We start from the raw sequence: 64,420 nt of genomic DNA on the forward strand, positions 1-64,420 counted from the left end.
ATAATATATATTATTAGTTTAAAACCATCTGATCGATCCGAAAACCTTAAACCAATAAATATTTGTGCATTTGTGGTTAAAATTGTGCCCGGGCTTAACACCATTTCTGGCTCCGCCACTGTTCATGACCACCAAGGTATTTGGTAAGAAGTTTTCTGCAGAAATTCGTAATGACATACCTCCAGTAATTGAGTCATATATGTCAAACCGTAACTTGGTTTTGATTGGTATTTACATGTCTGGAAAGCTGACGAAATTACCTTCGTTATGGTGTCAAATTCGTGGAATTTGACTGAGAATTGAGATCTGGAGACCAGTTTGAAGTTGAGGGTCTGATATGGAAATTATGCGGAAAATCCTGTTTACCGGTTTAAACTGCTTTTGCTGCAAATTCTGCATTTTGGCTAGTTCCAGAAATATCGGTTGTATTGTTCGAGCGTCAACTCAGGTGGGTTCCCTTAGAGCCTTAAACTCTAGTTAGTTTAGCTCCATTAGTTTCCCCAAAATTTAATGTTTCCCGATTCAGTTATGTACACTCTTGTCGATATTCTAGATAAATCGATATGGGGCGTTATAGGTCGGGTTTAGGGTCGATATTTGGGTTAATTTTAGTGTTTGTAGTCGTTCAGAGTCTGTAGTTTCAAAAGTACTTTGTAACCAAAATACAATCTATCGATCGTATCAAAATGCATTTTTTTTCTGGATAATATATGTCGATACTTTTTCTTTTAGAAATAAAAGTAAAAGAAAGAAGCAATCACTTGATTTACTTCTTCTGAGTGGCGCTATAATAGATGTTGAAGTTAAAATAAAAATGGAATCTACATTTGATTGCACATCAATTCACGGGCTCCACTATTATCAGCTACATTTAAATAAGTTTGAGGTTCAATTCCTACGGGATGCACGGCAATAAAAACCCCCTAAAGTTCATTTGTGTTCAAGAATTCGTATTTTAAACTGTCAAAAGTTCATCCTTCGCAACTCTATGAAACAAGCCTTTTATTTAGTAGGTAATATCGATGAAGCTACTTCGAAGGCTGTGAACTTACAAAATTAGAAATGGAAAACAAATTCAAGAAATGACTTTAAATCTTTGTGTACTAACCCCTAATCGAATTGTTTGGGATTCAGAAGTGAAGGAATCTACATATGGTCTTTTTTTCTTAGGTGCCCATTTTGTATGGGCTTTTAGTTTAATGTTTCTATTCAGCGGGCGTGGTTATTGATAAACCAACATAGTCGTTAAGAAATAAAATCTAACCGGAGCCATTCTATTAATGTTATTACTCAACAAGAGGAAGAAATTAGAAATCAGTGTTGTCAACAAAGATGCAAGGATAATCCAGACAAACGCAACATTAACAGTAACAGAGGCATTTCACCAATGTTTTACAAACAGTATGACTTAGAGATAATCCCAAACCAAATGCAGCCAATTAGAAATTTGGAATTTCATTACGAAAGGGGGAAATTTTGATCTTTGACCAGATCCACTAGTCTATCTGAAAAATAAAAACAATGAAGAGATAGGCAATAAAGTATTCGAACAATCATGAACCAGAAATGTAATGCAATACATGCAAGCAACTTGCAAAATCGAAGTGCAGGCAAGGAGAAATCACCAGGGTTTGTCATTCTCAAAGGGGATTGCGGCTCAAGAAGCCGAATTTCATTTTTCGACTGATACAGACAGGTTCAGAATTTAAACAAATAGGTATAAAACATTGAGCTTTTAGTTTTTGGTTCGATTTTGAGTAAAGTTTTTTTTTTCAACAACCCTACTTATAGAAAGTCTATCATCATTGATTACAGTTCTCTATAACAGGTTTTGAAAGCTGGCAAAACTACACCACAAACATAGAATGTTGCAAGAATTGCTTTCATTCAAAATCTCTATGTACATCTTTCTATCCAAAAAAAATTCTATTACAGTTGTTTCTGTAACTGAGGGGGCAGCAAAAGGGACAAAAGCAGGCATGTCCTTCTTGCAAGATCTTAAAACAATAACCCCAACAAATCTCGAAGTGTCTTTAAATTTGAAGTTATTACTACCCGCTTTGTGTGTTTGTGAAATAATTTACTCCAGTGTTTTGCAAAACACCTTGAAAAGTCAAGCATCACTACCTTTAGGATGACAAAAATTGGTGTTAATGATGTCAAAGTTAATTTCAACTGAACCACCAACGAAGAATAGGACATAAGTCGACTAAGTTTCATTAACGAGACATTTCTCTATTGCTTCATCCCAAAGCTCAAGAGTAATTTCCCAGTTTCCTTCTTCATAGTTCACATCAACGAAAATGTCATATATATCTTTCTCAGCAACCAAACCATGTGTTCTCATCTCCTCAAACAGCTTCCTAGCTTCCACATATTTCTTCCTCTTATAGAAACCTCTTATAAGAGCGTTATATGTAGCAGTGGTGACATTAAAATATTGTACGTGTTGCTGTCAGGCATCACTCCTCGAGCGTGCATAGCCTTCTAAATCTCGGTAGATGCACGCATGTTATTTCTAATGCAGTACTGCTTCATAAGAGAATTGAATGTTGTAGCGTTTGGCATTACACCTTTCTCAAACATCCACTTGGTTAACCTTTCACCATCTTCCAATATCCCTGACATGAAAAACCCATTCATTAGCACATTGAATGTAACAATTGTAGGTTGAAGTCCTTTATCAAGCATAATGCGCAGCAACCAGTGAGCCTTGGCCATTTCCCCCATCTTACAATATGCATCCATGAGTGTAGTGTATGTAATAGTGTCAGGATAACCCTGCCAGGTCCATTTCATCCATAATTTTAACTGCTTGTGCTATATTTCCTATCTTACAAAGACCATTTACGATCGTGTTATACGTGCAGACATTCGGTCGAAGTCCCTTTCTAGACATTTCATGAAGAAGCTCATTCGCTACATCAATCTCTCCGTTCTTACAAAGGCCGTCAACCAACGCAGTATAAGTGACAACATTTGGAATCAGACCCTTCTGAACCATCTGGGGTGAACGGCGAAAGCCTCTTTCATTTCACCAGCCTTGCAATACCCGACATCAATAAGTGCAGTATAAGTAACTTCATCCGGTTTGAACCCTTTAACAAACATTTCATTAAACATTTCATGCGCTTCAGCAATCTTTCCACTCTTACAAATCCCGTGAATCACAGAAGTATACGTCACAAAATCAGGAACTATTTTCTTATGTTTCATTTCATTGAACAGTTTGCACGCAGCCAAAAAATCTCCAGACTTGCAAAAACCGCTATTGAGAGTCGTATACACTACAATAATGTTATTGTAAATGTATTCATTAGGTTTCGACCCTTTTCTCTTCAATTCATCCACAAGCTTCAAAACCTTATCTAGCTCCCCAAATTTACAATAGCCACTAACAACAACACCATAACTTACAACATCAGGAAAATCTCCTCTATGCTCCATTTGTACAAGCAAGTTGTGTGCTTCTTTCACCTTACCCAATTGAAAAAGACAATGAAGAACAATATTATACGAGACGGTATTCCAACAAACACCCAATTCAGGAAATTCCTCAAACACCTTAACTGCAATCTTTTTTTTTTTTGGTACATCCTTAGCTGCAATCTTAATCCCCTCAAAATTGCAAGACAGCTTAGACAGAAACAAATTACAAGAATCTACAGAAACAACAAGACCATACCCTAACAACTTATGAAAAAGTTTCTCAGCTTCTAAAACAAAGCCAGTTTCAACAAGCACTTGGAAGTAGACATCAAAAACAACAGGATGTGAACCCCAATCTTTATAAGTATAAATTAACCTCTCAGTAAAAAGCTCAAAATATTTCAAAACATCCAAACGCGGCCTAGCCCAGAACTCATAAACAAGTCTTTTAGCAGTTCCAACGTCGTTTGAAGCAACAGCTATATGAACAACAATGCAAAGCGATTCCAAAGTAGGGTGAAGAAGTTGTTGTTCATGTGAACGTGATTTTGCCCAGTTGAAGAAATTTAATGCAAGTTTGTAATCGTTTTTAATGTTGATGAGAACCCAGGTGAGATGACTTGGTTTGAAGCGAGATTCGTAAGGTTTGAGAACACGACGAAGAGGTTCAAGACGGCGTCGTTTGATGGTTGTGGTGACGTGGCGGATGAGGTGAGTGTCTGTGACGACGGAAGGGTTTCGTGGAGAGTAGTCGGGAAAAGGGCGGGGAGTTGTTGAGAAATTGGCGTCGATGGTGTGTGGAGATCGGAGAAGATGATTGATATTGTTCTTCTCTTCATGTGTTGTTGTGTAGAAGATGAAGGACCCACAATTAGGATCCTCGGCTGCCAATTTGCCTGCAGCTGCATCATTTTGGGCCTCTTGATTCATCCAATGGTCGACATATATGATAGAAATTAAGATTAAAAATATGGGTAAAGTATTTTAGCCATCGTCTTTCCTTTCGGTATTACCACCGCCATAATTAATTTCCTTTATTTTATTCTTCACAAACACCATTTTTGCAGCATAATAGAAAATCATGTTTTTTTCATTTTAATTTTGTTAAACACTCACAATTATTTTTCAATTCATTTTCTATACAACGATTGTTAAGAATTCATGGCCTCTTCAACCTCAACTTTATATCTTCTAATGTTATTGTTATCAGTAATAGTAATGTCCTCGGCGACCAAAAATACTTATATACTGTAGTTCATATGAAACACAACAACCACAATGCATTATGTGCTCTTCCATTCTCCAATCTTCTTCTGATTCTATTTTTTATTTTGATTCTGATTCACTATTTTATTGTTAAATATGCTTGGATCTCAACCCCAAAAGTTAGCTCAAAGGGTGAGGTTGCCCTCACATATTTATACACTTCACATCCCGGGAACCTAAGCAATGTGGGACTTCAAACAATCTCCAACAACACAACAACATATTCAACAACATATTCAACACCCACCCTCACGCCTAGCGTGGTCCTGGGTCAAATGCCCACATTGCAGTCCTTAACCCGGCTCTGATACCATGTTAAAACTATTCAAAAAGGAGGCTAGGGTTTTCCATTACAATAAACCAAAAAGTCATATAGAATAATAGATACAATAGAGTATATAAACTAGTAATTATGAAAGACTAAACTACCCTTACAATAATAATATAATTATTATCTAACAAGAATGTTTTTCTCAAGAATGTTTGCAATGTACTTGGTATGAGAAGTTTTCTACTGTGATTAGATCTCTTGGATTCTGCTCTAGTGATCACGATTCAGCTTTATTTGTTAGGACAACTTATCATGGTCGTATTATACTCTCTTTATATGTTGATGATATGATTATTACAGGTGATGATGTTGATGGAATTAATGAGTTGAAATTACAGTTAGCTAAAAGATTTGAGATGAAGGATTTAGGCCCTCTTCGCTGCTTCTTAGGGATTGAAGTTGCTTATTCTCCTAAGGGCTATCTCTTATCTCAATCCAAGTACATTGCAAACATTCTTGAGCAAGCTCGTCTCTCTGATACTCGAGCAGTAGATAGTCCTTTAGAGTTGAATGTGAAATATGTTCCCTCTGATGGGATTCCTCTACCGGATCCTACTTTGTACCGTACTTTGGTTGGAAGCTTGGTATACCTTACTATTACTAGTCCTGATATTGCTCATGCAGTGCATGTCGTTAGTCAGTTTGTTGTTTCTCCCACTACAATACATTGGGCAGCCGTGCTTCGTATTCTCCGTTATCTTCGGGGAACTCAATTTCAGAGTCTTTTGTTTCCGTCATCCTCTTCCTTAGAGTTACGTGCTTACTCTGATGCTGATTGGGCTGGTAATCCTACTGACCGTAAGTCTACCACAGGCTTTTGTATTTTTCTTGGAGATTCTCTCATCTCTTGGAAGAGTAAGAAACAAGACATCGTTTCCCGCTCTTCTACAGAAGCTGAGTATCGTGCTATGGCATCTACCACTACTGAAATAGTTTGGTTGCGTTGGTTACTTTGTGATATGGGTGTGCCTCTTTATGAACCAACCCCTATGTACTGTGATAACAAGAGTGCCATTCAAATTGCGCACAACTCTGTCTTTCATGAACGTACCAAACACATTGAGATTGATTGTCACTTCACACGTCACCATCTTCAACATGGTACCATTACTTTGCCGTTTATTTCTTCCTCCTTGCAGATTGCTGATTTGTTCACGAAGACGCATTCTACTAAGCGTTTTCGTTTCTTAATTGACAAACTCTTGATGCTTCATGTTAACACATCGTGAGTTTGAGGGGAGATGTTAGATAATAATTATATTATTATTGTAAGGGTAGTTTAGTCTTTCATAATTACTAGTTTATCTACTCTATTGTATCTATTATTCTATATGACTTTTTGGTTTATTGTAATGGAAAACCCTAGCCTCCTTTTTGAATAGTTTTACATTTATAACTATACTAACTCCTATAATGGCTTCGCCGTTAATGAACAAGATCAAAAACTGGGTAGTTCTGATTCAGCACAATCAATCAATTGGGATTTTTTTTTGAAGCACAATCAAAAAAGATATTAAACGCATTATTAATATCATATACAACAACAATACATCACTTCTCTATGATATTAAACTTCAACAACAACAAATTTGTTATTGAGTCGAGGGCAATTTGCGTTTTTGATATATGATGACAGTACCATCCGGATATGATCGTTAAGCTAAGCGCTGGGTATAACATAGATTTAGCATAACAATAAATAATAGCGCGTATTCTGTTTGGCTTGGCAAGCGTAACAGTTTAATTACATGCATCAGGATTAATATGTATTAATAGGGACCTAGATGCTAGATTAAATCAAGGGTCAGGATCCAGCAGCAGGCGCCGCAGCAGAGGTCGCCGCTGCTGAGGATTCGGATCATATCGAAAAACCCATCACCATGATGTTAGTGATAGATAGTGTTTGGCCTTCATTAAGCACTTATCCTTCATTAAAGAGACTCTCCCTTTGCCCTCACATAATGCTTTAGCCGGTAAGTCATTCAAAAGGGCCTAAAAAGGGCACATTTCTACTTGTTCAGACAGTTAGACGTACAAAAGACAAAATTAAGGAAATGAAGTAAATTAGTTCTATTAACTTGGCTAATAAGCAAAATTTATTAAGTAAAACTATTACTAAAATGACGTATATTTTAGAAGTGTCAGTTGCTCATACTTTTGCTATGGTTGCAAATTTTTGAGTTAGTTTCCATAGATTTAATTTAATTTTTTTATTATAATGAAATGCATTAATTTTGTTTTGGTAAAAAAAAATGAAAAAAAGGGATGAAGTATTATATAAATGGAAAATCGTTAGAGATGATATTACAATTTATTTTAATATTCCACGTGGAAGTATACTATTGGCGAGTAAGATTTTGTCCAAACTATTACCATTATCCATTGGGTGCTTCCGGCGTGAGACCATAAAATTAGTCTCACTAATGAGGTCAATTTAATTGCCCAATAGAATTCTAAGTGATGTCACATCAGCTCTACGATGTAATGAAAGTTTATGGTAAGTCTTTTTAATAAAAGTTTTACTTATTGCACGCTCCTTCTTTTAGTTGAAATTATTTTAATAATTAAAACTTATTTTATTTAGATTTAAATCATATAACTAATATCCAACTTTTAATTTGTCTTTTTAAAATCCAAATTTTCTCATTATTTGTGTTCTCCATTCTTCATGTGTTCATCATTCACCATCCAGATCATCCATTTTCATTGAACAACAACAACCTTAACATTAAATTTTCTGGAAATTACTACCACTATTCTAGATATGCGATTTTTCTCCAAACGCATTCTAGATCTTCATTCCTTTGATGTATGGATAATTGCAAAAGCAAATCCCAGATCTGTAGCCCCAAACGCGAGTGAACTCAACTATTTGGTTTCTTCTCCAATTGTGAAAAGTAAAAAATATCTATGTTTAAATTTGTCATCCAAGTGTAACCAAAAAAAATTTGTCATACAAAATCGATTCTAGATTCAAAATATAATTGAAGTTTTAATTTGGAGTTCTGCGTTTACTGGAATCGAGACTGGTACTGCGGGTCTGAAACCGGGTCGGTGTGACCCGGCTGAAGGTTGGAGATGATGCTTAATTTAATATATTAACGCTATCTTTATAAATATTACATGATGCGAGGATAAAAACAAAAAGTTCCGATGTCGTAGCGGTTGGTGTGTCTTGCCCTTGCAAAGCAGTGGTGGGTTCACTTCAAATTGGAATCATTTTGCGAATTATAATTTTTTAAACAGCGTTGATAAAAGTACAGCGAAAAATTAAAATGGAAACTATGGCACAAGCATGATTCGAACAGAGAACGCATAGTTACAAATCACCAACACTTGCCAACTTGCATGTAAATGTTTCTTGTTTAATTAAGCACTCGATACATACATATTTCTGTTTAATTGTGTTGCAATCATCCCTACAGAGATTAAAATTAATTGAATATATTATTAGGGTTTTGTTTGAGAAAAAAATAAATAATGCTCCTAGAAATTTAAAAAATGCTTATAAAAAAGATAAAGAAAGATCTTAAGAAGGTTATATATTTAGGGTGTAGAATTTAAAAATTTAACATCATGTTTGTGATATTATTAATAATTTAATATATTGAACCCAATGATTATACTCTGATTCAACTGAAATACTATTACCCCTAATCTTTTTTTGAGGGTTATATTCTAATTCAACTGAAGCACTGTTAACCCTAGTCTTTGACTGAGGGTTATATTCTGGTTGAAGCTAATGAATTAAAAATCATATAAAGAAAGTAAAGTTTAAAAATAAAGTAAGATTATACTCTGATTCAACTGAAGCATTATTTATTAACCTTATACTTTGACGGAATATTATACTCCGATCCAGTTGAAACACTATTAACCTTAGTCTTTGACTGAGGGTTAAACTTCGATTGAAGTTAATGAATTAAAAAAATTATATAAATAAAGTAAAATTTAAAAATAATGTAAGATTATATTCCGGTTTAATAGAAACAATATTAACCCTAGACTTTGACGGAATATTATACTCAGGTTCAAATTGTAGCATTGTTAACCCTAATCTTTGACTGAGGGTTAAACTTCGACTGAAGTTAATGAATTAAAAAATATATATACAAATAAAGTAAATTTTAAAAATAAAGTAAGATTATACCCCCGGGTCAATTGAAGCTTTATTAACCCTATACTTTGACGAAATATTATACTCCGGTTCAAATTGAAGCACTATTAACCTTAGTCTTTGACTGAGGGTTAAATTTTGACTAAAGTTAATGAATTAAAAAAATTATATAAATAAAGTAAATTTAAAAATAAACTAAGATTATACTCCAGTTCAACTGAAGGACTATTAACCCTATACTTTGACGAAATATTATACTCCAGTTTAATTGAATCACTATTAACCCTAGTTTTTGACTGAAGGTTAAACTTCGACTGAAGTTAATGAATTAAAAATAATTATATAAATAAATAAAAAAATTTAAAAAAATGTAAGATTATATTCCGGTTTGACTGATGGTTATAATTCGGCTGAAACTGGACGTATTTAAAATCCACAATAAACATGTTAAAATCTCTAATTTGATGGTATTTAGTGTCATTTTCGATTTTAATTCTCTATATTTCATTTTTTAAATAAATAAATAAATTCAAATATTGATTAGTAAATGAATGCTCATATTCCAAATACTAATGTCCACTACCTGTGTGGGTTGACGGGGTTCCCAACGTACTATATGTGATAGAGAGAAAGTAAAATAAGTTGTTGTGCATTAATAGTTCCCAAAAAATATTGTACGAAAGAAAAACATAAAATTTATATTTAAAAATAAATAAATAAACAATTTTTGGTAAGAAAGTTAAAAATATATCGATTATATTTATAATAAAAATAAAATATACTATTAGAAACTACTTCTAAAATATGTACAAAATTAAAAATATTATTTTTATTCATTTTAATTTATTTTAATTTATCTATATTTCATATTCAATATTTAGGTTGTATGTAATTAAATTTAAATAAAATATTTAAAAAATTATTAAGAACAAATTGGTACAAATAGAAAATCAAACTAAAATTAGTAGTTATATTTTGTATTCTCATTTTATATTATGGTAAAGACCAATAACTTTTGCAATTTGTTTGAAAAGAAAAAACAGTTAGAACATTATAAAAAATAAGGGAGAAAAAAACTGTGAAAAGAAAAGCTAAAATAACCATCAACAGGCTTTGGCAGGGATAGAACACACCATCCTGCCAATATGAAACGAAACACGCCACCAAATGGACTATATAGCGCTTTACAATTTGTGACGGAGGCCTACATATGTATATATATATATTTGTCAAACATAAATTGTTTTTGGAGCCTAAAGCTAGGGCTTGGGCCGCTTTATCCTTGGGCCGGCCCTGCAGATCGTAATAACATTCTCATCGAAACCTAGTTTTAATAACGAAAAAGTCATGAAGTTTGTCTAAACCTAGTCTCATTTTACCCGTTCAATATCACCTAATTGGATTAACAAACAAATGAGAAAAAGAATTTGGAACATTGAACTCGAAATGTATATACAGTCTCAAACCTAATTTTAACGAAAGGGCATGAAGTTTGTCTAAACCTACCGATTTTATGAAAGATTTCGAATTTCATCAATCTGACCGTTGAATATCACCTAATTGGACTAACAAACAAATGAGAAAAAAAATTTTGATCTTCGGGTTCCAAATGTATAGACTGGTTGTAATAACAGTCTCACCAGATACCTAGTTATAATGAAAGGGTCATAAAGCTGGACTAAAACTACCTATTCCGACTGAAGATTTCGAATTTTATCAATTCGATCGTTCAATATCACCTAATTAGACTAACAAACAAATGAGAAAAAGAATTTTGATCACCGGACTCCAAATATGTAGACATATCGTAATTATAGTCTTATCGGAAACATAATTTTAATGAAAGGGTCACGATGTTTGTCTAAAAGTTGGGTCAATAGTGTTCAAGTTGATTTGGAGTTAGAACTTAAGTCAAATAATAATTTATTTTTAAATTTTACGTTATTTATATAATTTTTAAGTCATAAACTTCAACCGGAGTATAACTCGTAGTAAAAAACTAGGGTTAATAATAATTTTGAACCGAAGTATAATCCATAATCAAATACTATGATTAATAGTGATTCAGTTGAACCGGAGTATAATCTTAAATCAAATTATGTCTTATTTTTAAATTTTACTTTATTTGTATAGTTTTTAAAACATTAACTTCAAATTATAACAATTAGTCAACTACCACACTTAATAGTGTTTTAGAATAATTTTATGTAATTAAAGATGATACATGTACTCCCTAATCAAATATAAATTATATTAACATTTGATTCAAAATAATTAAGTTGTCTAAACATTACACAATTCATTTTAATCCATATAATTACATGTTTAAAATGACAAATATTACTTTTTTTTAAAAAAAAAGACAATATAGTGTATTAATCCTAAAAGTTCAGAAACAAACATATATTCATAAGGTGGGAAAAAACTCACATAAATGAATACAGCCAAGTTAGTAGGTCATGGGTTCGAGACTCTCTTCATCTGTACTTTTTCCTTTTCTGCCTTGAATTTCAAGGCAATTTAAAAAAAAAATCACAAAATGTTGTGAACAGGTATCGAACTCGCACACGTGCTATATAGAGATAAAAACTTCTACCACTCGGACATGTGAATAAATCATTAACATTTCTTGCGTCATATGATATATATTAAATCAGCCTTGATAAGAATATATATATATATATATATATATATATATATATATATATTAACATCATCTTCAATCTTCAGTCGGGGTCAATTCAAACCAGTTTCAGAACCGCGATCCAAGCTTAAAACCCGACAGTATCATGTCCATTTAAACGGCGAAAATAACAATTAATTATCCAGAAACATCACAAAAACCATTTACAATACACTTATGATTTTAATTTTGATTCAAATGGTCTAAAACAAAAAACCTAAAATTAAAATTTTCAAAAACTTAACAGTTTAGCAAGGCAGTTACGCGAACATCAACAAATTCGTTGATGAAGTGGTATGTTTGTTCTTATTTTTCAACGTTAAATCCAGATCTATTCATTTTATCGATTGATAATTAACTCAGATCTATTATTTTCGTATTTTTTTTTTTACGTTTTTTTCATGAAAAGATAACTCAAGTCAAGAAAAACTCCAGCCACTACCTTCAACCATCTACACCATGAACTTCTTTTAATAAATCAGATCCGATCAATCAGGATGAGGAAGAAGTTTTTTTTTTTTTTTTGATTTATTTGTGAACATTATATTGGAAGAAGAAGAGATTATTTTTTATTTTTTAATAGGAATGAAATAAGCAATTTGTTTGAACAGAAAATGATGATGTTGTTGTGATATTGTTTCAATTGATTTTAACAATAACAACTAAAATTAATAAAACAATATAAAGATCGAGATAATTATGTAACTTTTAATATCATAGGGACTTATTTACAATATTAATGGACATGAAGATGCATAATAAATAATATGTACCATATAATCCTATGTGGCATTTGAACAAGTATACGGTATACATACTTTTCTATTGGCCACGGTGGCCATCTTATCAATGAGAGGCCAATTTTGTGGCCTCACGCTAGAATTTGCCTTTATCCATTACCTAGACATAGGATGTGTTTGTGGTTGCCACTGTCTGTACCAGTCTCACACACACACACACAATGGCTCTTTCCTCCCCACTTCAGAACCTCTCTTCATTAATCAATCCGCACGGCATCGCCACCGCAACGGCACAGACACCAACACGGCGTCACTTGGCAATTCAAGCAGCGGCCTCCTCCTCCGACACAACAACACCTCCCTTCAAGTTAGCAGTTATGGACAAGGAAACTTAGTTCAACCCAAATGGACTGGAGAGACTCCTCTCTCTCTCGCATGGTTCGAGCTCTCATCTCTTTCAAACCCTTATACTCTATCCTCAAGCTCGGTGCTAGACAAGTTTTAGCAGTGGCGGAGCCAGAAATGGTGTTAAGCCCGGGCACAATTTTAACCACAAATGCACAAATATTTATTGGTTTAAGGTTTTCGGATCGATCAGATGGTTTTAAACTAATAATATATATTATTTATATACTTAAAGGGTGGGTCTTGTTAACATGTGCCCTAGGGGGCACATGTTAAGATATACCAAAATAGAAATTCATCATTTAATGATACAAGAAATTTAATGCTTCAAAAGTCAAAATGCACAAATTAGCATTTAATAATTTCTATTTTTGCTTCCTTAATATGTGCCTTAAGGGCACAAGTTAACATTCTCCATACTTAAATTATAATAAAAGTAATTAATTTTAAGAATTTCATCTAAATATTTGATTCATAATAATTATATAAGTAAAAGTCATAAATTCCCCACAATCCTACATATAAAAGAAAGTATAATTACAACATATTTTACATATTTGAGATTAACACAAAAGAATAATATTTTTTGGTGAACACTTCGGTACACGTATTATGTGGACGTGTACCGGTACACCGCTGACGTGGTTAACGAGTGGCAAATATTTAATGCAGATTTTGTTTCTTTATTAAATTTTCTATATTAAACACTAGTTTTAAATATTTGCAAATATATCTTTCACATAAATGTAATCACTAGTCATGTTCCACAATAAATCATGCATCAAATCTTCCAACTTAAATTTTCACTTTTTTAAAGATTCAAATATTATAATATCCTATAAAATAATATGATTTTAGTATTTTTTTTTTTTTTTGAAAAACATATGGTATTTTCTGGAAAAAAAAAACAAACGTATGAATTTAACAACTTATTATTATTATTATTATTGCATCCAATGGTGATTTTAATATTTCAATATTATTACCTTTCCATTTTTTAATATTATTAGTTTATAAAGTTTAATATATTTACGGTTGAATCATTAATAGATATAATTATTAAAATACATTTATTTTATTTTTTAAAAAAACTTATAATTCTTAATATGTTTATATATATTATTGTAATAAGGTTAATTTTTAGTGTTTTCTAATATTTTATTGGTTAAATAGGTTTTTTTCTCTGCAAAATTACTAAATTTAATTTTTTGTCTTCATAAAAAAATGTCATGCTTTCATCCCTACAAATTGTTTATGTATGCAATTATCGTCATGTTGTTAAGTTGATGTATTTATCATAATTTTGCAAATACGTATTGAGCATTATAAAATGTTTATCCAAAAATAAGAAGCTCAATGTGATTTTTAAGTCAAAATATTTGTTACTTTTATCTTCATATTTTGATTTCAAAAACTCATATTTAATTCATTTTATTTTGAAAAATGCTATAGTTTTGTAAATAAACTTTTTATATTGTTCTAGAAATGCTTGATTGTCAAAATTTAAATTCATAAGTTATTGTTATTTCAATTAGGTGATATTGAACGACTTGATTGAGAAAATTAGAAATCCTTAATGAAAGTAAGTATAATTATAATGGTAGTATTTTTGAAATAAATCAAAGTTGAAAGATGTTGTTAACTTTTGTTTAGAAAGGTAGTATCGTTGAATAAAATCGAAGTTGAAAGATAATGTTGATTTTTGCTTAGAAATGTAGTATTTTTGAAGAAGATCGAAGTTGAAAGATGTTAATTTTTGTTAACTTTTGTTAATTTTTGAAAGATGTTGAATGACATTAAAGAATAAAGTTGGGATGTTGTTTTACATCTTTATTTTTATTTTTATTACTTTAACAAGATGAGTGAGTGGAGTGTCCGTGGTTCGAACCCCGACTCTTGCATTTAAAATGTGATGTCCCTACCAACTGAGCTAAGCTCAAGGAGACTGTTTGTTGGGGGGTTCTAATTCTAATCTAGATAAATTCTAATATGGACCACTTCATTAAGCGGTCCATTGTGGACCTGTCATGAATAACATTATAGCGAATACGAATTTTACAAAATCCACTGTTGGATTGAAAGTTTATAACATATCAAATGATTTTCAATTTTTCTAAATTTTTTTTATGGATGATTTATATGATATAAACTTTCAGTCTAACTGTAAATTTTGAAAAATTCGTATTCGGTAAACCACTTCTTCAAAATCACTAAATTGGGATGTTGGACAATAGATACTTAGAAATTGTAATTTAATGGTTAGTCAAACAGATTGCGGTACCATTCGCAGGATTTCTGTAAATACCCGAAATGGAATGATGGCAGAAAGAATTTTGATACAAACATAACAACTGTGACTAGGGAAATCAAATTTCTCTGAAACAATTCAATACCACCTAATTGGAATGACACACATATGATTCAAATTTTTGACAATATAAACGCCTCAATATCAACTAGTTTGATTAATTGTTACTCAAAAAACCTATTTATCAAGAACTGATAATTAGGTCTCTACCAATTCTATCATAAGAACTAAGGAATTAAATTGACCAAATTGAAATGAAAAATATTTATGAATTTAAATATCGACAATCTAACAGTTTAATATCAAGTAGTTAGATTTACTATTACAATAAAATATTTAAGTATATTAAAAAATTTAAGTTTTTTTGTACAAAAAAATAATTATATGTGTTAATGGTTAAATCATACGTTTTTTTTTTTTAGAAAATATCATTTGTTGTTCAAATACTTAAAATTATATTATTTTAAAGGATATTAAATAATATTAAATTATTTGAATCTTGTTAAAAAAATGTGACAATCTAGATTAAAATATTTGATGCATGTTTGATTTATTCTGGAACATGATTGATGACTATATTTATGTGAAGGATACATTTATAAATATTAAAAAGTAATATTTAATGATGAAAACTTAATAAAGAAACAAAATCCGCAATAAATGATTGCCACCTATTAACCACCTCAGCGGTGTACCGGTACACCTCCACATAATACGTGTACCGAAGAATTCACCATATTTTTTTGGTATTTTGGGTTATACTTAAGCATGAGGTAAAAAATTAAAATCAAATAAAAACAATAATAATACATTTGTTTACTATTTTTACCATATATAAAAAGGGAAACAAAATTGATATTTTTAGTATTTTTTATAAAGATTTTTTGTGATTTTTAGATATGTTAAATAAAGAAAATAACATAAAATTAACTTAAATGAAATAAAGGGTAATTTTGATAATATATATGTAAAAAAATAAAGAAAACAAAACCAAAATAAACATAAAGTTTTGAAAAATGATAGGAAGTTGGGAATTGAACACAGGCCTCCAGTGTGACCAATTCATCTCTCAGGCACTGAGCTAGTATGCACGCTTGTGTCTAAATAAGGCTTCATTAATATATATAAATATATATTAAAACAACCCTTTAATCTACTGTTCATCATCTTCAACCTCCAAAACAACCAAAATCATAAATCGAATTTTTCAATTCTAGCACCAAATTGGACAATTAAATATACCATTTTGCTCAGAATTTCATGAGGATTATGAATATACACTTAAATTTTATTAATTCTTACTAAAACATTCGAATTTTCAGATTAAAGTAACAACCCTAAAAAAAAAAAATTGGGTGCCGAGCCCGGGCACGTGCCAGGGCATGCCGGGTGGTGGATCCGCCCCTGAGTTTTAGTAAGGTTAATCATTTATTCCCTTCACTTTGCTTCACATTTTTCACAACCAGTAGTAATTTGGTAACATTCTTTCAATAAAGTTTTTTTGGATGTGATTGTAAATGCACAGTACAGCTGAGAAGAACAACATACCTTGGAGGGAAATGACTAAAGAGATTTTGGAGTCAGAAGTTTATAAGGAGTTGGATGGCATTCAAAACCAATCTTTAGTATATCCAGATTGTAATTTTATCTTAATTTTTTCCTTTCTACTTTTATATTTTTAATTTTCATGTTTCAAATGGATTGATGGATGGTCTGTTTGTTTGATTTAATGTACAGATTATTTGTATCCATTTCATGCATATGATGAAGGGAATCTTACATGGCTAGTAAGTGAGATAATTCTAAACTTTAGTTTATGTCAATGAATGTTTTGATTTGGGCACTCGACTCACTCCTTTCTTGATAATCAGATGCCCTACAAAGTGTTCCTCTTTGGTAGCTGGATTGGTTGTGGTTGTGTATGAAACATTGACACAAACATCAGACACGACACTAATACTATTTAAGAGTTGTGTTTGTCAAATGTTACACATTATAGTTGTAAAAATGTTCCCTGTGACTTGTCATCCATCCAAGATATGCATGGTAATTGGTAACAGACAAAGCCAAAAAATGTTCCTACTGGACCTTTTGCACTTTGTAATAAGATTTAGTTTAATCCTGTGTACATTACTATATGTTCATGCACATTTATAATGTTATATGCATTTTTTTCCGCTCTTTTGGTCTTTGGCAACCATTTGAATCTTAGGGGCGTTCTTGACTGTGTCTTTAGTTAAATAGACTATAATGTGGATGGATATCCTAATTACTGTTGGCTTCCTTGCTGAAATTCCATAGAAAATATCATTAAGAACTGTATTATTTGATGATAGGCAGCTGCAGAAGCAGAGGCTGCTACTAAGTCAATGGTAAGACGAGCAATTCCTGACGCTTCTTCAGTAGATGAAGCGACTCAGATCCTGCGTGGCAATTGGCTTAGTGCAATTGAACAACACCATCTACAGCATTCACAAACATCCGTGATTGGTGACATTCTAGACATCGGATGTTCTGTTGGAGTAAGCTCAAGATTTCTTGCAGACAAGTTCCCTACAGCTAATGTCACTGTGAGTTGTTAATGGATCAAATTGCTTTGTCAATGCTATGTAAAATTAGCCTAATGCATGGTATGTACATGGTTTATGATGGAAATGTTTGTTCCAGGGGCTAGATATGTCACCCTATTTTCTAGCTGTGGCTCAGCATAAGGAAAATAGAGGAACGCCTAGAAAAAATCCTATAAAATGGATGCATGCAAATGGGGAAGACACGGGCTTGCCTTCTAAATCATTTGATCTTGTATCTATTTCTTATGTGGTATGTCGTTTTGTTCTTTTATTTAGTCCTTTAAATTCAGAGAATGCCACAATGCACTTTTATCTATATACATTTTATTAGTTAACAAAAGATGAAAGTAAGCAGTACTGTTATGCAAATAATTTCTTGATATGTGATATGGTGACTGCAACAGAAGTCCATAAGCTTATAGATTTTGAAAATTCTTACACTCGAACTCGCTGTTTAGAGACTAATGTTTTTTAGTGTTCTTGCATTAAATCAATTGTGGATTATCAATTTTTTTAACACAATATACATGAAAAACCTTTTTATAGAGAACATATCAATTTGCAAACATATAGGTGCTGTTTTTCCTGCAAGACATAAGTCCTAAACGTCATACAGCTGAATGATGACATCTTTGGAATGTTTTTCACGTGTGAATTAGTTGATACATATATTTGACTACTTTAACAACATTTTGTTTTTTTTTAACAAAATATTCAGTGGATTTTATATTCTGGACTCCTCAAATTTATGCAGTTTCATGAATGTCCTGCAAGAGCTATAGTGAATGTAGTTAGGGAAGCATTCCGTCTCCTTCGGCCTGGAGGCACATTTGCTATGACAGATAATTCGGTATATAAAACCATCATAAATTTTTTTTCTTCATTTTATGCTCCTATCACAAACACTAATATCATTAATATTGCTTTCTGCAGCCAAAGTCAAAGGTCTTACAGGTATTTTTCCATCTTTTCTTCTTGACCATATTTTATAATTAATAGAGCTTTTTACATAGCTTTTCCTTTTATTGGGATGGGATTAACTGTAAATATTAACACGTAGTATGTTATTAACTAAGTCAAATTGATTAAGAAAAGAATATGATTTTGGTACTTTGGAGCATACTAGAACATTATGCATTGTAGATTACCTTTAAACTAAATTATTCAGTTTGACGGATAAAAACTTTGACTTTTTTTTTTATTTTTTTATCTTATTAACTACATTAGAATGTTAATATGGAACAATACATTAACTCTTTATACTGCATAATATGCTTTTAATTTTTATGCAATTAGAAAGTGAGAGTTTATGTATACAAATCTGATTAAAGAGCTTTCATGTAGCTTATGGTACATTGTTGTCCAATAGGAACATCGTCAAACTTGTTCACTTTTTTCTTTCTTCAATATGTCTTGTAGGAGTTATCTCCAGTCCTGTTTACATTGATGAAGAGCACGGAACTAGGGGTGTACGTGGGCCGGATTGGGTTGGGTTTGGCCAAAACCCAAACCACATATGGTACTCCGGGTTGGGTTTAGTAAAATAACCACCCGTTATAAGATTAGGCCGGATTGGGTAAATTCACTAATTTCCGGGTTGGATTGGGTTGGGTTGTGGGTTACCCAAATTATTTTTCTATTTTTTTTATATTAAATATCTAAATGTTGAATCATCATATTTTTTTCATAAAAAACAACTCAATCAATGTATTTTCTTGAAAAATGGGGTAACTTTTTTTCACTATAAAAAGTAATCACCCATTTTTTTGTATAAATCTATTAATTTACGGGTTGGATAGCGTGTTATCCAAATAATTTTTTTGCTTTTTTTAATATCAAATGACTAAACCATGAATCACTATATTTGTTTATGAAAATTATTCAATTTTTTAAAATTTTAAAAAAATAATGCGAAAAATTATGATTTTTGTTCATAAAAATTATTCAATCTTTTTGATTTTCGTAAAAAATAGTATAACTCATTTTCAATATAAAAATATTTAATAATCAAATGAAAAAATCTTTAGTATTTTCATTAAAAAAATTCAAGAAACATAGCATGAGTGGGTTAGTGGGTTTTTTGGGTTGGGTCAGGTTTTACCCGAAACCCGATTTTTTTAATGGGCTATTCATTTTTGAAATCCATATCCACCCACTTGCCCGACCCAACCCACTTTTTTGGGTTGGATTGGGTGGGTTTTACCGGGTCGACCGGATTTGCCCAACCCATGTACACCCCTACACGGAACCGTTTCTTGATGAGTACTACTTGACTGATATGGATGAAACACTGAAGGAAGCTGGTTTTGTGAACATAACATCAATTCTTACCGACCCTAGGCACGTCACGTTAACGGCTACTGTGCCTCAATCTTGGGATTTTTTGAAACATAAACAACTTTTTAGTTTAATAAAAAGCCCTTGGTTTATGCATTTATTGTGTTGTTTACTTTCGATTAGAAAACATCTCTTGGCTAAGGAGAATTATATGAAAGTGGTAGATAAAATCATGTATGTATCAATGGTTCTCAAAGCAAGGCTTTCTTGCGTCTTACATTTTTGTTTATTTAGTTGTTTTATGCTCTCTTTTTTTTTTTTTATAAGCGTTTTATGCTTTGTTTGTTATGTTATATACTTATATGGTACTCCCTTCGACCTTAATTAAAAGCAAAAGCCAACTATTCAGATTCATTAAATAACCAATGTATCTGGTTTATAATATTCAATGAATCTGAAAATAAACTTTTACTTATAATTAAGGCTGAAATAATATTTGATGAAGAATAGGAAATTAGGAATGATGTTTGAGAAGGAAAAGGCGAAAAGCAAACGTACATAACAAGAAAATAGTGCACTCTCGAATGAGACAATGGATAGGCAGGGTAAGGGGGACAGCCGGACAGCAGTATTCTTTGTAGTTATCTTACGTTAAAGCCTATTTGGGGACATTATTTGTAGTTGTCTTGCGTTGAAGCCTATTTGGGGACATTATCCAAACTTGGTTGTCAATACAAAGGCATTGTTGTTTGAAATTAAGGCCTCCCTAGCTACACCCTACAATCTCTTTGATAGATATAGTATTAGCGGGTGTAAGGTAGTTTGGCCTAGCTTTTTATCCTTTTATTTTTTCTAAGAAGTAAGAAGCTAGGCCAAATAATAATTTTTAAAAGCTCTACTAAGAAGAAAAAAATAGCTTCTATATTTTAAGAAAAATTATAATATATTATTAAACACATCTTTTAACCTTATTATAATAAAATAAAAAACAACTTTTAACCTTTTTTTTAATAAAAAAAGTAAGATTTATCAAACAACTTTAATTTTAGTTTTAAAGCTATTATTTCTAGCTTTATGATTAGAAGAGCTTCTACACCTAGAAAAAGCTGGGTCAAACGGTAGTACGGTACATATTGAGTTTATATTGTAGTTAGTCCACTAGCGGACCTAGGGGTGGGTTGAGGTGGGTCACGGCCCACCCCCACCCAATTTTTTTTTATACGTATAGTATTAATTTAAATGTATTATTAATGATTTTAAGTCACTCAATATACATATTTGTACAAAGATAAAATTAGCTATTGAACTGCCATATATAAATATGACATAAAAAAATATGTTTAATTAATATTTAATTTTTTAAATCTTGTATTTTCACATTTGTTGCAATTTTAGTCCTATCTCAATGTTTTTTTCTTCCTTTTTTGCCGTAAAAATAGCGAATTTTAATGCCAAAAAAAATGTAAATTTTGGTCCCAAATTTGATATTTCATCTCAAAATTCAATATTATCACCTTTATGAAAAAAATCACAATTTTTAGAGTAAAAATATAGATTGTTGGTACCAAAATTATAACATGAAAATAGAGGGACCAAAAAATTCAATTTGAAAATAGATTGACTATTTTTCGGCCCACCCACAATATTTTTTCTGTTTTCGCCACTGGTTTAGTCATTTTAAGTTTGTTATATATTTTTTATGTAATCTTTATTTTCTGATGCAATGTTATGCAATTCTTATTGGAGCCTTAGCCTCCTTTACTTTCCCCTATTTTTGTATATCTATTGTTAATACTCTTTACCCGCAAGGTGTAGAGATTAGGTTCTACAATGCATTTACTTTTTAGGATTAAATGTGTTTTTAGTTTAAGTAAATCACGAATTTTCAAATTTAGTACATATATTTTTCTCCTAAGTTTAAATATGATTTTGATCCCTGTAATATAGGTCATTTTGATTTTGGTCCCCGTAAAAAATAAATTTTTGATTCATACCCTGTAAAATTACAAAAGTTTTAAAAAAGCCCATGAGTTGAATTTTGAGCTTAGTTGGCCAATTTATGCTTAGGTGGCAGATGCTGACTGTACCAAAAATGATGACTAAGCATTTTTAATTATTATTTAAATATTAATTAATAAAATATATTTATCATTTAATTTAATATATATATATATATATATATATATATATATATATATATATATATATATAGAGAGAGAGAGAGAGAGAGAGAGAATGTATACTATGAGAATGAATTGTAACCATTAGATTTGAATGATGGAGTAGGATTAGAACATCATTAAGTGAGTCATGTGATTGTCATGTGACATTATCATTTCAATTCAAATTTCTCTCTCCTTCACAATCAGAATTATTCACCGTGTTTCTTCTTCTTCTTCCCATTGTCTTTCCAGCTCCTTCTCCTTTCTGGCCGCCGTCTACTTTTCGACCGCCGCCTTCTCTCTCCCCGACGGTCGTCTCGCTCTCTCTCTCTCCACGAGCTGTTCATATTCTCCCAATTTGTTCCTCTTTCAATCTCTCTGTCAAAGATCTCTTTTTTACGTGTTTATGTTTCAATCATCTCTTCTTTTTCAATCCATGAGATTCATTACTATTTCAATCTCTACTTCTTTCTCACCATTAATGATGGCATATAGTTTTTTCTACAAAATAAAAAAACGATGGCAACTAGTTTCAATAAGAAGAGGTTAACATCCATGATTTTAATCTAGTTCTGGATCTGTCAAAAAAATCTGGACAAATCTACATAAACTGATGATTTTGGCAATGGAATGAAGAGAACAAAACAATGAATAAATCTGATCTCTAATATATTTGACCTTTATTTTGTTATTTTTTTCATATGTAATTAAATAAAAGAAATAAAAGAAAAGTGAAACGAGATTGGCAGCAATACAGATTAATGGCGTTGGGTGAGCTTGGAGAAGATGAGGAGATTGGTGGTGGGCGGATTCCCCGCCGTGTTAGAGACACAGTAGAAAGATGAAACACGCAGAAGAAGCAAGAGAGAGAAAGCGGGTGAAAGAAGGAAGAGAGAGAATTGAGGGTTTGTGATAGACTAGGGTGTCACATGATACACCTTTAGTGTTTTAATCTCAACCCTTCATTTTAAATCTAATGGTTACAATTCATTCTCATATTCTCATATAACTATATCATTCTCATAGTATACATCCTCTCTCTCTCTCTCTATATATATATATATATATATATATATATATATATATATATATATATATATATATATATATATGGCTATTGCTGGGATACACCCGTTATCTTTTCTAAAGGTGTATTTTAGCAAAGGACACCCAATTCATTTCTTTTCAAAAGCAATTAATTAAATTTATTTATAGGTTGATGTATTTTTCGATTCTTTATATATTTATTTTCTTTGTTCTCGCTTTTCTTGTCGGTTCCCTTCACATGTCCTCTGCAGTTTATTTCTCCATCATACTTTCTTCACGATCTCCCTTTGAATCAAATGGAAACAATTTTATATTTTTCGAATAAAAATGTTAACTTCCAATACAATATAAGAATGGTGCATAACCTGGTTAAATCAAAAATGCCCTTGCTTAAAAAACTGTCATGTGTCCCAAATGAAGGCATTTGTTGTCCAAAAAAAATGTAACTGAACTAAAAGAACACTAACTAAGCCATTTAATTGAGCCAATCAAGCTATTTTCATTTGTTGTGAGAGGGTAAGTAACTTTTTGTCAAGCCAAATGCCCAAACATAACCAAACCAGTTTGAAAGGAAAGATTCTTTTGTGTAAAAGTACACATGTGACAATCAACTTTTTCGGTTTTCAATGTGTGACCACATTTGAAATTCAAATTTTTTTTCCCTCTCTTCACTTACTCAAAATTCTATATCATCTTTGCTCTTTCATTTCACATTTCATTCACTTCATTCTTCTTTCTCTCACTCTTTTTGTTCCAATATGCATATGCAGTTTTTTTTTACTTTCCATATTATTCTTTTTGTCTGACCAGTTGAACTTTTTCTTGCAGGAAACAAACTAGAAAACAAGCAAAGTTAATCAAATTTAAGGAAGCAAAAAGAAAAACTTTATTTGTATAAACTTCTTTTCCATGATTCTACAACAGGTATACCAAACAATAATTATACTATCTTCTTAATCATACTTTTTATTTTGAAAAGAGTGTTGTTGTTCTGTAATTTTTATATGAATATTTTGCTATTTCTAATTTTTTTTATTTATCAGATCTAGAAAAAGTACAACAAAACTCACATTGATCTAAAATGGTGTTGAAGAAAACATCGAAAAAAAAGAAGGTTGCAGTAAAAGAAAGTGAAGGGAAAGGTTGCAGTAAAAGAAAGTGAAGGGAACGGAAAAAGAAAGAGAGAAATTAGATTTACATATATCCTTTTTGTTCTATTCTTTCTCTATTGTTTGATGCTATATAAATTTTTGATTTATTTTTTCTCAACTCATAAAAACATTTTAGTATGGAAATAAAGGAATATAACAAAATTCAATCAAAAAATAATATATTGTGAGGAACAAATTTGCAGATCTAACCCAAATAAATATTTGTTCTATTATTTTTCACTTTAATAAGATTTTACAATTACTTCATCTTCTTCGTAAAAACAATAATACAATCAGATTTTACGATAGATACATATTTCCATTTTTTTATATGAATCAAAGAAAAACAACAGAAACATAGGAAAAAAAAAGTGATTATCAACCAACCAACCAACAAATAACTAACATCTAAAAAAAGACATCTTTTTATTTTTTTATAAACAAAAGGAATTTCATATATTGTAAAAAAATGATATCTTTTATATGTAAAAAAAAAAAATTTATGGTACCATTTGGGGTTTCTCAGATACAACAGATTAATACATTATACATATGTACATATACTCACCTTCTTTATTCACCTAATTATCAATACAACAGTTCAAAAAAAATTGTCTTGATACACATGTATAGACAAATTATCTATATATAAATATTAAAAAAAAATTGTTTTAAAGAAAAAAAATTAATACAGATTAAAAAAAATTCAAACTGAATATACAAAAAATAAATAAAAAATAAAGATACAAACTCTGATGATTTGTTGTTGTTGCATGTGAGACATTGTTTTTAGCATAGTGGCACTGTTTTCCGGCGCGGTGGAAGTTTGTTCCGGCACGGTGGCCACTGATGAAGGTTGTTCAATCTTGAATTTTTTTTTGCGGATTTTGTAAAAGTGATGGAGGAGATTCTTTATACGAGGATGATGTTTCAGAAAATTGTTATGGAGGTAAAGATCTAGGTGAGAAAGTGGCAATTGAAAATTTAAAAAAGTGAGGTGAAACAATGGAAACATATTGAGGGTTGACCGTTAGACAAAGAGGAGATGGTTGTACAAGGAGAGGAGATGATGAAATGTTGAAGAATGAAGAAAGATTGGGAGAAAAAAAAGGGTAAGAGAGCAGCCGTTCAATTGAGAGAAAGAGAAAGTGAAAATTTAGGATTTGAGATGATATAATAAGAATAATGAGTTTTGGGCTTGGGCTGAATATGAGTCTCTTCTCAGAAAATTTTTTCTTCTACCCCAACAATTTTCACTTTACCCCAACAATCTTATTTGAAATGACAAATATACCCTCATATATAATGTAAAACGAAAAAAAAAATCATTATTTACCCTAGTCAAAAAAAGTGTTCCGGTGTGAGTTTGGCGAAATTGAGAGAGTAAGTGCAATTTTACATACCGGTACACTTTTTCGAAGTGTGCCGGTTTGATTTCTTCACCGGTACACTTGAAAAAAAGTGTACCGGTATGCATATTCATACCGGTACACTTGAAAAAAGTGTACCGGTATGCATTCGACGTCTGAGTTTCATATTACATACCGGTATACTTTTTTCAAGTGTACCGGTTCACAGTGATTTTATTTTTTTTTTTAATTTTTTTTTTCCAGTGGTGCGTACAAGAGGAGCAGACGGTAGAATTAGGCATAACAGAGGACGTGGAGAGTCTCGGCCACATCAGGAGGAGCCGGAACACGATGAGATGCCGCCAGTGCATGAGGAGCAGGTTGAGGAGCAGGCTGAGCAGCAGCCTGTGCAGCAGGCTTGGCCTGGAGGGCCGATCGATACGAGTCTTTTGACTCGATACGAGCATCATGTTGCTCGTCATGTATGGTTTGGTCAGGTACTATTTTGTTTTTTTTGTTATTATTTGTTAAGTTATATTGATCATTTTTTTTTAATTTGTATTGTTTATACTCTCGTTACAACTGTTAAATCCTTATTTTACATACAAATTTAGTGTTAAAATATTATTATAGTTCATTTTCAATGTCTTATGATATGCATCCAATTATCCGGTCTAATTTATTATTCACAATGTTTTTTTATTAAATATATGTAGGAACGTGTCGAAGGTGACAAAATTGAGCTACGAATAGTATCTTTAGGAAGAAAGTTAGCTGACAGGATTCCTGATTACCATCCTGAAGTTATTCAAGGGTAGTTGAATATTTCGGGGTTGTGCTGGCTTGAGCGGACTAGCTTGAAATTTACCGATCCGCAGCTTATATCCGCATTTGTTGAGAGGTGGCACCCTGAGACATCGTCATTTCACATGTCGTTCGGCGAGTTGACTATTACTTTGGACGATGTGGCATGTCTTCTGCATCTACCTGTTAGGGGTCAGTTTTATACTCCTGTATCAGTTTCTCAAGAACAAGCTGCGGAACTTGCAGTTGAGTTGTTAGGAGAGGAGTATGACTTTGCATTGCGAGAGACTGTATTGCAGAGGGGTGGTTATTTTTCACAGCAGTGGCTATATGAGAGTTATATGAGGAATGCCAATTTCTACGGGAAACATGACTGCGCAGCTAGGGCATGGATGTTGATGTTGGTGGGATCTACCATTCTGGCCGATAAGAGTTATACACGTGTGGATGCCAAATGGCTACTTCTGTTTAGTGATTTGTCTGCAGTCCATACATATTCGTGGGCCAGTATTGCATTAGTTTGTTTATACGATAACTTGAACGATGCATCCATGTTTTCTACGAGGGCCCTTGCAGGGTATGCGACACTTCTTTAGGTATGCGACACTCACTACAAAGACATAATTTAAATATTGCGTAATTAATTTTTTTTTCTCTTTGCTGTGTAATTAAATTTTGTTTTTATCTTTGTTGCGTAATTTAATTTTTTTTCTCTTTGTTGCGTTGTTAACAATTTTCTTTTTTCTTTTTTGTAACAGTGTTGGATTCACGAGTATTTTCCTACCCTTGGTAGGCGGGCTCAGTTGAATCTTAATTGTGATGATCCTGGCTTTCCTCGAGCTATGCGGTGGATGTATAAGCAAGGGAAGACCAAGCTCCCCGACTATCGGCCTATATTGGATGCACTGACCCCTGATGACGTGATATGGCGTCCGTTTGAGACTCACAGAGGTAGCATTCCTTTTGATCTGATTACTCTGTATAGTGGTCATCTGCGTGGATCCACGGTAGTTCCTTACTTTCCCGAGAGGTGTATTAGGTAGTTTGGATTTGTACAGTATATACCACCACCACCACCTCTAGCTCCTGCCTACTCTGATATTGATAGCGACTGGATTGGTTATCACGCGTCTGTTGATCGGATCCTTCAGCCGACACGTCCAGTGACATATGCTTATGAGACTGTACCTGATTACATGTCCTGGTACTATAGGGTATCACATCCTAGACTGTGTCGCCCTGTTGATGGACCACATGGAGCACCACCAGTTCCGCACTATGCACCTGCACCTGCACCTGCACCAGATGCCCCAGTAGACGATGCACCAGTAGACGATGCACCAGCAGATGATGCATCACAAGAAACTGCACTACAGCGTGAGCGGAGATGGAGAGGTATGGCTCGAGGCGCGCTTGAGACATTTCTTACGAGGATAGACGCTGATAGGGATGATGAGGATTTTTGTTGAGGCAAAATCCACTTTTGATGTTTTAAAGATTACAAACATCTTTAATTATATTTTAAATGATTCTGATCATTTTGTTATCTAACAAGTGCTTTTGAGTGGCATAAGATTAAATAGATTCTAACAAACCACTTGCAAAGTAAAAATCCTGCAAAGCTGTTTCAAGACCATTCTAAGAACATTCTTAACAGACAGACTGCAGTTTTGACAAATAAGCACGTTTTGGAATAAGTGCTTTCTGGTTTTTCAAGTCAACTAAGAACAAAACAAATAAGCACTTTACAATGGATTTATGGACCAAATCACTACAGGAGATAATCTCTTTTGGGATCAACAACATGTGATGGAATTTAAGTATATGCTTTCCTAGTCACATATCATGAAGAAAACCATGAGCTTGATCAATTGTGGTATTGGCCAACCAATGAATACATCTGATATAATATCATGGACCAATCACAAAGGAACAACCAGATTTTAACTATGAGTTGTATTGTACTTATGCAAAGTACACAAATGGAACATTCTTCCATGGCTTGTCATAGAAGTACAATTTTGTCTCATATGCTATTGTACTATTCCAGCTGGTTTTATTCTCTTGCTAAGGCTACTACTGATCAGTCCTTAGAGCTATCTAACAGCTGCACACCACAAGGAAGGAAGGATGAAGGTTCATCTTATTTGCTGGTGCAGTCAAGACTGTTTCAAGACCAATGCAAGACTGATCCTGCACACAGTTTTTCAAAACCATCTCCAACTGTCATGAGTCCTTTTCTGAGCATCCAAACGGCTATATCTGATACATGACAGTGGAGGGATGTAAGAAACAACTCATATACACTTGGCAACAGCTCATACTTATTTGGATCTTATGGATCAAAGCCAAAAGGAAATCAAGACTGTTCCAAGACTGAACAGAGAATCTGCACATTATGCAGAAGTTGTCTGCTGCATATAGAGCACTGAGTAACAGCTCTATTTTACTCTCTAACTGATATACTTGAAGGCCAAGCTTCAATATCAAGCAAGCATCTATAAAAGGCAATCAAGTCCAAGGGAAAGAGCAAGTGTTTTCAAGCAATTCAAGTGATATAAATCCCATTCAATCTCTTTAGCTCAAAGTCCTTTTTAAGTCACTCTTTTGTATCATAATCTGAGTTCCAATCTCTTTAGAGTGCTTTCATCTAAGCTTCTCTTTTATAGTGACTAGGAAAGTTCAAAGCTCTAGGAGCTTTGTTAAGTTGTTGATCTTAGGTCAAGATCAAGGTGAATTTGTAAGTATTGGATCTGTAACTTTTAAGTGATTCTAGTGGACAAACTCACAGGAGGTGGGGACTGGACGTAACCCAAAGATTAGGGGTGAACCAGGATAACTCTTTGTGTTTATCTTCTTTCCCTTAAACTTTTATTTTCTGCAACTGTTTTTACACAGCACAGATCATTCTTAGAACGATCTCACTGAGCACAAAAACAATTTTATCACTAACTATTTATTTTGTGACTTGAGTTTAAATTTTAAAAGGGTCACAATTCAAACCCCCCCTTTCTTGTGAAAAACTTTGCTACTTCAATTGGTATCAGAGCCTGGTTCTAAAGGTTGAGCATCTAACAAGTGCTTAGAGGAAAAGATTCAGGAAGGAAGTATGTCAAAACCTGCAAAGTTTATTTCAGAAGGTGGATCATCAACTAGGCCACCACTATTTGAAGGAAATGACTACTACTACTGGAAAGATAAAATGGAGCTATTCCTAAGATCACAAGATAACTACATGTGGTCAGTGATTGAAAATGGAGAATACACACCATTGGCAAAAGATTCTACCACTCCAAAGCCTCAAGCTGAATGGACAACCACTGAAGCAGACAGGGTACTTTTAAATACTAAAGCTCAATTATTTATTAAAAGTGCTTTGTGCAGGGAAGAATATGACAGGATCATGCAATGCAAAAATGCTAAAGAAATGTGGGATACTCTCAAAACTCATCATGAAGGAACCAGTCGTGTCAAAGAAACAAGAATTGATATTGGTGTAAGAAAGTTTGAGTTATTTGAGATGAAGGAAGATGAATCCATTGATCAGATGTATGGAAGATTCACTATCATCATAAATGAACTCAACTCTCTTGGAAAAACATACACCACACATGAAAGAGTAAGAAAGATACTAAGATGTCTACCTAAAGAATGGAGGCATATAGTAACAGCCATCACAGAGTCAAAAACTCTCTCTGAAGTTAAAATGGAGGACTTAATTGGTTCTTTAAAAGCTCATGAAGCAATACTTCAAGAGGATAAATCTCCAAAGAAAAAGATGATTGCATTAGATTCTCAATCAGAAGAATGCTTTCAGCAAAATGAAATTTTCTCTAGCAAAGATCTGATTGATGAAGACAATGAAGAAGAATTTGCACTTCTGTCAAGAAGAATTCAAAGACTCATGATGAGAAGGAATCAAATGAGGAGAACATTTCCAAATAAAAGAAATGGTGTAAAATCTGAAGTTGACATGAGCAGAATCCAATGTTATGGATGCAACCAATTTGGACACTACAAAAGTGATTGTCCAAAATTCAAAAGATCCTCCTGCCAAGAAATCAATGATGGCAACCTGGGATGAACTAGATGAACTCCCAGAAGAAGAAGAGCAAGAAGCAAATGTATGTCTTATGACAAGATCAGAAACACAAGAGGTAAACCCTGAAACTTGCTCTTCATGTCAAAAAACTGAACACCTCTTTGATAATCTTTTTTATGATAGCTTGAATCTAAATAAAAAATGTGATCAACTTCAGGAAGAAGTAATCAAAATTTCTAAAGAAAAAGATGAATATAAAACTGAAAATGAATTATTAAAAGACATAATTAAAAACATGGAAATTGCTCATAAAAGAAAATTAGAAGAACTTAAAGAAAATCAACAAATTGACTCTAACATACAAGAAGAAAACAAAATACTAAAGAAGAATGTTTCAAAACTTGAAAATGATATAACCAAATTTGTAAAGTCTACTAAAACTTTTGAAAATATTTTAGGATCTCAGAAAAATAGTTTTAGTAAATCAGGCCTAGGTTTTGAAACTTACAATAATCAAAGAATTTACAATAAGTTTTTTGTTCCTAATAAACCTATATACAAATGCTCTTACTGTCATAAGGAAGGACATCTTGAACCTTTTTGTTATAGAAAATCTAGACAACAAAATTATCATAGGAAATACTTTTCAGAACGATCTCAGAACATTCTTAAAAAACAGACTAGAAACTCTTCTTATCAACATAAGAAGAGTCATTATAACACTAACCATCAAGGACCCAGAAAGATATGGGTACCTAAAAGCATGCTAAAAACAAATGCAGGAATGTCTTCTCACAGTCAAGAAGAAGCCATGGTACTTGGACAGTGGCTGCTCCAGACATATGACTGGAGATAGACAAAGCTTTCTTTCCTTTGAAAAGAAAGAAGGAGGATCAGTTACTTTTGGTAATAATGAGACAGCTACTATCAAAGGTAAAGGTACAATAGGTAAGATAAACTCTGCTAAAATTGAAAATGTCCATTATGTAGAAGGTCTTAAACATAACTTAATAAGCATTAGTCAATTATGTGACAATGGTTTTGAGGTTATATTTAAACCTGATACATGTGAAATCAAACACTCATCTTCTGACAAAATTCTTTTCAATGGATCAAGAAAGAAGAATGTTTATATCATATATTTAGATGAACTCCCTGATGAATCATGTTTTATGTCTCTTGAAAAAGACAAATGGATTTGGCACAAAAGGGTAGGGCATATAAGTATGAAAACCATTTCAAAACTTTCTAAACTTGATCTAGTAAGAGGATTACCAAAGATAAGTTTTGAAAATGATAAGTTATGTGAATCATGTGCAAGAGGAAAACAAGTAAAAAGCAGTTTTAAACTAAAAGAATTTATTTCAACCAAAAGACCTCTTGAATTACTTCACATAGACTTATTTGGACCAGTCAGAACCACAAGTCTTGGAGGTAAGAATTATGGTTTTGTTATTGTAGATGATTATTCCAGATTTACTTGGGTGTTGTTTTTAAAACAAAAAGATGACTCTTTTGAAGCTTTCAAAAACTTTTGCTTAAAAGTTCAAAATGAAAAAGAAACAAAAATTATCTCCATTAGAAGTGATCATGGAGGTGAATTTGAAAACTCTCTATTTGAAACCTTTTTTAATGAAAATGGTATTTCTCATAATTTTTCTTGTCCTAGAACTCCACAACAAAATGGAGTTGTAGAGAGAAAAAATAGAACTCTACAAGAAATGGCAAGAACTATGATAAATGAATCAAATGTGGAGAAGTATTTTTGGGCTGAAGCCATAAACACTGCTTGCTATATCTTGAACAGAGTAACTATTAGAAAAGTTTTAAAGAAAACACCTTATGAAATCTGGAAGGATAAAAAACCTAACATATCATATTTTCATATTTTTGGCTGCTACTGCTACATTCTTAATATTAGAGATAATCTGGGTAAGTTTGACTCAAAATCAGACAAAGGAATATTCTTAGGATATTCTTTAACTTCAAAAGCATATAGAATTTATAACCTAAGAACTCAAGCTATGGAAGAAAGCATGCATGTAAAGTTTGATGAGTTTGAGGAACAAACAACCATAATTGCTGATGAGGAAGAGGAAACTACAAATCAGAAAAGGAAAACTAATGAAATGGAAGAATCCTCACAAGCTCCTCCAAGGACATGGAAAATGGTCAATTATCATCCACAAGAACAAATCATTGGAAGTACAACAGATGGTGTAAGAACAAGAAGAGCTACTCAGAATAAAGAAAACAATCTAGCTATGATTTCTCAAATAGAACCAAAATCCATAGATGAAGCAATCATAGATGAATCATGGATTGAAGCTATGAAGGAAGAGCTTTTGCAATTTGAAAGAAATGAAGTGTGGAAGCTAGTACCTAAACCTCAAGAAAATTCAATCATTGGTACTAAATGGGTCTTTAGGAATAAACTTGATGAAGAAGGGAAAGTTATAAGGAACAAGGCAAGACTTGTGGCTCAAGGATATAATCAACAAGAAGGTATTGATTATGATGAAACCTTTGCACCAGTGGCCAGGTTAGAAGCAATTAGAATACTACTTGCATATGCATCTCACAAATGCTTGAAACTTTTTCAAATGGATGTCAAAAGTGCTTTTCTAAATGGATTTTTAAATGAAGAAGTCTATGTTCATCAACCACCTGGTTTTATTGACCAACATAGACCAGATCATGTTTTTAAGCTAACTAAAGCTCTTTATGGGCTTAAGCAAGCTCCAAGAGCATGGTATGAAAGATTAAGCACTTTCCTTTTAAACAATGGTTTTTCTAGAGGAAAAATAGATACCACACTTTTTAGAAAGGAAAACCAAAATGATCTTTTAATAGTTCAAGTTTATGTTGATGATATCATCTTTGGAGCTACAAATGAAACTATGTGTGAAGAATTCTCAACCCTCATGCAAAGTGAGTTTGAGATGAGTATGATGGGAGAACTTAGATTCTTTTTGGGTCTTCAAATAAAACAACTTGAAGAAGGAATCTTTATAAGTCAAGAAAAATATGTCAAAGATCTCCTCAAAAAGTTTAAGATGAATGAGGCTAAGATTATGCCTACACCAATGCATCCATCAACAAGCTTGGACAAAGATGAAAAAGGAAAGGATGTATCTGAAAAGGAATATAGAGGAATGATTGGATCACTCCTTTATTTGACTGCAAGTAGACCAGACATTGTCTTCTCAGTAGGATTATGTGCAAGGTTTCAATCATCTCCAAAAGAATCACATCTTACTGCTGTCAAGAGAATTTTTAGATATTTGGTGGGAACACCTGATACTGGTCTATGGTACAAAAAGGGTTCACATTTTGATCTTATAGCATATTGTGATGCTGACTATGCTGGGGATAAATTAGAAAGAAAAAGCACAAGTGGAGCATGTCAATTTCTTGGAGAAGCACTTGTAAGTTGGTGTTGCAGAAAACAAAATACCATAGCACTTTCAACAACTGAAGCAGAATATGTGTCTGCTGCAAACTGTTGCTCTCAAGTGATTTGGATCAAAAACCAACTTGAAGACTTCTCATTAAGGTACACAAATATTAAAATTTTATGTGATAATACTAGTGCTATCAATTTATCAAAAAACCCTATTCAGCATTCAAGATCAAAACATATTGAAATAAAACACCACTTCATTAGAGATCATGTTAATAAAAAGGAAGTTGAATTAACCTTTGTGGATACTGAAAATCAATTAGCAGATATTTTCACTAAGCCATTAGTAGAAGAACGTTTTAATTTTATTAAAGAAAAATTAAAAATAATGAAAAGCCCTGTCTAAAGAACAGTCTTAGAACGTTCTTGGTGTTGATCAAATTTTATGACCTCCTCTGCGTTTAAAATAATTTTTTTTTTTAATAAGTAGTTTTAAAAAGAGAGTAAAAACCAGTTGTATTACCTACAGACCTAGGTTACTATGCTTATAATAATAGTTAGTACATTTAAGATAGAATGAGTAAGTTTTAGTTTAGAGTTCCAAGGCAAATAGTTCACTTAAGTACACCTACTCTCTTTAGACAACCCTTCTTCTCTTCCCTCTTTAAAATCAAATCAATAACTGCTCATTTCTTTTCATTCTTCCAAAACCATCGATCTTCTTCCATTCTCAATGGCAAGAACTAAGAACACCGGTCGTATTCCTGCTCCCATTCCTTCACCAACTGCTGAAAATGAATCACCATCTCAACCGCCTGTTCCACCTCCTTCTCCCATCTCTGAAACCATCTCTGAACGATTCACAACCGCTCCTAACTCTGATACGGAGATTAACCAACAAAATCCAACAAATTCCTCAGTGGAATTAGGAAATGCTGAGAAGATTATTGCTGAAACAATCATGAAACTGTCTCAGGAAGATGTGTCAAAATCAATCCCTCAACCCTCTAATACTGTTCCAAAACCCTTCATTGTTTACACAAAATCCAAATCCAAATCAACCAAAATCCCTCAAGTAAGAAGATCAGCTAGATTGTTATCTAGTGGTGGAACTAAGAAACCTGTCATAGACAACACCATTTATGAAGTAAATGATAGTGACTCTGGAGAATTGGAAACCACCTCTCTCACTCGTCACACCAAACCCTTATCCCAAATTATTGAACCGTCCAAATCAACTCAAACCACCAAATCTGCTCCTGTCAAAACAAGAACTCCAAGCAAAGCATTTCTTGATCATCTGGAAAAATATGTTGCTGAAAAAGGAAAAACTTCAAGCTCTGAAGAAGAAGAAGCTAAGAAGAACTCAGATGATAATGGAGAAAAAGGGAAATCTCCAGAAACTGAAGAACCAACTTTGACTCAACTACTTCCCAAGAACATGGTAATCCCTCTTATTCACTACTCTGAAAGAGAAGATTTTGATTTATTCTGGAATGGGAAACCTGTCCCTAGCTGTAGGTATTATGACTTTGCAAACCTAGCTAGTGGGGGTATTGATGTGATGAAGCTTACCGAATCACAGGGTTGGACTCACCTGTTTAGAATGAGAGAAACTGTATACCCTAGAGTAGTTCAAGCTTTCTATTTCAATGCCAAAGTTGATCCTGAGAATGATCTAATTAAGTCAACCCTTAGGAATGTTGAAATCAAACTAACCCCTGAGATCTTAGGAAAGTATCTCAATCTACCCATTGATGGAGCCAAGTTGATTGGAGACACTTGGTACTCTGAAGCTCAAGTTAAAAAGGAGGATTTAATTCAGGAGATGTTTGTTGCTGAAGGTACAAAATTACCTCAACCACCTGCTTCTTACCTAAAGACTGAATACAAGGTGCTATTCAATATGGTCCAAAACCATATCTTTCCAAGAATAGGTACACGAGAGAAAGTTTATGATGGAGATTTAATGGTTATGCATCATCTGGGAACTGGGAAAAAGCTGAACCTACCCTATGTTATCATTCACAACATGATAGAGGCTGCATCTTCTGGTTCTAAGAAAATCACTCTACCCTATGGAATGCATCTGACTAAGGTTTTTAGAGAATGCAAGGTAGAGCTCAAGAAGGAAAAGAGTTTTAACAACTCTAAAGTGTTTGATTTGAAAAACTTATCTCACATGAAGAAAGCAGCTGATGAACCTACTGTAGGTGAGAAAAGAAAGAGAGAAGTTTTTGAAGCTGACAAAAATTTAACTGCTACTGGTATTGTAGAACAGTCTGAGAACGTTCTCAACCTTGCCTCCTCTGCAAATCACAGCTTGGAACCTACTCCAACAATTTCTGTTCCTTTTGTTAATCTTGATGTTTCACTAGGCTTTGACTCAAGCTTTGGATTAAGCAACCAACCCACTCTTTCCCAAAATGCTGCACATGTTCTTGAAGGATTATCCACCAATCCAAGATTCACCAACAAAGCTCTTTTCTCTCCACCATTCTATGATTCTCAATCCAGCTCTGATTTTTTTAAGAGCCTGCTTAAAATTCCAAGTCCTGAACCTCCCCAAATTCAAATTCCCTTGTACTCTGCTGGAAATTCATTACCCTCCTTTCCACCACACTTTGGCTCACTAAAATCCTTTTGCTCCTCTGGTCAAAACATTGAAGATGCTGCTCCACCTGCTGATAATCCTGCTGCTGCTGGTCCTAGCACCAGACCTAAGAGAACCAAAATGGAAAAGGATGTTTCCAAAACCAAGAGAGAAACCACCAAGATTTTGGAAGCTATGATGCAGCAGAACAATCTGCTTATGCATATCATGCTTGAACAACAAAACTATCGCACCTGGCTCTGTGATCATGTTTGTCCTCTTCTCAATATCCCTCATCCTCCTCCACACATTCCTGAATTCCCTCAGCCAGAGAATGATCCATCATCTGATGCTTCCAGCCCTACTGTGTCTCCTTAATAACCTTTGCAGTCCCTCCACTTTTTGTGATGACAAAAGGGGGAGAAAAAGAAAAAGAAGCTTGTTTCAAGAATGCTAGGATTTTTAATATTTCTGCTTATGTATTGTGTTTGTTTTGTGTACTGTGTTTAAATTTTAAAAAACTTTTGATGACTAGATATTGTAGGAAGTTTTAATCTTAGGATAGAACTTCTAGCATTATGTAATCTAAGTCTTAAGCATCTGTCTTTAAAATGTTCTGAATCATCTTTTGATCCTAATCCTGCTGAACACATGATTTGTAATGCTTATTTGAAGTTTGAATGATTAAGGATGTGTTATGATTCAGATTTTTTATCTTGCTCAATTTTATCTTGATAATTTGAAATTGAATGCATAAATTGAGGGGGAGTTTTTTGATAAAAACACTAGTACATTTATCATTTGATTAAATCAGAAATCATTTTTAAAATCTAAATTAAAGAAGTTTGTCATCATCAAAAAGGGGGAGATTGTTGAGGCAAAATCCACTTTTGATGTTTTAAAGATTACAAACATCTTTAATTATATTTTAAATGATTCTGATCATTTTGTTATCTAACAAGTGCTTTTGAGTAGCATAAGATTAAATAGATTCTAACAAACCACTTGCAAAGTAAAAATCCTGCAAAGCTGTTTCAAGACCATTCTAAGAACATTCTTAACAGACAGACTGCAGTTTTGACAAATAAGCACGTTTTGGAATAAGTGCTTTCTGGTTTTTCAAGTCAACTAAGAACAAAACAAATAAGCACTTTACAATGGATTTATGGACCAAATCACTACAGGAGATAATCTCTTTTGGGATCAACAACATGTGATGGAATTTAAGTATATGCTTTCCTAGTCACATATCATGAAGAAAACCATGAGCTTGATCAATTGTGGTATTGGCCAACCAATGAATACATCTGATATAATATCATGGACCAATCACAAAGGAACAACCAGATTTTAACTATGAGTTGTATTGTACTTATGCAAAGTACACAAATGGAACATTCTTCCATGGCTTGTCATAGAAGTACAATTTTGTCTCATATGCTATTGTACTATTCCAGCTGGTTTTATTCTCTTGCTAAGGCTACTACTGATCAGTCCTTAGAGCTATCTAACAGCTGCACACCACAAGGAAGGAAGGATGAAGGTTCATCTTATTTGCTGGTGCAGTCAAGACTGTTTCAAGACCAATGCAAGACTGATCCTGCACACAGTTTTTCAAAACCATCTCCAACTGTCATGAGTCCTTTTCTGAGCATCCAAACGGCTATATCTGATACATGACAGTGGAGGGATGTAAGAAACAACTCATATACACTTGGCAACAGCTCATACTTATTTGGATCTTATGGATCAAAGCCAAAAGGAAATCAAGACTGTTCCAAGACTGAACAGAGAATCTGCACATTATGCAGAAGTTGTCTGCTGCATATAGAGCACTGAGTAACAGCTCTATTTTACTCTCTAACTGATATACTTGAAGGCCAAGCTTCAATATCAAGCAAGCATCTATAAAAGGCAATCAAGTCCAAGGGAAAGAGCAAGTGTTTTCAAGCAATTCAAGTGATATAAATCCCATTCAATCTCTTTAGCTCAAAGTCCTTTTTAAGTCACTCTTTTGTATCATAATCTGAGTTCCAATCTCTTTAGAGTGCTTTCATCTAAGCTTCTCTTTTATAGTGACTAGGAAAGTTCAAAGCTCTAGGAGCTTTGTTAAGTTGTTGATCTTAGGTCAAGATCAAGGTGAATTTGTAAGTATTGGATCTGTAACTTTTAAGTGATTCTAGTGGACAAACTCACAGGAGGTGGGGACTGGACGTAACCCAAAGATTAGGGGTGAACCAGGATAACTCTTTGTGTTTATCTTCTTTCCCTTAAACTTTTATTTTCTGCAACTGTTTTTACACAGCACAGATCATTCTTAGAACGATCTCACTGAGCACAAAAACAATTTTATCACTAACTATTTATTTTGTGACTTGAGTTTAAATTTTAAAAGGGTCACAATTCAAACCCCCCCTTTCTTGTGAAAAACTTTGCTACTTCAATTTTGAGGAGCTTTTTTTTGCACTAGATGTATGTCGTGGTGCATACCCATGACTAGTTTTTTTTGTTATGTTTTTTTGAACACTGGTTTATGTACTTTTATTTTTGGATTGTGTATTTTGTTGAACTAATTTTACTATATCGTGTACTTTATTTAGATTATAAACTTTATCGATCAAATGTTTTTTGTACTTCAATACATTATTTTTTGACACAATGAACGTTGCTAAAGTAGGCATTGCATTTTATTGACATAAAATATTTTTTAACACAATAAACGTTACTAACGAATTTAGATATTTGATAAAACATAAGTAATATAAATATTCGACATAAAATAAACAATTAAAAATTATTCAACAGACATAACACCACTAAGAGGTTTCACCGGAGGATTTAGAAGGTTCCAATATTGTAGGCGTCCGTTTAAGTTTGACATCCAAGACCTTGCTTCATGTGAACAAAATTTCTTCCAATCAGCTGTAACTTCGGGCAACGGAAACCCCTTTGACATGTTTACCGGAACCCAATGATTTCCATTGACAAAACCAATACAAAAAAACCTTGCTGAAGAGGAATATGAAGTCATCATAGGAAAGAAAGTCTTACTAGGTTTACCCAACGTGACGAGAACGACATTATACCTATTTGCTACCAAGTAACCCATAGCAGGTATGGTGAACCATCTATTTGCTACCAAGGAATCTCTCACAACCTGCAAATCTTGTCTGAATAATTTCTCATACAAACTGTTATTATTTCTAAGCTCTTCATCTAACTCCCGACGGACGATGGACCAACCTTCCTCTGTGTAACCAAGTAAAGATGCAACAGCTCTAAAACCACAATTTCCATCTTCAAGCACATCAACAATGTCAACAATATGTGGATGCATATGATCAGGAAATTGCCCCAAATATTTCTGAGATGTCAGTTTTTTAGACATCTGAGATAGTTGTTTCTGAGATGGTTGAGATTGTTGCTTCTGAGAGGGTTGAGATAGTTCCTTCTGAGATGACTGTGATTGTTGTGTACACAACCTCTTCGATGTACCTAGATTTATGTAAAAACAAAAAAAGTTGAATATATAATAATAGAATATAGACATAAAAATATAAGCAATAACTATATTATCAAAAAAATAAATTAGTCACCTTGTGAATCACGATATTCTCTTTCAACGTGTTCAAAGTATGATGGATCACGATACACATCATAACCTTTTGGTGCTTTGCCTTTATATTTGTTCTTCACTCCTCCTCTGGTTTTTATTTTTTCAGGTGGTGGACACAATGAACTTGAGGCTGGATAAGCAAGTTCAAACACTTTACTCTTCAACGCTCTTTTACCAACAATATCAAGTGACCGAAATCGAGTCCATATGGCCTCCATTGCATTACTCATGTCCAACTCATATCCATCCTCTGTGTCATCCTCCAATGGTTCTTCCATAGTTAATTTCTTCCAGTGACCGTGAACTGAATCTAACGGTATCGGTACACCGCTGGTTGTATATCCACTCAATTCACAAGCACAAGGCAACTCACATGTTGACCTAAGTTTGCAACCACACAAGTTTTTATTTGTTCCAACAATGTCAATTCTCTCCATCTCATCAGAAATTAGTGTCATAGCGGCCCTGGAGACAAAGTTTCTCAAATATTGAAAAAATGGACTGCTATGTGTCATTTCTGTATAGTAAAAACTTTTTTGAAAAGACTTCTTTATTTTGTCAACTTCTAGTCTTATGTTGTCATTCATGCCTTCCAAACACTTGCATAAGTCTCCTTTGCTGTGTTCCAACATTTTCTTCAGTCTCCAATGTGCAGACTCAACTCTAAATATCAAATTGCAAACAATAGTCAATTAAACGCCAAAAAAAGAAAAATATAATTACAATTTTAAAATTAAAAAATTATACCTATTAGTCGTTGTGTTTCCTAAATGCATCACTCGATTGGTCCATGCTTCAACAAATTGTTCTTTGTGAGGGGCCAACCAGGTGTTATTGACATATTCGACAAAATTGCTTGAATTAACACATGCTTGCTGAAACGCATTCAACCGTTGCTGATACTCCACCTCATCCGGACTTTCAACAACATCTCTCCACAAATTTTTCACCTTCTGTTTCATATCCTTAGGTATTTGCACGGTGCATCTCGCATTCACATTTTTGATTATGTGCCACGTACAAAGCATATTAGTAGTATGTGGAAATATATCTTTAATTGCATTCATCAAAGCAAACTCCCTATCAGTCAAAATTACTCTAGGAAATATATCTTGCTTAGTAATCAATTGCTTCAGCTTACCTAACGCCCAATGATAATTGTCCGTCTTCTCAGATTCCATGTAAGCAAATCCAACAGCAAATGTCATGTTAGTTGACGTTATGCCAGCAATTTCAAGCAGTGGCTGTCTATATTTATTAGTTTTGTACGTGAAGTCCATAACCAAAACAATGGGAAACAAGTTCAACAACTTGATTGAATCTGGATGCGCCCAAAAAATATCACTCAAAACATCGGAGCCATCATCTTTTCTTCTATTCCAGCTGACATATTTTGCATCATCTAACAACTGCAGCAAGTGTTGCAGCTCTGTTCTGGAGCCTTTTTCCTGTATTTGCATCATGTGTCTTTTCCTATACACAAGTGTGGCATCAACAACAGACTCTGGATTTTGATCTTTCAAATCTAAAACAATGAGTCTTGGTGCTACTTTACGCTTTGTCAAATCTTGAACACGTTTGTTTTCATCAGCGGTTAAACGTGCCTTGCGAGGATGACCATGATATTGGTCAGGTAGCCCGTGGTTGTGAACTCCATGAATAACCTGAACTTTCCATCCTGAACCATCTATTGAAGGTGCAGCTCTAATTTTAAATGGACAGTTACACTTTTTCGATGCAGTTGTCGTGGAACTTTCTGAAGAGTCATACTTTCCACCTTTGTCACAACCCAAAATCAACTTGTCATTTCTTCCTCTTATTCCGTTCTTTTTATCCGACCGAGTAATGATAATATCGACTTTATTGGCATCTCCAACATCTCGAGCCCATTTGACAACATCATCTGGGGTAGCAAATTTTTGATGAGTTGTAAAAACATCCGTAGTATCTACCAACATTTGACTTGTATCGCCGAGATAAGCCATATCTGTTTAAAAATAAAAAAATAAATTAAAATTAAAAAAATTAAGAATAACATACCGGTACACTCATTAACTACCGGAACACTTTAAATAAGTGTACCGGTATGTATAATGATAAACGAAATATAATTAACATACCGGTACACTTTTTAAAAAGTGTGCCGGTAACATTAACATACCGGAACACTTTTTAAAAAGTGTACCGGTAAAATAAACATACCGGAAACGTTATAAAAAGTGTATCGGTAAATTTAACATACCGGAACACTTTTTAAAAAGTGTACCTGTAAAGTTAACTTACCGGTATGGATAATTGCTTACCGGAACAGTTTTTCGTGAGGATGGAAATTCTACCGGAACAGTATAATACGACAAAAATTGTTTTTTTAAAATATATTAATTTTTAATAAGGATATATTGGGTATTTTTAGAAAAATGTTGGGGTAAAGTGAAGATTGTTGGGGTAGGAAATTTTTTTTTCCTCTTCTCACCAAACAATGAGACTTAACTCTAATGATTTTTTGCAAAAACAATTTTGCTAATTAATAGGTAAACATTTTTGCTTCAAGAAAAAAAATTAATAAGTAAACATTTATTTTAGTATTTTTAAGTAAATAATTCATACACTAAATAAGTCCAAAAAAATTAAATACGGGAAAAAAATATTACTGATTTAAATAGGGACACATTTAACTATAATATTAAAAATGATAATTATCATATATATACTAAATAAATCGTACATATGAAAATTTATGCTATTATTAACTCATAGAACTGATAATAATTTCAAAATAATTATCATATATATTAAATAAATTATACATGGGACAAATTATACTATTGACTCATAATACTAATTAAATAAAATCAATTTTTGTCAATTTTAATTAACAAAGTGTAACTTGCAAAATTACCTGCATAACGTTATGACCTGTGCTTAAGAAAATTAACAAAAAATTATAATCAATTGTACACGGGGAAGCTGATAAGAAAATTAAATAATTCGGAGAACAAATTGATGTTAATAAAATATTTACGGAAAACAAATTGCTCAAAACTTATATGGGGCAAATTATGCGATTTGAATTATGTTTTCCTAAAACTATGATGTAATGAATGTCTACTTAATGAAAATTTTTTGCTTTTTTTTCTCAATTAAATGTGTTAATGCAATAATTTCTTTTTATAATTTTATATAGTAAAGGGTAACTTGAAAAATTATCGGCGCAACGTTACGACCCGGGCGAATGCACGGATCTATTACTAGTTTGTAAAACAAAAAATGTTAACTCCTCGTTAGATAAAAACAAATAAATAAGAAACGCAGCAAAACAAGATTAAATTGTTGAGCCCTTCCTCCTGGCTGCAAACGAAACTGCCTAAATGCTATCTTGTTTCAAAAAATGGCCTAAGAACAATGGGGAAGATGAGATGGAAAAATATATTTTAAAAAATATAACATTAAATTACATAATTACCCATGAACTTGTGTTGTTCGCCAATAAAAAAGGCTGGTTTTTTTTGTCCTAACCAAAAAGGTGTTCTTGCTAAAATAGACCTTTAGAAAATATAGTGGATGTATCCTAGCAATATCCATATATATATATATATATATATATATATATATATATATATATATATATATATAAAATTTGCTAAATTAGAAATTTATTTTTCGAGGGTTGAATGAAAAAACACTACAAGAAAATATTCATTTACCGGCGAAAATTACTGGCGGTTTTGGGCCTCAGTAGCTTACTGGCGGCCTAAGCCCCCAATAATTAAACAAAACCGCCACAAACTAATCAAATAATATTTAAATAAAAAAATTTGAATTTATTGGCGGTCATGGCCGTAAGTAATTCTTTTTTTAATTACCGGCGGTCCAGGCCGCCACTACCTAAGCAAGAATATAAAAAAAAAAAAAAAACTGACGCCTTCAGACCTTACTGGCGGCCTAGGCCGCCACAAAATCTTGGGAATATAAAAAAGTAGCCGTTGGAGGACTTAGTGGCGGTTTTGACCGCCGGTAATGTTCTTGAAACTTGCCCAGCCATTAATGGCGGCCTGAGCCGCCGCAAAGTTGTTGGAATTTGAAAAAAAAAATGACCGTTGGGGCTTAGTGGCGGCTTTGACCGCCAATAAGATCCAAGTCCAGATTTTTACGAATTTCATCCCCCTCTATATATATCTTCCTTCACTTCACAACTCTCATTTCCTACAATCCTTTCTCTATCTAAAATTTCTCCAACATCTCTCTAAAAATTCTTAACTCTTTATCATTTCAACTTTTATCATTTCACTCTCTAAAAATTCTCCAACTTTTTATCATTTCACTCTTGTTTTTCTTCATTTTGGTAAGGATTTCTCTAATATTCATGCAAGTTTAATATTTGATGTTTATATTGATATGATAAATTGTGTTTAATATTTAAAAAAAATGTTTTTTTAAAACAAAATAATTAATTATTAAATTTTATATTTAAATAAATTAAAATGTTTTTTTAAAGCAATTAATATTTAAAAAAACGGTTTTTTTAAAACAAAATAATTAATTAAAAACATTTTTTTTTAAAAAATTCGAAAAGGTTGTAGTGGTGGTCCAAACCGTCGCTAAATGGTCAAAATCGGGGCAAAATTAGTGGCGGTCCTGGCCGCCAGTAGCTCTTGAAGTAGCAATAAATGTCACAAGAAAGGGGGGGTTTGAATTGTGACCCTTTTTAAAAATCTTTTAAGTTAGTTTAAAATAACTCAAGACAATATTTCTTTTAATTGGTTAGTTAACAATTAACAAAGAAATATAGTTAGCAACAATAAAATAAACAATATATAAATGAACAAAATAAATACTGTGTTAGTTGCTGAATAAGTAAATGTTTAAGGCCCAGAGCACTCTGGTATTACTCAGTTAGTTAGTTTAGTATGTTTTAAGGATTTTAGAGTCCAAGAGAAAAACACACAAAAGTTATCCTGGTTCACCCAACTTGGGCTAGTCCAGTCCTCACAGTCCTTGTGAGATTGTCCACTATAAATGCTCAGATCAGAACCTTCTGCTTCACATCAAAAACTTGATCACAACTGGATCAATACAATCTGCTTTTCTTCACTCGAAAAGACTTTTACACAAATGCTTTTCTTCACTCGAAAAGACTTTCACACAAATGCTTTTCTTCACTCGAAAAGACTTTCACACAAACACTCAATCTAACATGAAAGAAAGACTTGAGAGGGTTACAATATTTGTGGGGAATATGGGTTAAATCAACTCAAGTGAGAGATTGATAATAGCAAGCTTTGTCTATTTGTTTTTCACAAATTTATGATATATCTTTGATGCTTTGCTTTGCTTTTGAAGAGTTTATTACTTGTTGATTTTTGCTTCAACTAAGTATATGATTTGATTCTTTTTGCAAACTCTTAATCTTCTCTTCATGTAGCTCCATTGTATTTATAGGCAAATATAACCTTGGAGGAGCGTATGAGAGAGGGATTTGAATTTCAAATCCAACTTGACATGTCACAATGTTGTCACTAGTACAAATATGACATATTACTAAAGCGTTTACATCAGTGGAAGAGATGTCAGATGTGAAAAGTAATATGGAGTACTCTTTACATCTGGTTTCAATTGTACTTGATGTGAAAAATACATAGACACAACTTATTACATCTGATCAAAATATCCTCAGATGAAAAGCTAAACGCGGTGGCAATCCTGTAATTATGGTGACAATTGTCTAAAATACGTTTATATCGGCCCATAATATGCCCAGATGTAAAAAGTCTTATGTGATTTTTTATTTTATTTGAATGGAAATTAATATAAACTTCACTCACGCAAAAAAAAAAAAAAACCTAATCTTCTCGAACTCGTTCTCTCTCTCTCGAACCCTAGCCTCCAATCCCTAATTGAAGATCAAGGCTTCCTGAACGCGAGGCACAAATTAAATTTCATCTTTGTTTTCACGATTTCCCTCAAAACAAAACCCAGATCCTCTTCCCTGCCATAATTTTTCTTCGCCCTAGCTCTTCTTCGCCTTTGTTCGTCTTCATCGTAGCTTCTGCCACCGCAGTTCCTCTTGTCGCCGCCATATCTCTTCCTCAACGAAGGTTTCACTGCTCTCTCTTCCTCCCTCTCTCCCCGTGTCTTCAATTTTTAATTATGTTAACTTTTGTCTTCCATTTATTGAATCTTGTCTTGTTAATTTCTGGATTCTTCTCTTGTTTGATTTTGAGTTTATGTGTTCAATTTCCATTTCCATGTCCTATAATTTAGGGCTTTTGAGTTTAGTGGTATAATATTGTTCAATTTGTATCCATTAATCTAGGTTTTTGAGTTTAGTGGTATTGTTCAATTTTATCATCCTCTGCCTTAGTTTGCAGTTTATATAGATCTAGGTATGTTTGTGCCTGCTTTACTGTTAATTGTGATTTTAACAAGTTTTATTATCATTGTGTGTTTTAATTTCTCTAATGATAATAAAACTTGTATTTTAATTGTGTTTTAATTTCTCTAATGTTAATTGTGAATTTGTATTCTGGGTTTGTGAACTTTTTGTTAATCTTTCACTTAATAATTAAACTTGTAGCTATTGCGGTATACATGTATTAATGATACTATACATTTTATATGCATCATGGTTTTATTATAAGGTAAGTGATTTGTGTGGTTTGTTATAGAAGTTTTTTTTTTTTTTTTTTTTCATGTTTATCTTACTCAATTGTTCTTCTTTTATAGATGAAAATGATGATTACTAAATTATAAATGAAGCATATGTGTGATCCATTCAGCATCAGTTCCTTCAATCTGAGCAAACAAAGAGTTCGGCGTATGTATACATGTACAGTCCTCATATCCTTTACTTTTTAATTCCTTGTGTACTTGGTTTAACTGTTTCGCTATCAACCAATGTGTTAAAAGTTAATACCGCCAAAAGAGTGTTATGAAAAGGGATTGTTGTAAATATATATAATAATAGAGGAAGACTTGAAATTTAGGAATAGCATCATAAGAAATATATGAAATGATTAAGATCTTTTACTCATGGTAGTTCTAAACTGGCTTAATTTATATTGTGATAACAAAGGTGCTTTTTGTATTGCAGCTAACCCCATCTTTCACAAATGGACAGACCATATTGAGATTGATTGTCAATGGTATTCTGGGTTTGTGAACTTTTTGTTAATCTTTCACTTAATAATTAAACTTGTAGCTATTGCGGTATACATTTAATGATACTATAGTAATATACATTTTATATGCATCATGGTTTTAAGTGTATGATACACTTAAAACTGATACTAGTAGTATACATTTTATATGCTGGCCTTTTCTTTTCTTTGCTTACAAAGGTGATTGTACCTGATACTTGTAATATACACTTAAAACTGATACTATTAATATACATTTTATAAGTTAGTTTGTGAATAGGATTTGAAAGGGTGTTATTCTATCAAAATTTGGTTTTTATCTTTTTGTTCTTCTTTTGGTTTGTGGGCGTGTTGCCCTGGTAGTCTCTTTTTTAGTTTTGTTTCCTATTGTAAGATTAGGATATATTCCCATCGGGTACGAAACCAATACTTTAATTGGTGTTACAATGTTTTAACTTAATTTCACAACATAGGTATGGATCGTAGTTGGATGAAAGCTAGTAGATTAAGTGCCGAGTTTGAACAGGGCTAAGCAAGGGCTATATCGATATCTTCTGTGAACTTACTATTTGGGACACAGGTGTGTATATACTATAGAGTGTTTTGTTCAATCCGGGTAGCTTGTGATTCATAGAGTGTTTCTATTGAATCATTTGTTAATTGAAGTCACAAAATGACTTATAAAATAGCATTGGATCTATTGCAGCTGGACAGGAATGACTTACAAAATGACTTATAAAATAACTTTGATGTAAATTTCTTGGCTGTGGTACTGAGGCTTCAATTTTTTTTTCCAGCCACATTTTTAAAAAAATACATAGATAGGAAGGATTATCATGTATAAATTCCTGTATTAGTTGTTGTACTTTCAATATTTAGAATTTGTTTGAGCTTATACATAAGTTTTTGTCTTCATAATATTGCTGGTGTTTTTTCAGTGAAGCTGATGAGGATTAGATTGAATTGGAATTACCATCTGAATAGCTATTCTTTGATTAAAATTTCTGTGCTAGAACTAATTAAAACCTATACAAATATTGATACTTTTGATTTGAATTATGAAGTGTTTCTTTTCTTTATTTTCCATGTTTTAATAATATATGTATAATTTTTTAACATATTAATCTGTTATAGGTGTTGTTAATGCTATAGTCATATCATAATTTTCATTGTGACTTTGGATGTGATGATTATTTCCCCAGATGATCGAAGCTGAAATAACTGTGCGAAATTTGTTTCTCTTTTTTGAGAAATCAAGCCAAATAATCTGATCCAATTTGCATTCTTAAATTGTATATTTATGATAAAATATTTAAATGTTTGAATGTTCTGTTTTGTGAGTAAGTATTTCCTGCTTTATGTGTATTTATTTGATTGCTTATTATATGATTGTATTTTAAGATGGATGTGATGATTATTTCCCCAGATGATCGAAGCTGAAATATCTGTGCGAATTTTGTTTCTCATTAGAGAAATCAAGCCAAATAATCTGATCCATCTTTACAATCTGAATTAGTTGTTACATCACTAATGTCTACAAGCAAACATGTCTCTAGTACCATGCACATGTTGACTTTGTACCATTTGATTGATAAGTCAGTTGTTACTCATTTGATTTATTATTGTGATTTATGTATATACTGGTATAAATTAGCATGCAAACGATGCAGGATATGTCTTACTTGTGCACATAGAATTGACTAACTTATATGTGTTTTATACTTGGTTGGTTGTTGTAAATTTCTAATATTTTTTTTATGGTTCAATTGGTCGTATAATTATTCTTGGAGAACAAGTAAAGGGTATATGACACTAGAACTCTTAATTTTAGCAATGAGTATATCCTACTACTTAGAGAATGTATTCTCCGAATATCAATAAACAGATGTTTAATGCTTGCACTACTTTCTGTGTGGATAGCAAGTTTGGCTTGTCTTTTACATTTATCATATTCAATCTTGCTCATTTCTAGAACCTGACTGGAAGACAAGGAATGACGAGGGATCCGGTGATGAGGAGTGCTGCTAATGGAAGGCAGAATGGTTTCACTGAGGATGAATTGTCAGATTCTGCGGCAAGCTCAGAATTTTCTACCACACAAGTAGGAAATAGTATCAATGGTTCTCTTCCAAAAAGTAAGGCTTATATGTTAGCAGGGGATGCTTCTATGTGCAAAGTTACACTAGTGCAGAAAGGGGATTCCACTACCGGCCAAATAGGGATTCCACTACTGGCCGCGGCCGGTAGTAAACACACTCGTCGTTGTAAGTCAATACTTTCCACGACGGGTCTTTTTATACCCGTCGTGGTATGTCAGGTTTCTACTGTATTATTAATTAAATTTATGAGGATTCCACGACGGTTTTTACAAATACCGGTAGTGGTATGTATGAGATTCCACTACGGGTATTTTCAATATCCGTAGTGGTATGTATGGTTTTCATTTTTTTTTTTTTTATAGTCTGGGATTCCACTACCGGTATTTGTAAACACCGGTAGTGGTATGTATGGTTTTCATTTTTTTTTTTTTATAGTCTGGGATTCCACTACCGGTATTTGTAAATACCGGTAGTGGTATGTATGGTTTTCATTTTTTTTTTTTTTATAGTCTGGGATTCCACTACCGGTATTTGTAAATACCGGTAGTGGTATGTATGGTTTTCATTTTTTTTTTTTTTAGAGTCTGGGATTCCACTACCGGTATTTGGTTTTCATTTTTTTTTTTTTAGAATCTGGGATTCCACTACCGGTATTTGTAAATACCGGTAGTGGTATGTTAGTTTTCACTACTGATTGTTATAAATATCAGTAGTGGTATGTTAGTTTTATTTTTTTTTTTCGTTTTTTTGTAGCATCCTGTGCCTGCATATTAGTAGTGCAGGTGTGTAGTTTTGTAAACATGACCAAATTTCATCACAGACCCCAAAGAATGAGCCATTGCTGCTAGTGCTAAAGCTATATGTTAAAAATCAGTTGCACTAGCAACCAATAACCACACAACAATTGCCTTTAAATTTCCAACATCTTGATGCAAATTAGATAAGAAAGTAGCAAGATCATTTCCATCAAACAATTCATGTGCAGTTAAACTATGCTTCTCAGCAACAGCATCATAAAATTCCATCACCTGATAAACAGTCCTAAAATACCAATTCCTAAAATACCAATCCTAAAATACCAATTCCTAAAATACCAATTCTAAAATACCAATCCTTCATAAAATACCAATTCCATCACAAAAATACCAATTCTAATACCAATTCCTTCATAAAACCATCCTAAAATAGTCCAAAATAAACAGTCCAAAACAGTGAGAATGCACATCCGAGCCAAAATACCAATTCCATCACCTGATCTGCTTCCAAGACTCAAACTAAAGCTAATAACCAATTCATCACCCTGCAGAATCTCAAATTTGACAGAAACAAAGTTCAAATAAACAAGTGTAAACTAAAATTGCTGCAATGTATTGAATAGACCAATTTGCAAAAACAAAGTTCAAATAATTAACTATTCTATAACTCACCAGATAAATCTTAACCCTCCAATAACTCCAAAAAATATGTTGACCAACGTAATCGCAATTCATACATCTCCTCAGCTGTTAACTCTTTTGGGTCATTAAATACCTACAATAAGTAAATAATAATATAAAACTATTCTTGACTCGGTTATAAAAAATTATTGATGTATAAAAAATAAAAATTATTACCTCCATCCAAGAATCAGTTATCTTAGCAGTGACAATGTCCAACATATTTTTCATTACATAGTATCCACAGTCATTTGAATTATATTGTTTCCTCGCCTACAAATTATATATAGTAACATTTGATCAAAAAATACCACACTTACTTATCAAAAAAGTAAATATATATAAAGTTAGAATACCACACTTACTTGTGGATAAAGCCATACGGTATTGTTCTTTCTATTGCCATTCGCCATTTGATCAACCGTAAAAACACTAATTCATAAGAAAAAAAAGCCGCATAAAATCATATAAAATTTGTAATAATTTATGTTTATAGTATATAACCAAAACCCCTAAAGTATAAACTTAATTACCTTGAAACAATTTTCTCCATTATTGGATTAAGTTTCCAATGTAGTGAACAAATAACAACCACGGTATTTATCTTTGGACAAAGTACTATCAACTGCCAATGTCCTCTGTACGCGTGCGTGGAAGCAGTATTATATTGTTAATAACTATGAGTTATAAAAAATAAATAAGTATTAAAAAAATACACAAATTCATACAAACTTACCCATGGTTAAATGGTAATAATTGACACTCTTTCTTTTCATTTTGTAACTTATGCTGGATGTATTTCTTGCATTTACTTTGAGATATTCTCTGATCACTTTTTTTCCCAGCATCACCAACAATGTTCAGAAAAGTTGGTTCCAAAATTCCATATACATTTGTGGTGTTGTTTTCAATGCATAAACTATGAATGTACCTGAATATAATTTTAAAGTTAGGAGAGATATATAACATATTAACAGATATTGAGATAGTAGTAAATAAGAAAGTACACTTACGAGCACCAAACACTTAGAGTACTCATGTCGAGCCAAATAAAACCCACCAACAACTCTCTTATACACTTGCAAGACATGAGAAAATTAGTACACATTGAACAATGACTTAATTCTACATCCAAATGATCATCACCCCTTTTCAGAACCATCATTAACAATTTCTGAACATCGTCCATGTTATCTTGAGCCTCTGCTGCCTCTGCTACCGGTGCAGGAGAACGACTTCCTTTTGCGCTTTCAGTGACAACAACCTCCTTGAGTTCATTTTGCATCTTGACCGGTGCAGGAGAACAACTCCCTTTTGCGCTTCCGGTGACAACAAGTTGTTCAGTTTGCGCTTCAGGTACCATGACTCTATTATTTGTATCAGAGGTTTGGGATAAACCCATGGACTTTAGTGTCTCCATAAGAGAATCTTGCATCATCTTACGCTCTTGCGCCAACTTTTCCTCAAACTTAGCTTCCAAATCTGCTTTAAATGCTGCTAGTTGCTCTTTGACATCTATACCTTGACTTTGACGTGAAACCTTTGATCTTCCCCAGTAAGTGGTAATGTTATGTTTTTTTCCAACACCACGAACACTACCACCATGCTCAGGTGTTCCAATGGCTTCTGTTAGGACATCGTGACGTCTCGTTGGAACAAAGTCACCCTTTTTTGAGTCTTCAACAATTTTCTCCTACAACATGCACAAACAAAGTCACAATATAGTAAATAATTGTGTTACTTGAAGCAAAAGCATGATTATAATGTTACTTACAATTTTCTCAGCAACTTTTTTTACAGGCTCGGATGTGAATTCTCCCCCTTTCTTTTGTCGTGCTCTCGTCCATGTCTCATAGCGTTCCGGTGGAGATGGATGACGATCATCATCAGTTAAGCCAGAACTATCTTTTGATAAGGACAATCTCTTTTCATTGATCATCTGCTCCTCGAGCCTCTTATACCCTCCACGGGATAATACATGTGGGTAAACATTCTTTGCATGATTCTCCCTACCCTTTTGACTTTTTTCCTATTATAAACTCAAATAATTAGTAATGTAAAAATCACATTCAGCAGTTTCAGCAGTTTCAGCAGACTTAGGCAATGTTAAAGACAGTTTCAGTCAAGTTTCAGTCAAGTTTCAGTTTCAGTCAAGTTTCAGCAGACTACCAACAATGTTAAAGACAGTTTCAGTCACAGTTTCAGCAGTTTAGGCAATGTTTTAACGCAGTTTCAGCAGAATCACAGTTTTAGGCAATGTTAAAGACAGAAACAGCAGTTTCCGCGCGGTTTTAGCGCAGTTTTAGCGCGGTTTTAGCGCGGTTTTAGCGCAGTAGCAGCAGTCAAGACATAAAAATCACAAAATCACAAATCACAAAACACAATATTTAACACAGTAGCAGCAGTAGCAGCAGTCAACACAGTTTAATGATTTTGAAATTACACTAACCTTAAAATCAGAGGTCTGTCGATACTTCACAAACTCTTCCTATATATCTTTTTTGATGTAAGGATACTTGACGTATGGAGGAACGTCATCTGGTTTGGGGTCTGTGATATAAGTTCTAGTCAACCGTGATTTAAAATCTTTCCACCGCTCCGCCGCATAGTGAAACCATATTTTCTTAAAATGATCATTCCTTTTTGCATCATCAAACTCGGGTATAACAAAAATAGCCTAAAATATTTACATTAAAAAATTTGGTGTTAGCATAAGATGTATTTGATATGATAATAAAATATAACAAAATGTTGAATTTCAAATACCTTAATATCTGTCCACATAGCATTTTTTACTCCTTCAGGTATATGTTTCCACAACTCTTTCGCAATACTGCATCTTTCTCGAGTAAGAAGTGCTACGTAACTCTTAAAATGGGAGGCATTGTTACCATAACACTCTCCAGTTTCTAGATCAAACTGGAGAGGGATCTTTATACCCGTTTTACGAACGTTTTCAATTGCTTTCAACATAGTGGGACCTCTAACACTTTTTTTATTACGTTGACTAGTTTCAGCAGAGTTGTCGGTTGAATCAGCCATATCGTATCTGTTTACACAAAACACAAAAAAGTTATATTGTCGGTTGAATCAGATTATGCAGAAAAAATTATGCAGAAAAAAAAATTATGCAGAAAATGGTTCTAACCATTTTAAATATCAAATTATGCAGAAAAAAAAATAAGCACAAGCTCATAATTAAACATAAGTTATATTGCCCAGAATCTCAAAACAGATTTCTTAAGGTTCAAGTATTTAAACAATACAGCAGTAGCAGAAGTTTTTTTTCAAAACATAAAAGCTAAAAACTAACAGTACATATTCAAAACATTACAGATGCATTACATAAACAGCACATCAAAACATAATCAAAATAAAAGGAGAAAAGCAATGATATGCTAGCATCTGCAGCTTTTTCTTCTCTAATCCCATATTCCTTCGTCATGATCTAAACGAATAGCTGCATGCACATCATCCTCTTCGTTTTCTTCAATGAAGGTAGGCACATCTGATGAGAAAGGAGGAATTTCGGAAATATCAAGCTCTTGATTTTCATAACTACCATGCACATTTTTTCCTTGTAGAACCACCGACCACCGTTCATTAGAAGGATCTTTGACATAAAACACTTGTTTTGCTTGGGATGCCATGATGAAAGGTTCGTCTTTATAAGCTAACTTGCAAAGATCAACTATTGTAAATCCTAATTCATCAATTCTCACACCATTGTTGATATCAATCCATTTACATTTAAATAAAGGCACTTTAAACACAACGTAATCAACCTCCCAGATCTCTTCAATCACCCCAAAGTAGGGTGTAGATGCCATAACCGGATTTTTATCTTTGGAACTAGAGAAGTGCATGGACTCTGCCACAATCATAACCCCACTATTTTGCATGGTACTGCGGTCATCCTTTGATTTTGTATAAAAGGAAGTTTTGTTAATATCATATGCACTCCAAGTCAATATGTTACATTTAGGCTCATAGGACAACCACTTTATTGTATCGGAAACACTATCATCTTGGCAGACCTTTTCTTTAAACCACTCTGAGAATTTCTTATTATGCTCTCTTAACACCCATTTTTCATTCATCTTATCGTGCATTTTCTTTATGATGCTTTTGTGAGCAGACAAGTAAGGTTGAACTTCATCAGTGTTATTCAATATATACAAATGCGCTTGAAGAATTATATCAATATGCATGCTCTTGACATTTAAACCTTGCGTGCCCACACCGTCACATCTTCCATCATGACGAGACTTGGGAACCCCTATAGCATCCACTTCTGACAAATAGTTTGAACAAAACTCAATAGCTTCTTCTGCAATGTACCTCTCAACAATCGAAGCTTCCGGACGGTGTGGGTTTTTTGTATACCCTTTTAGGATCTTCATGTATCGCTCTATTGGATACATCCACCGTAAATAAATTGGGCCACACAATCTAATCTCCCTTACTAGATGAACAATCAAATGAACCATAATGTCAAAAAATGAAGGAGGAAAATACATCTCCAATTGACACAAGATAACTGCAGCTTCGTTTTCCAACTCGTCTAACTTCAATGGATCAATTGCTTTACAACATATTGCATTGAAGAATAAGCACAACCTGCATATAGCTTTCCTAACATTATCGGGCAATATCCCACGAATAGCCACAGGTAGTAGTTGTTGCATCAAGACATGACAATCATGAGATTTTAAGCCGATTAATTTGAGATCTTTCATTGATACAAGGCTCTTGACATTTGACGAGTAACCATGTGGCACTTTGATACTTTGTAAACACTTGCAAAAACTTGTTTTCTCGTCTTTAGACAAAGTGTGACACGCGGGAGGCAAATATGTCTTGTCATTGATTTTTTGTGGTAATAACTCTTGTCGTATACCCATCAAATCCATATCAAGACGAGCATGTGCACCATCTTTTGTCTTGCCTTTAATGTCGAGAAGTGTTCCAATTACACTATCACATACATTTTTCTCCACGTGCATCACATCAATACAATGTCTTACATCAAGACTAGACCAATATGGAAGATCAAAGAACACTGACCTCTTTTTCCATATACTTTTCACAACAGGCTGCTTTTTCCTTTTGACACTTTCACTTTCGGCTTTTGGCACTTTCGCTTTTGGCACTCTCCCTTTTGGCTTTTGGCACTTTCCGAAGACAACATTAATGTCTCGTTGTCGTTCATAAACTTCCTCTCCAGTTAAGGGCGTTGGAGCAACACCATTCTCTTGGTCTCCGTCAAAAGCTTTTCGCAATCTACGATATGGATGATAACGATTTAGAAATTTTCGGTGGCCAAGATAAACAGTCTTCTTTCCATTTTTCAGTTGCTTATAACATGTTTTTTTTTCACATATGGGACACGCATTATGCCCTTTAACGGAATACCCAGACAAATTGCCGTATGCCGGAAAGTCGTTGATGGTGCAAAACAACATGGCACGCATGTTGAACTGTTCACCAGAATACGAATCAAAAACATCCACTCCTTCCTCCCACAACACTTTCAAATCATCAATTAGTGGACTTAGATAAACATCTATGTCATTTCCTGGTTGTCTTGGGCCTGAAATCATCATCGATAACATAATATATTTACGCTTCATGCACAACCAAGGAGATAGGTTGTAAATCATCAGGAGAACAGGCCATGAACTATGGTTAGTACTTTGATTACCAAACGGATTCATTCCATCAGTAGCAAGTCCAAGTCTAAGGTTTCTCGACTCTTTGCCAAAATTTGGAAACAAAGAGTCAATTTTCTTCCATTGCAAAGAATCAGCTACATGGCGAATTTGGCCATCACATTTTCTCTCTTCTGCATGCCATCTAAGATTCTTTGCGTCATTTGCATTAGCAAACAATCTCTTGAACCTTGAAATTATTGGTAGGTACCATACGACTTTCGCGGGAGGACCCGTTTTGGTCACCTCATCATCACTAGAATCACCATCTTTCTTTTTGTAGCGAGACGCCTTACATGTCGGACAATGATTATAGTTTACAAACTCTTTTCGGTATAATATACAATCATTAGGGCATGCATGTATCTTTTCATACTCCAAACCCATTGGACACAATACTTTTTTCGCCTCGTAATAACGATTTGGCATTACATTACCTTCTGGAAGCATTTGTATCAACAATTCAAGCAATTCAGTGAAACTTTTGTCGGTCCACCCATTTTTTGCTTTCAAATTAAACAATTTTAACACCGCAGACAAACGGGTAAAATTTGTGCATCCCGGATACAATGGTTCATCCTTGTCACTGCATAAAGTTTCATACACATGCGCCCTCTTAAACGAATCTTCTCCAATATCACGCATCATGTCTTCCAGTCGATCATCGATATCCACACTACCACTTTCTCTATGGGACACACTTGGCGTTGCAACTACTTCACCGTGCCATATCCATTGTGTATAATTTTGACAAATCCCGTCACAAATTAGATGATTCATGATTTCTTTCTTAGTACGTTTTGGTTCTTTATTTGCACAATTTATACACGGACATAGAAAAAGTGGAGGAAATTCAGGAGGAGGACGTTCTAGTTCAGCATTACTTTCCGCAAACTGTAGAAATTCCATCACTCCATGTCTGTACTCAGTACTTAATCGATTAGCTCTCATCCAACTACGGTCCATACCTACGTTTCGAAATTTATGCATTCTAAGTTAAAGGAATGACTAGGTTGTTACTATTGCGAAACATTCTCTCGCCCTATTTTAATAAAAATTCATAGCCTATAACAGAATGACTAGATTATGCATTCTATTTTAATAAAAATTCATAGCCTATAGCTTCTATGTTTTGAAATAGAATCGGTACCTGTAGATGAGACCGTGATTGAACCTTCTAACTTCAAACAAAGATGACAACACCAAAAAAGAGCAACACCAGCCCCTGCACAGCACAAGCAACACGCAGGAGCAGCAATCACCGCCTAACGCAGGAGCAGCAATCACCGCCTAACACAGCAACCCCTGCACAGCACAAGCATTACATATCATCTATGAAGTAAAAAATAATCAAAATAGCAGCAAAATAAATATCATAAACAGAAATGACCATATATCTTTTTACTTTTCATTAAATCTCATGCTAAAGTGACCTACACAGACCTACACAGACTTCCAAATCTCATGCAAATTTGTATTTTTATATTGACATTCTCATCATCAAGCCATCAAGCAGAAGAAGAATGAAAACCCACACAAAAAAACACAGACCCACACAGAAATGAACATCACAGACCCACGAAAACGACGTGAATGAAAACGAATGAAAACCCAAGCGAATGAAAACGAATGAACAAGAATGAAAATGAATGAAAACGAAAACGAATGAAATTTGGAGGAAGTTTGATTTATTCATACCTTTACCGAATAAAAACGAAGAAATTTGGAGGCGATTCAAGCATTCTAGGGTTTGGAGAATGAAACCGAATGAAATTGGAGAGATTGGAGAATGGAGAATGGAGAATGGAGAATGGAGAGATTGGAGAATGATTGGGAAATTGGAGTGTTTGATTTGAAGAACTTGGGACGATTTGGAAGAACTTGGGACGATTGAGAATGGAGAGTTTGCAGTGGGAGGGAGATTGAACGCGTATGAAAATTGCGAATGAAAATGACAATATGAAAAATATAATAACACTATTAGGATTCCACTACCGGTGAATCCTAGATCGGTAGTGAAAAGTGGGAATATGAAAAAAATAATAACACTATTAGGATTCCACTACCGGTGAATCCTAGATCGGTAGTGGAAGATAATTAAAACAAATTTGTACGTAATTACGACATTGCCACCGTGTCTACTTTCCACTACGGATTTAGCAAAGCCGGTAGTGAAATCCCTTGTCTCTGAACTTTCCACTACCGTTTTAAAAATATCAGTAGTGGAATCCTTTGGTCAAATGTATTTCACTACTGGTATTCACATACCGGTAGTGGTATCTCCAAACCAAAAGTCATTTTTCTACTAGTGTTATGCAGAAAAGGTATGAAATATCCTAAGACATTTTGAAACTGATTTTTATGAATCAGAACTATGAAACATTTGTCGATTGTATTGATTTGAATGTTTGATTTTTTTGCGGATTTTACTTTGATTTCAGCATGACTTATGTTGGAGCAGGAATGATCTGTTCTCATCTTGTCAATTTATCATTGTTTTTCGGTGTTGTGGTTTCATGGGGCATTATGTGGCCATTGATCAGAGTACTTAAAGGAAGTTGGTTCTCTGAAAGTTTACCGGAGAGTAGCATGAAGAGTCTTAATGGTTATAAGGTCTTTGAATGAACACAAATTGAAGGACATACTATTAGAACTAACATGATTTCAGTTTTGATTTTTTTCCATTTTAAGCCTTAACTTTCCTTTATTTTCATGATGCAGGTTTTTATTTCCATTGCATTAATCCTTGGTGATGAACTCTACAATTTTATCAAAATTATATATTTTAGTGCCTTTTTATCTTCTCTTTATTTCTTGGTTTTGTTTCCCTTTTCTATTATGTTAATGGTGTTTCCCTTGTTGATGACTTTCTATATATAAAGTCTTAGTGTATGGAGATTGTCCATTTCTTGTTTCATACCTTCCTGATTCTTCAGCATCAACCTCGGGAGTAGATGGGAGCTTGTCGGTATCTAGATTTCCTGTTGATCATGAAATCAATTTGAGGATTTATTTGTAGATGGATTCTGTTGTAAATTCAACCAATGAGGTGTGAACAATCTTTCTTTTTTTCTTCATTAGTTTGTCATTGATTGTTAGGTAGGAGTAGGAATGTAGACAAGAGAAATGGGAAATTGATAAAAACAGAGCTAGTATAAAACAGAGCCCTTGCTCAAATCATTAACCTGGTCCTAGAAATGTTAATTTATAAACCACATGACTAGTTCCCTTCTTAACAAGAGCTAGTATTAAAAAACTTGACCACATACATGCAAGGTTCATTGGTAGTGTAAAACTATATGTACATTATAGGTAGTCCATTAATCAAGAGCTTGTTGCTGCGTTTTTCTGTTTTGGTTTTAGCTCGGCGTGTTGTGTGTGTTTGCAACTTTTTGGTGTGCTCGTTTGTTTGGGCTCCTTGACCCTTGTAACTTCCTAAGTACTTCTTGAAATAAGTGGCTGAATTAAGTTATTTACATATTGTAGATGTTCAATGATCCCACGACATTAACAAAGGAGGAGCTGTATGATTTGCGAGACCGCTGGGCAACTTGTTTTCTTGACCTATATAATCCTGAGGTAGATTATGATGATGCTGATGAGAAAGATTAGGAGCTAGCTAGGTTTGTGTGAAGTTACAATGGATTAATATTAATTATGATGATGTTTTTATTTGTATTTTGGATGTTCAATGGTTGTATTTTAACGACATTATTACTATATGTTGAATGTTGAATTTTAGTATTATGTTCTTGATGCAAGTTATGTTATATTGTTGGCATTGTGGGTTAGATTTTTTTAATAAAAAAAAAGGATTTAAAATATATTAAAAAAAAAACGCAGGTTTTTCAAAAAAAAAATTAAATAAAGTTAAGATTTCACATCTGGTGGACCTGCTCAGATGTAAAAGGTCCAATTTAATTTTAAAAAAATAATATTTGATTTTCGCCTTGGTCAGAGGTAAAAAGTGTTTTTTTACATCTGACTGCACCAGATGTAAAACGTGTAGACTTACTAAGTCTCGTGCGCCTATATCTGACATTTTTCAGATGTAAAAAGTGTTTTTCGCCAGATGTAAAAAAGCTTTTTTCTACTAGTGGCAAATCAAATCAAAAGCTCAATATTCATCGACAAGTCAAGCCCAATCTTCGTTGGCAATTCAAAGCCCAATCTTCGCTGGAAATTCATAACACCAATCTTCGTTGGTAATCAAAAGTCCAGTCTTCGCTGGCATTTTTCAAGACCAATCTTCATTGATAATCCAAAGTCCAGTCTTCGGTGGCAAATCCTAAAACCAATCTTCGTTGGTAATCAAAAGCCCAATCTTCGCTGGCAATTCCTAAGTCCAATTTTCGTTGGTATTCCAAAGCCCAGTCTTGGCTGGAAATTCCTAAAAACCAATCTTCGTTCATCAGCATTCGTTGACATTTTCCACAACCAATCTTCGTTGGTAATCACAGTTCAGTCTTCGCTGACATTTATCAGAACCAATCTTCTTTGGTGATAAAAAAGTCCGGTCTTCGCTGGCATTTTTCAAAACCTACCTTCGTTGGGGATCAAAAGTCCAGTCTTCGCTGGCATTTTTCAAAACCTACCTAAGTTGGTGATCAAAAGTTGATCTTCGCTGGCATTTTTCAAAACCGATCTTCGTAAGTAACCAGAAAGTTCAACCTTATTAAGAGTCCTACGCTAGGTCAAATTTTTAGAGTCCTACACTATGTGAAATTTTTAGAGTCCTACCCTATTTGGAATTTTAGAGTCCTACATTAGTTGACAAATTCGGAGTTCTACCCTAGTTGACATTTTTCGGAGTCCTACACTAATTGGAATCTTAAAGTCCTACCCTACTTGATGTTTTGGAATCTTACACTATTTGATGTTTCGGAGTCCTACACTATTTGGCAAAGTCCTACCCTATTTGGAATTGTTAGAGTCCTACCCTATTTGAATTTTTTCGGAGTCCTACCCACTACAAGAATACTTCAATTTACCAACGGATTTAAATTTCATTTTTTGGTGGTTTTGGCCCTTAGTAATTTACTGGCGGTTTAAGCCCTCAGTAAGTGAAAAAAAAACCTCACAAAAGTTTTTTGGCGGCCCAAACCACCAATAACTGCATCTCTTTAAAATAAGTAAAAACGGTGAATTTAGTGACGGCCTAAACCGCCAATAAAGTTCTGACACATGCAATTAAAGGCGGCTTAAGCCGCCAGTACCTTTTAAATATTAAAAAAAAAATCCCTCACTGTCTTCATGCAGTGGCGGATATGCCACCCGGCATGCCCTGGCACGTGCCCGGGCTGCCCCACCCCAAATATATATATATTTTTTTTTTTTTTAAAAAAATTAATAAAAGAAAGAAACAAGAGGAAAAGAAGTACAGTAACGCGTTTCTCCTTCTCTCTGTTTCCTTCATTCGTTTCGCGATCGACCACCGCACCGCAGCACCACTCTCAAATCCGGTCTCAAATCTCTCTATTTCTCATTCTCTCAGTCTCAGGCCGCTCTCCGCCGCCGCTCTCAGCCTCTCTCTCGCAGTCGCAGCGCACACAGGTAAACTAAGCAACCCTAAAATTGAGAAATTGCATAAAATACTTAGAAATTGGTATTCCAATTATTATTCTATGTCTAACTTGATGATATTAATCATTATCCTTTGATGTTGGGTTGTAGTATGAGAAAAAAATATGATTCATGTTTTAGGTTATTTAGAAAAAATTGGGATTTCAAGGTCTAAACTTGGTGAATTTGTTAAGAAAAAATTGGGATTTCAAGGTCTAAATTGAGATTTTAATGCTCCTGTTATTAAGAAAAGAAAAGAATATCTCTTGGCCTCTTTGTGGGATTCTTTCCTTTTGTTTATATTCATAAACAAAGCAAGTGCATATTTGATTCTGGGGCCTAGTAACACATGATTAGACTGTGTAAATTTTGTTGTTTCTCACAATTGAGTGTTGAATTTGGGAAAAAAAATAGGCAGTAGGAAAAGTTCTTCCAGCACTGAATGGTAAATTGATTGGAACGACTTTCCATTACCTGGCCATAGATGTTTATGTTTCAGCTTCTGACCTCACTGTTAGGCTTGAGAAGATAGTAACTTATGAGAAGTTGTAATTTTAAATTTAAAAGCCCTTCCATTTGACCAATTAATAAATACTGCTTTCTTTTTGGCCCTGGACAACACTGTTTCCATTCATTTATATTGTTGAAATATATGCATACTAACTCTGGCTATTGGCTAGAATCAAAGTCATTTCTAAATTATTAGTCTTAATGGTTACACAGTATCTGTGATAATGTTATTTCTTTTTCTGCATTTTCTCAGCAGTATCCTAACTAAAATTGTTTTAAAATTGTTATTTTGTGCATTATCAGTTTGACTAAATTTTGTATCATTTAATTTCATAGATGAGGAGGTTTTTGGTTCCTAGGAAAAGTATTGAGAATGCAAATGTTGTGCAATCGGAAGCCGTAGAAGAACCTCCACCGAGCGGGAAATATTCAAGTCACTTGATGACGTTGATATCATCCGAACCTTCACCGCAAAAAGATCTCGGAAAGGACATTTGCCTCCTAATTTTATGTAGTAACTATTGGTATGTTATATTTCATCTCTCTTATTTGATTATGTTTTGCTGTTTTTTTCTTATTTGACTCATGCTAGCCAAAAAAATATTGCGGTTAAAATTGTGCCCAGGCTCCAATATAATCCTGGCTCCGCCACTGTCTTCATGTCACGCACGACTTCTCACTTGAGACAAGTCAAAAATTACATAGCTTCAAAACATGAAAATGTTCTCTCCCTTTCTTCCCAAAAATTTGTTCTTTTGATTAAAACACTTAAAGGGTTGTAATGTGAGTTTCTCTTTGTTCTTGTTTTCTATTCATTTTCACCATTTTTGTTTCTTAATGAAAATCAAGTATTGTTCATTTGTTCGAAACTTTTTGGATCTGCTTTTGGGGTTGAACAACTTTTTACAAAGGTTGAATTTTGATGATTTTGGGAGAAGTAACTGTGACCCACATGGAGAATTTGAACTGGTATAAACAAATTTTTGAATTTCAACTGGTATAAACAAATTTCTAACGGTGGAAAATCTAGGAGGAGGCTTTCACTTGGAGAGTATAAAGGAGTAGTCTCTTAGTCTAAGTAGGTATTTGGTGTCTCCTGGAGCTGCAATAAAGGATGAAGAAGATGAATGGAGTCCTGAATGTCTTAGTTGTTTATTGGATCTAATTAAATTTTCTTCTGAAAGACATAGTAGAATCTATAGAGGTGTTTATAAGCAAAAAGATGTTGCTACTTGCAACTAAGCTTGTGGATCGGCATTAGGGATGACAATTTGACCCATACTCAGTGGGCATCCGCAAAAAATACCCATAACGGGTAGGGTAAAAACCCGCATTTTGGGTACGGGCACAGGTATGGGTAATTACCCGCAAAAATGAACGGGTATGGGTGCGGGTACGGGTACCTTAGTACCCACCCCGCCCCATACCCACATAATATATTTATTTATTTTATATATGTTTTTATATAATAACATATGTATATCAATTTAAAAAAATACAACAACAATTAAATTATTAGACATTTTTAATAAAAATGTTTATTTATAATATAATATAAACACAACGTGACAAGGAAATGAACTTTAACATGAGATTGATAAATTTTTTGTTTATAATTTTCCTGAGTCAACATTAAAATCTTTTAAAAAAAATAATTATATTAAAATGATATG

At 33.4% G+C, this 64,420-nt stretch overlaps 4 protein-coding genes, 3 long non-coding RNA genes, 2 other non-coding genes and 2 pseudogenes across 13 annotated transcripts; 7 read left to right on the forward strand and 4 right to left on the reverse strand.

Moving 5' to 3' along the window:
• Positions 1–1,901: 1,901 nt before the first annotated feature.
• LOC123905389 lies at positions 1,902–4,359 on the reverse strand (annotated as a pseudogene).
• Positions 4,360–5,313: 954 nt separating this feature from the next.
• Positions 5,314–6,255, forward strand: LOC123905390 (uncharacterized mitochondrial protein AtMg00810-like). The gene has a single exon (XM_045954991.1). The coding sequence runs from the start codon at positions 5,314–5,316 to the stop codon at positions 6,253–6,255; it is 942 nt and encodes a 313-aa protein (XP_045810947.1).
• A 6,486-nt stretch (positions 6,256–12,741) lies between these two features.
• LOC123908677 lies at positions 12,742–20,243 on the forward strand (annotated as a pseudogene).
• A 3,807-nt stretch (positions 20,244–24,050) lies between these two features.
• On the forward strand, positions 24,051–28,093 carry LOC123903711. Its single transcript, XR_006808161.1, has 4 exons — positions 24,051–24,259; positions 26,100–26,332; positions 26,552–27,235; positions 27,398–28,093. It is a non-coding gene; the product is annotated as an uncharacterized LOC123903711 (long non-coding RNA).
• Positions 28,094–39,471: 11,378 nt separating this feature from the next.
• On the reverse strand, positions 39,472–42,278 carry LOC123905392 (PKS-NRPS hybrid synthetase cheA-like). The gene is made up of 3 exons (XM_045954992.1): positions 41,041–42,278; positions 40,274–40,956; positions 39,472–40,172 (listed from the first exon to the last, which is right to left on the reverse strand). Exons 1-3 carry the CDS (start codon positions 42,276–42,278, stop codon positions 39,472–39,474), a joined length of 2,622 nt encoding a protein of 873 aa, XP_045810948.1.
• A 3,889-nt stretch (positions 42,279–46,167) lies between these two features.
• Positions 46,168–49,600, forward strand: LOC123908866. Of its 4 annotated transcripts, none has more exons than XR_006809754.1 (5): positions 46,168–46,388; positions 47,017–47,119; positions 47,384–47,444; positions 47,903–48,009; positions 49,402–49,600. It is a non-coding gene; the product is annotated as an uncharacterized LOC123908866 (long non-coding RNA). The 4 variants fall into 4 exon arrangements; XR_006809755.1 differs by having other exon boundaries at positions 47,384–47,435; XR_006809753.1 differs by lacking the exon at positions 47,384–47,444.
• On the forward strand, positions 48,607–48,705 carry LOC123912017. The gene has a single exon (XR_006810871.1). It is a non-coding gene; the product is annotated as a small nucleolar RNA Z103 (small nucleolar RNA).
• LOC123912018 lies at positions 48,831–48,927 on the forward strand. Its single transcript, XR_006810872.1, has one exon. It is a non-coding gene; the product is annotated as a small nucleolar RNA Z103 (small nucleolar RNA).
• Positions 49,601–50,386: 786 nt separating the features above from the next.
• On the reverse strand, positions 50,387–54,006 carry LOC123905393. The gene is made up of 10 exons (XM_045954993.1): positions 53,731–54,006; positions 53,414–53,452; positions 52,739–52,993; positions 51,978–52,657; positions 51,701–51,895; positions 51,498–51,602; positions 51,330–51,396; positions 51,142–51,237; positions 50,956–51,058; positions 50,387–50,828 (listed from the first exon to the last, which is right to left on the reverse strand). The coding sequence occupies exons 1-9, from the start codon at positions 54,004–54,006 to the stop codon at positions 50,966–50,968; spliced, it is 1,806 nt and encodes a 601-aa protein (XP_045810949.1). The 3' UTR covers positions 50,387–50,828; positions 50,956–50,965.
• A 380-nt stretch (positions 54,007–54,386) lies between these two features.
• Positions 54,387–58,610, reverse strand: LOC123905394. The gene is made up of 3 exons (XM_045954994.1): positions 58,374–58,610; positions 57,826–57,980; positions 54,387–57,643 (listed from the first exon to the last, which is right to left on the reverse strand). Exon 3 carries the CDS (start codon positions 57,639–57,641, stop codon positions 54,387–54,389), a length of 3,255 nt encoding a protein of 1,084 aa, XP_045810950.1. The 5' UTR covers positions 57,642–57,643; positions 57,826–57,980; positions 58,374–58,610.
• A 3,410-nt stretch (positions 58,611–62,020) lies between these two features.
• Positions 62,021–63,423, forward strand: LOC123911243. 2 transcript variants are annotated; one of them, XR_006810413.1, is made up of 3 exons: positions 62,021–62,228; positions 63,084–63,271; positions 63,373–63,423. It is a non-coding gene; the product is annotated as an uncharacterized LOC123911243 (long non-coding RNA). The 2 variants fall into 2 exon arrangements; XR_006810412.1 differs by lacking the exon at positions 63,373–63,423 and having other exon boundaries at positions 63,084–63,320.
• The last annotated feature ends 997 nt before the right edge of the window (positions 63,424–64,420 follow it).

Source organism: Trifolium pratense, linkage group LG2, assembly GCF_020283565.1.
Source record: "Trifolium pratense cultivar HEN17-A07 linkage group LG2, ARS_RC_1.1, whole genome shotgun sequence".
NCBI lineage: Eukaryota > Viridiplantae > Streptophyta > Magnoliopsida > Fabales > Fabaceae > Trifolium > Trifolium pratense.

Excerpts from the sequence above, each read along its gene's own strand:
- LOC123905390 (XM_045954991.1), top strand. The coding sequence starts at position 5,314 with ATGATTATTACAGGTGATGATGTTGATGGAATTAATGAGTTGAAATTA.
- LOC123905392 (XM_045954992.1), bottom strand. The coding sequence starts at position 42,278 with ATGGCTTATCTCGGCGATACAAGTCAAATGTTGGTAGATACTACGGAT. Across the intron at positions 40,957-41,040 it reads GGAAACACAACGACTAATAG|AGTTGAGTCTGCACATTGGA; the intron begins GTATAATTTTTT and ends TTTGATATTTAG. Across the intron at positions 40,173-40,273 it reads AGAATATCGTGATTCACAAG|GTACATCGAAGAGGTTGTGT; the intron begins GTGACTAATTTA and ends ACATAAATCTAG.
- LOC123905393 (XM_045954993.1), bottom strand. The coding sequence starts at position 54,006 with ATGGCTGATTCAACCGACAACTCTGCTGAAACTAGTCAACGTAATAAA. Across the intron at positions 53,453-53,730 it reads CTATGTGGACAGATATTAAG|GAAGAGTTTGTGAAGTATCG; the intron begins GTATTTGAAATT and ends AAAGATATATAG. Across the intron at positions 51,603-51,700 it reads TTATTACCATTTAACCATGG|AGGACATTGGCAGTTGATAG; the intron begins GTAAGTTTGTAT and ends GCACGCGTACAG.
- LOC123905394 (XM_045954994.1), bottom strand. The coding sequence starts at position 57,641 with ATGGACCGTAGTTGGATGAGAGCTAATCGATTAAGTACTGAGTACAGA.